The 72089-nt window shown below is 43.0% G+C and overlaps 1 protein-coding gene across 1 annotated transcript; it reads left to right on the forward strand.

The window, feature by feature from the left end:
- The first annotated feature begins 1320 nt into the window (after window positions 1–1320).
- On the forward strand, window positions 1321–43264 carry LOC139576505 (NMDA receptor synaptonuclear signaling and neuronal migration factor-like). Its single transcript, XM_071402678.1, has 16 exons — window positions 1321–1800; window positions 13063–13124; window positions 13607–14473; window positions 15976–16048; window positions 17076–17081; window positions 19945–20022; window positions 30996–31060; window positions 32120–32209; window positions 34342–34469; window positions 34762–34845; window positions 35082–35115; window positions 35254–35324; window positions 35484–35563; window positions 35698–35800; window positions 38178–38253; window positions 38775–43264. Exons 1-16 carry the CDS (start codon window positions 1730–1732, stop codon window positions 38870–38872), a joined length of 1986 nt encoding a protein of 661 aa, XP_071258779.1. The 5' UTR covers window positions 1321–1729; the 3' UTR covers window positions 38873–43264.
- Window positions 43265–72089: the final 28825 nt, after the last annotated feature.

A 72089-nucleotide genomic window follows, 5' to 3' on the forward strand; every position in this document is an offset into this window, starting at 1 on the left:
GGACCGAGCACGCCCCCATTCTCATCGATGGGGCTATAGTGGAGCACGTTGAGAGCTTCAAGTTCCTTGGCGGCCACATTACCAACAAATTAACATGGTCCAAGTACACCAAGACAGTCGTGAAGAGGGCACGACACAAACTATTCCCCCTCAGTAAACCCATGGAATATGGTGTTAGGTAATTGCGTAGCTACTGTTACGATAATATTTATATAAATTGCAGTCGTCACAGTCTGCGTTTCTGTCATAGACGCTGTCCGTGGTGCTGAAAGAGCTGTTGTTGTGGTGAGAGGAGTAGGAGTTGTCAATGCCGCTGAAATAGCTGTTGGCACTTGGGGTGTTGTTCACAGCACTAAACCACATCTGTCAACAGAATTTGGTCAGATGGATGGTATGCTTGGTCAATGATGTCACCTCTGTATATACTGTGTTGATGACGATGACAAGGTAACCAAGATGGGTGATGCAGGCTTTGCTTTGAGACAAGGGCTGACTTACTTCATCTTTACAAATAATAATTTTGCTAGTAGCCTACCCACAGTTTACTGGTGCACTGTAACGAGGTTATCGTGAATTTGACAGTAGCTTACAGGCAGCAAGTAAAAATCTGTATTTCATATTACAGTACACCTACTGTAATGTAAATATGGTGTAATGACACACAGTACAATACCAGAAAATTGACTGTATTATTCTATAAAAAAGTAAATACTACCGTAACCGGGATGAATGGATGAAATTCATTGCAGGGTTTGTATTTCAGAGTATTATACTGTAATTACAATGGATTGGTGCAAGCAGGTTGGCTTCTAGGTAAATGTTTACACATTACAGCATATTAATGAAAATGTGTTCTTTTATATCACTTGCACTTCTAATGGCCTAACAAAGGCATCCAAACTAGCAGCGACTACAGGGCAAAACAGACCAAAAGGACATGGAAAAATGCTCAACCATTTATGGTTCAAGACTTCCTGCCACTCCAATCTGTCCCCTATACATGTTAAATTGATGGGGCACTATAACACCATAGGAGTTCAATTGGTATGGCATTCTCCCTCACGGGTGCAACAAATATTGCTTCTTACAAGGCAGTCCTCAAAATACTGTATGTTAAGAAACTAACTGATTCAACTGAAGCGTGGTCGTCACTAGTTACCACAACCACAAAGTCATAAACCCCGCCTATTTCTACAATTTCTCTTCTTAAAATCTGATTTTAAACCTAACCTTAACCCTAACCACACTGCTAACATTATCCCTTACACAAATCTTAAATTAAGAGGAAAAAGCAAAACATTTTGGGGGGAATTTTTACGATATAGCCAATTTTGACTTTGTCGTTGTATTAACTAGTAGAAACATTTTCACCACTAGTGGGTGTGTGATAAAGGAGTACAGCACGAGGGGCATGCAAGAAACCGCGCTCTACGAGCCGGGCACGTTTTCTGCTCTCTGAATCAACAACGCTGTAGCTGCGCTCTCAATCACACACTACAAAGCTTTCAATAGTTACCAAGATATTTTTCAGATTGAACGTAATTGAGTAGTAGTCTATGAAATTACAAAACTGGTTTATTTTTTAACAACTCAGGGTAAAGGGGGAGTTTTCTGATTTGCCGTGGTTCCGCTTTACCTCCGTGTTTTCAACAAGCTTTTATTTCCTTCATATCCGAGCGCCCATCAGTGTAATGATCTGGCTTTTTTCTCGTGTCGTTTCCACTTCAGCATGGGAACTGCAGTGTCCAAAAGGAAGACTTTAAGGAACGATGCAATATCTTCTGTGACCGCAAAAGTTAGGTGAGTGCCTGGCCGGGGGCTCCTCCGTAGCTGGCAGGTATAACGTTAGTGATCAGATGCAGGGTGTAACCAGGTGCATGTTGCGGTGCTGATAACGGTTGGAATAACCGTGTTGGTGAATAGCGACTCTGCTTTATTGTTCAAGCAGTAATTCCAAACGAACTAAAACCTTTATAGACCTATATTACAATGATATATCAATGATAGCCTATCAAATGTGTTTCACTGTTTGCTGTTGTGGGGTTGAGTGATCAAATATCTGATCGCAAAAGTATTTGTAATTATTTATTTAATTTCATGGATACATCTCCTTTCATATCAGCCCATAATTTATATTCCTCGAATGCATTTTATTTTTATTGGGCTAGCTACAATGATAATGCATTTTTTTTCAAGTCATTGGACAGCCATGTGAATATGTAACAGATATGCTTTGAGCAATACGAGTTAGTAAGACCACTGAGACATTTATTTGTAGGCTATACTACTTATTCGGTCGATTTTGCAACTATGTTAAAGAAAAAAAGTGTTTTCTTTTACACATATAAGTTGACACTAAAATAAGCTTAAACGTTTTGTTCATTTTTCAAATATGTTTTTTGAGTCATTTTCAAAAGTATTTTATTCCTGTATTCCACTGTTTCGCACTGAGAAGGCAATTGTCCCACACCCTGACGTTTGATCTTCTGCTATGTATTTCAACATGAAAATTATGATCATTTGTAAATATTTAATGCACCTGGTTAGAAAAGGAGTCAAATAAATGAAAGCTATATAGATTTGTTATGTGTCATAAGTCCTAAATATATATATTATTTTCTACAAAATACAGTTGTCCCACAATTTTATGTCATTACCGTTACTCTGAACAAAACGATACATTATAGTGCTTTTATCATAAGTCACACATGAACTGGGAACTGACCGTGGAGAACAAGGATATGCCATGGAGCGTGTATTATATTATGTCTCCATCTTCAAGAAAAGTCACTTTGAATATGTCAAGATCAGAGAATATTCTGAGTCATTACAGCAAAGGCTCTAACTCATCTAGGTTATCCTCTATTTGAAAGAAAATGTTTCATTATGTTGTGGTTGGAATTGATCAAACGATAGCTGATCATATTAACCAAGTAAAACTCATGGCCTGGCGGGTAAATCCATAAATGTTGCAAATTGTCATTACCAGCACTGTCATTACCACCACAAAATGTGTCGGTAATGACGATTTCCAGATTATTACCATTACAAAGTAGCGACTATTTGTATACCTTTAGTATAAAATGGGTATACCCCTGCTCAATAGTGCTTAGTAAATGATATTTTACTGTCTTTGTAGCAATCAATGATATTTTACTGTCTTTGTAGCAATCAATGATATTTTAGATACCGATTTCCATTCACTTATTTTAAACAACTAATGCAATGTATTACTGCCACAGAGTCATTACCACCTTAATGTACACATATTCCTTAAGAAAAAATACATGTAAACATTAAATATCACACATCTGTCTACATCAAGTAGAAATATGTTCCCAATATAACTAATGTAAAAATGATATAATAATTTGAACAAGAAATGACATTGTTGACGGTAGCCTCCGTGCAGGTATACAAGCACAGCCAGCAAAAGCCCATATTTATGGATTAAGGTATTAAAATAATTATTTATAAATGTGGTGGTACCAAATCCTATAGTCAGATAAACCAAATAATCCAAAAACCCATGATGTTTTTCAATCAGTTTTAAATTAAAATGGAATGTTTTATAATGCAATGGTAATGACATGTGCAGAGGGAAACAGAGGAAAATTGAGTAAAGTCCATGTATTGTCAAATAAAATAGTCACGGGCATTACCAGTTTATGGTTCCTGACAAAACATTTTTTTTTACATGTTACATATGGCCATAATTGCAAAATCACCCATTTATCTACTGTAGGCTATTGTGTTGTAACTCAAGCAGTACCCTTTGTACTAATCAAGCTTCTTAATGCCCAGTAGCCATGATGGGGTAATGACATTTAACATATGTTGATAAGTTATTTACACTCCTAGAAAAAAGGTTTACAAAAGGGTTATTTGCGCAGGGATAGGCTTCTACCAATAACCGTTTTGATCTGAAGAACCCATTTTGGAAGTCAATGGTTCTTTGTAAGGCAAAGGGTTCTACCTAGAACATTTGATATCCTAAGAACTGTTTTTGGAAGAAAGGGTTATTTGATGATTCTTTTGGCAGGCAAGAAGGATTCTACATAGAAGCATTTATCATATTTCCCAGCATGCTCTACTGCAGGGTGATTTTCAGAATTGTTTTTAATATCTGTGTTTTTGCATGTACCTTCATTGATTCATTTTATGCTACACAAAGATAAATAGCATATCTTTTTTCAAAACGAATCCAATTTGTTATTAGTATAGATGATTGAGGTAGTCTCAGTATTCAGTCTTCTCTACCCTGGCAGTCATTCTGAATGCAGGTTGCAGGTGATTCAAAATTCCACTTGTTGGATATCCTATCTCTGTCTGGATTCCAATAGTAATTTCACATCCCTTTGCAAGCCAGCATAATGTGATTTGCAGGCCTGATGTGGCCTCTAAACCAGGAGTTTCCTAACACCACTGTATTATGGGTATAACTTGGCCCTCGAAGAAAGGCATTATGATATATGTAATGTATTGTCAGAAATCATTTTAAATTAAAGGCTAATAAGGCTGGTGGAACCATTCATAGAGGGTTCTAGGAAGAACCCTCCAAAGATAAAAGGGTTCTCTGTAGAACCCTTCATATCATATAGGGTTCTAGGCCGAACCCTTCATAAAGGGTTCTAGGTACAACCATATACAGGGGGTTCTATGAAGAACCATACATAAAGGGTTCTAGGGTGCTAGGTAGAAGCAAAGGCTTCTAGCTAGCACCAAAAAGGGTTCACCTATGGGAACAAACTGAAGAACCCTATATGTGTGAGTGTGTGATCTGATATGAAAAGGCATATGAAATGCTACCAATCAACTGCACACAAAAATGAATCCTAAACCCTTGATTTCCAAATGGCATGTAGCATATAGGCAACAACACATTTCTAAAACGTTTCCATAATTTTTAAGCTTTCCAACCAACAGTCTCTGGCATCTATGGTGTACCAGAAAATGTATTTTATACGCTCTCTTTCTTTATCTCTCTCTCTCTCTACCTCTTTCTTTCTTTCTACCTCTCCCTCTCTCACTCAACCTCTACCCCTCTCTACCCCTGTATCTACCTCTCTCTCTCTTTCGACCTCTCTCTCTCTCTACCTCTCTATACCTCTCTTTCTCTCTACCACTCTCTTTCTACCTCTCTCTACCTCTCTACCACTCTCTCGCTCTACCTCTCTCTTTCCACCTCTCTCTCTCACATACCCGCACACAATCTCTTTCTGTCTCACACACTCTCTCATTCTCCTCTCATTCTCTGTTTCTCATCTTAGTCTTTCTGTCTCTCTAACACACACCGTCAATCAAACTGATCACATTATCAAAGACACATATTATTGGACTGAGGCCCAAGAGCTGTGTTTTCCACTTTTTCTATGACAGATTTCGAGACATGTTCCAGACTCTTCAGAAAGCAATCACCCTTAACTTTAGTGTTCACTTTAAACACTATGATGGTATAATTCCCATGAGTTATGGACTTTTTTTTAACCATCTAGTAGATAGACTATAAAATCCATCAATGTAATGGTGGTGTGGTTTTACATCACTTCTGCCTCAGAATCACAATCGCTGGCTGATTGGTCTCCAACACCAGCGGCTAAACATTGAAGGTCACTTTTCCCATGTAGCTAACATGGACACCCTTGTTCTGACAATTACCCCGTGTTACCCAGGACATATCTTACGACATATCTTATTTACTGCTAGAATAAAGGTAAAATGGGTAACAAGGTAAGGACACAGACAGGATATCGTCTACTTCTTTATTCTGGTATGTTCTATTATTCATCTTGCAATGCTGGACTGGACGGTTGCTGGACACAAGACTGAGAGTGGTTTCAGCCAAGAGGTATATTTATGCCCTCAAGGTAAATGGACTGATGTGTACCTGACAATGCACTGGAACAAAATATTGATGTATTTGGCCTGGTAACATTAGAATAAGTGTATACTTGGCTACAATGGGTATTTTAGTAGAATTAGGAGGACAATTATTGCAGGCGGATTGAAGTTCGCTTTCTCTGGCTATGCAAGTCAATAGAACTCCGGAAGTGTTGACGAAACTGTTTCATCTGTTGTACAATGTCATGTCATGGCTCTACTCATCATACCAGGCAGAATGTATTGTGTGGCCACTTGCAGAGCAGTGCTTAAGGTATTGCTGAACACAGCAGAGAGAGCACAGTGGAGGTTAGCTCCATTACAGTCACGATTAGCCCTTTCTGGTTATTACTGCGCATCTTGGCTTCTGTCCTAATTATTCTACATCCACATTACAGGCCTGAGACGCATCTGGTGCCATGGCATTGATATGAGGAATAGCTGGTTCAGCAGCCTCTTGGTGTATTCCATTAGGATATTGTACATTGGCGTTGGGGTGGGTGCGTCCAAACTGGCACCTTATTCCCTATATAGTCAACTACTTTTGACCAGAGCCCTTTAGTCAAAAGTAGCACACTGTGTAGGGACTAGGGTGCCAGTTCGGACGCAATCGTTGTATTACACAGTCACACGCTGCCCTAGTGCTGAACCTACAGCCACTTCTGACAGAGAGGTAATTGTCTGCCTGACACCTAGTATTTATTGTCTGAATCTCAGGCCATCTCAGTACTAATGTATCTTAATTAAGCCGCCAGCCTTTTCACCCAACTTGTGTTCAATTTTCTCTCTGTGCTCTCAGGCAGTCAGAGGGACACAGAGCGATATCCAGAGAGGACAAATACTTTAGATTAGGGCTCCCAGATGATAATAGAGTGGGCGCTCTCTCTCTCTCACTCCCTATCACCCCCCTCTCTGTATGGCAGGGATTACAGTGCAGAGAGGATGTATCTGTGGTATCTAGCTGCTGTAATTACTTTGATTACAGCCTGTAGAGGGAGCCTGGACTGGAATGACACAGGGAGACAGTGATACTGTACAGTGGAGGCTGCCTGGCCCGCATTGATCTGAGTAATTACGCCCGAGTTACTGTTGCGCCAACGGCAGACGGAACAGCAGAATGGAACGCAGGACACAGCGGGTCAGAAACTAACACTGCACACTCAGCGGCTGGGCCGGCTACGGTGCTCGCGCTCAGCATAACTCATCGTGTTATGCAAAGTAGGGCTGAGGGTTGCGTTCCAAATGGCACCCTGTTCCCAATAGAGGCCCTGGTCAAACCTAGTGCACTATGTAGGGAACACGGTGCCGTAGGCTGAGACTGTCTGCGTGTGGTCAAAATACTGATTAAGCTTACTTGGCATTAACTACCCAGTGATTTCCTACATCTGGTGTTGTTGTTGTTGTTGTTTAATCCAATTACGAAGCAATCATTCTTACGGACTCTGATAAACATCAATTTAATCACCTAAGAACCACAGTGTAGAGAGTGAAACGGAGAAAGCGGCCAGCAGGTACTTTGAAGGCCTGCCAAATTAGAGATTTCCATTTGACTCCCCGAGAGAGAGAGCGAGAGAGAGAGAGAGAGAAAGAGAGAGAGCAATTGAGGACAAGAAACTAAGACGCTAAGTGGCCAACTTGATATTTGTTGTGTCATCTTGTCATTTCACTCAATTGGATGTATTTGTATTGGAGAGAGAACAGAGTCGAGAAGAGAAGGCGAGAGAGAGAGGGACTGAGGGAGATAGAGAGGAAGACTCTAGGGAAAGGCGAGAGAGAGAGAGAGGGTGGGATGGAGGGAGAGAGGGAAGGTGAGAAAGATGGGGAGAGAGAGATACATAGGGTGTCTCATAAAGAGGTCATCCCCTCAGTTAGGAGATCTGTGATGAGATTCAGTGGCTGAGCAGGAACACTCTGTGCCCCTCTTTCCCAAATGACTCTAACACATTATAAAAGAGCCCGGTTTGGTGTCAATGAGACACCCAGTAGCTGGGCTACACTCATGATTTCACTAAGACACCCAGGGCCAGAACACTGAAGGCTGGCTTTTTGACCCAAATGGTAGAAAGAGGCTTAAGACAGTTACTTCAGGCACTACCTCATTGAGCTGCACTTTTCTTTCTTCATGTCTAAGGGCCAGGATTCCTTCCTGATTACCTGATGAGGAACAACTCTGGGCTTATAACTAGGGCCTGTAGTTTTTCCTGGTCAGGTTACCCTACTCATGTCCTCTATTAAGGCCCCTAATGCATTTTGTCGTCACAGCCCTCTGCATACACATCAGTATAATGTATTTACATTGCACCACACTGTATGTACAGTGGGGAGAACAAGTATTTGATACACTGCCGATTTTGCAGGTTTTCCTACTTACAAAGCATGTAGAGGTCTGTAATTTTTATCATAGGTACACTTCAACTGTGAGAGACGGAATCTAAAACAAAAATCCAGAAAATCACATTGTATGATTTTTAAGTAATTCATTTGCATTTTATTGCATGACATAAGTATTTGATCACCTACCAACCAGTAAGAATTCCGGCTCTCACAGACCTGTTAGTTTTTCTTTAAGAAGCCCTCCTGTTCTCGACTCATTACCTGTATTAACTGCACCTGTTTGAACTCGTTACCTGTATAAAAGACACCTGTCCATACACTCAATCAAACAGACTCCAACCTCTCCACAATGGCCAAGACCAGAGAGCTGTGTAAGGACATCAGGGATAAAATTGTAGACCTGCACAAGGCTGGGATGGGCTACAGGACAATAGGCAAGCAGCTTGGTGAGAAGGCAACAACTGTTGGCGCAATTATTAGAAAATGGAAGAAGTTCAAGATGACGGTCAATCACCCTCGGTCTGGGGCTCCATGCAAGATCTCACCTCGTGGGGCATCAATGATCATGAGGAAGGTGAGGGATCAGCCCAGAACTACACGGCAGGACCTGGTCAATGACCTGAAGAGAGCCGGGACCACAGTCTCAAAGAAAACCATTAGTAACACACTACGCCGTCATGGATTAAAATCCTGCAGCGCACGCAAGGTCCCCCTGCTCAAGCCAGCGCATGTCCAAGCCTGTCTAAAGTTTGCCAATGACCATCTGGATGATCCAGAGGAGGAATGGGAGAAGGTCATGTGGTCTGACGAGACAAAAATAGAGCTTTTTGGTCTAAACTCCACTCGCCGTGTTTGGAGGAAGAAGAAGGATGAGTACAACCCCAAGAACACCATCCCAACCGTGAAGCATGGAGGTGGAAACATCATTCTTTGGGGATGCTTTTCTGCAAAGGGGACAGGATGACTGCACCGTATTGAGGGGAGGATGGATGGGGCCATGTATCGTGAGTTCTTGGCCAACAACCTCCTTCCCTCAGTAAGAGCATTGAAGATGGGTCGTGGCTGTGTCTTCCAGCATGACAACGACCCGAAACACACAGCCAGGGCAACTAAGGAGTGGCTCCGTAAGAAGCATCTCAAGGTCCTGGAGTGGCCTAGCCAGTCTCCAGACCTGAACCCAATAGAAAATCTTTGGAGGGAGCTGAAAGTCCGTATTGCCCAGTGACAGCCCCGAAACCTGAAGGATCTGGAGAAGGTCTGTATGGAGGAGTGGGCCAAAATCCCTGCTGCAGTGTGTACAAACCTGGCCAAGAACTACAGGAAACGTATGATCTCTGTAATTGCAAACAAAGGTTTCTGTACCAAATATTAAGTTTGGCTTTTCTGATGTATCAAATACTGATGTCATGCAATAAAATGCAAATTAATTACTTAAAAATCATACAATGTGATTTTCTGGATTTGTTTTAGATTCCGTCTCTCACAGTTGAAGTGTACCTATGATAAAACATTACAGACCTCTACATGCTTTGTAAGTAGGAAAACCTGCAAAATCGGCAGTTTATCAAATACTTGTTCTCCCCACTGTATATGTCCCCAGGCACAGCAGCGTGATGTATAGGCTTGTAACGTTCGTTCTTCTCCTCGTCTGAGGAGGAGCATGGATCGGACCAATATGCAGCGTAGGTTGAATTCATAATGATTTATTTAAAGACGAACACGAAGCACACTTGAACAACAACAAAATAACAAACGACGTAAACAGACCTGAACATGAGAACTTACAGACAACGAAGAACGCACGAACAGGAACAAACTAACAAACGAAACAGTCCCGTGTGGTAACAACACACACAATCACCCACAAACAAACAGTGAGAACAGCCTACCTTCATATGGTTCTCAATCAGAGGAAACGTAAAACACCTGCCCCTGATTGAGAACCATATCAGGCTAATTGAAAAGAACCCAACATAGAAACACATAACATAGAATGCCCACCCAGCTCACGTCCTGACCATACTAAACAAAGACAAAATAAAGGAAATAAGGTCAGGAACGTGACAAGGCTTGGCTACACTATTCCTGCCTGACCACACCACTGTATACATGAGGGTGTTTACTTCCCTATACATTGCAGCACCACAGACAAAAGCAAAGGCATTTGCTCTGCTTTCACAGAACATGCAATTTGGTTTTACATCACTTTTCTTAAATAATCTTCTCCACTTTCTTACTTCAATAAGCATGATTGCAATCCAAGGTGAGCTAGGAACAGGGATATATCAGTTGGTGTTATATTGGACCTTTGTAGTGTCACAAGGAGATTGGCTCCATGCCACTAGCTAGTTTGTCCTCTGGAAGTGGTTGTTGTGAATGTGTTTTGTCATCCCCATGACCTTTTACACACATCCCTTTAGAATGTGTATAGGAAGGAGTGGAGCCAGAGAGATAAGGGATGATAGCATTCTCTCCTCTCCCTCTCTCTATCAGTTACTGGGACTTTTCAGGGCAGGTTGTTTATTGGGATGAAGCGATTTCCACTAGATGTGCCAGCTGCAGAGTCAAAATTAGCTAGCCTATATATCGGAAACATTTATGAAAACACAAAATTGCTTTTTGGTCTTCATTTAAGGTTAGGTTTAGGCATAAGGTTAGCAGTGTGGTTAAGGTTAGGCATAACATTAGCAGTGTGGTTAGAGTTAGGCATAAGGTTAGCAGTGCGGTTAAGGTTAGGGTTAGGCATAAGGTTAGCAGTGTGCTTAGGGTTAGGCATAAGGTTAGCAGTGTGGTTAGGTTAGGGTTAGGCATAAGGTTAGCAGTGAGGTTAGGGTTAGGCATAAGGTTAGCAGTGTGGTTAAGGTTAGGGTTTGGTTTAAAATCTGATTTTATGACTTTGTGCCTGTGCTAGCTAGTGACTACAGAGCTGCCTCCAGTACATGAGTCATCCCAATAAATGCCAACCTGCGTTTTCAGGGAGAGAGCTGCTACACGTGCTGCCTCATATTTAATTAGTTTGAGTGTGTGTGTTGTAGCAGGGAGATGGCCATGGCTACAACAACAAAGCAATCCCATTTCATAGCAGCATCCCCCGGAGATGTGTACAGACTGCACAACACCAGCCAGCACCACTGACTGGGGGGGAGGATTATAGCCCTGTGTATCTATGTAGGTGTGTGTGTGTGTGTGTGTGTGCGCGCACGCACGCATGCGTGTCATATGTGTGTAAATATGTGCGCACATGCTCTACTTGTGTTAGGCTATATCCTCCGTGTCTCTAGCCAATATTATGTGAAGTCTGCATAGCTATGTGGGTGTGCTTAGAAATGTGTTTGTAGAAATGTGTTTGTAGAAATGTGTTTGCGTTCGAGAGTTGATCTAATTACCACTATTAAACCACTTAGTACTGCTGACCATGTTTTTTTTCCTGTTGCCAATTAAGAGAGCGAGAACAATAGCTCTAGCCACTAAATAAAACATTTCCACATTCACTCCACATTTTAAGGGAAAGGGAATTGGGAAAAGGATTTTTTTAAAGAAATTGATGTTGAAGAATTATAATGAATTGTATGGTAATATTTCATAACCCACCCTATTACGTTTTAAGTATTCATAAAGATGTTCCGTATGAAATCCTTTGTCAGAGGGTTGGTCATGGAGCTGCAGATTGTGCAGGCTTTTGTTCCGGCACAACACTTAAAACCTGATTCAACAATGGTCTTGATTGTAATCTGGTAGTTTAGCACTGAGCTGGAATAAAAAGTCTGCACAGTTTACAGCCTTCACATGACCATGTCTGAAGCACTGTTCACATTCCAAGTTGGCCAGTTAGAACGCCTCTGTGTGTGTTCCAAATGGCACCCTATTCCCTATATAGGTCCACTACCTCTGACCAAAGCCCCGTGGCCCCTGGTGAAAAGTAGTGCGCTGTTAGGAAATACTGTAGGGTGCCATATGCAAGACACATTTGTCACAAAAGTCTAAAACCGAATTAAATGACCCTGCTACTGTGTGTGGTACAGTGCATGGCAGATCGTATTAGGAAGTATTAAATCTGGAGAAGAGAATTGCACGCGGCTTTTGTTTCGTATTGCAAATCTATCCCCAGGCCCATGCTAAGAAACCGTAGGGGAGATTGAATTTGTGACATGTGAAAGGAGTGCTTTTAAGTTTTACGAAGGTAACGATTGATTTCATGTACATACTCAGTCTCCCACATCCTTCTTCTAACTCTCCATGCCCAGTGCTCCCCATGCGACTATGTGTGCTTGTGTGTGTCTGTGCTTGTCTGTGTGTGTATTTGTGTATGTGTGTGCAAGCGTGAGGAATCATATCAAACCTGTCTGGAACACACTGCATATTGGATTTCACCTTCTGTAGGAGAGAATAATGGCCACTGTGTAGGACACGTACCATGAACATATTTGCGATGTATAGATAGACTAGCAGCGTGAAGTGACCTTCTCGAGTAGTTTCGGCTTAAGAAGACAGTTCCATAGGGAAATCAGAGTAAAGTCAAGTCAATGAGACAAATGTTCAGGTTAATCAATGATTGCGCAAGACAATCATAGAACATTGCTTGCGTCGCAAATGGAACCCTATTTCCTATTTAAAGTGCACTACTTTTAACCAGAACCCTATGGGCCCTGGTCAAAAGTAGTACACTATAGGGAATCTGAAGCTATTTGGCACGTAGCTAGCTACTGAGTAGGTGACGCATTGGAATAGTGAATCACTCTCAGTTGGAGTCAGCAGGAAGGCTCACGGTGGCAGGCAGGCAGTCAGGCAGGCAGGCAGGCTGCCAGTGGTCCAGTGCTAATCAGTGTTGTGTTGTGCTTCTTTTTGCAGAGCAGCCAGAGCTTTTGGAGATTACCTGTCTCACACACACCCTGAGAACCGTGCCGGCTCAGGTAGGCAACCTCTTCACCTGTGCCCAGCCTCATCTGGTAGCCTACATCCCAACCTCATCTAGTACATTCCAGAGCTTTCCTCATTACATGGCTTGACATTTCCAAGGACCTTCCTCATCACTCGGCCTTCCTCTCATCTCACTGTATAGCAGTTAGAAGCAGAGAATGCTCTGAAAATTTGACCACATTATATCTGGCATATTTTACTGTGAGAGGGTGTGTCCTCCCAAGGCCCAGGACCGGGCAAGTCTGCCAAACCCCTTCTATCCTTCAACTTATCCTCTCAAAATCCCTACCAATTCCCCTTCTCCGTCATCCATCTCTTCACATCTCATCCCCCCTCTCATCTCCCAAAAGCTTTCTTGGCTCCCTGATGTTTGCTCAAATGTTGCCAAGGCCTTGAGATCACAAGACGAACAGCTCATCTCTTCGCCCCCTCTCTCTCTATCTCTCTCGCTCTCTCTCGCTCTCTCTCTCTCCAGATCACCTGCTGTCTGATACCTTTATCGGCCAAGACACAGACTCCCCTGACCTCAGTCGTTTCCACAACAACCTACACCCTCAGAATCAGCCCCAGGCCCACAGTCTCCAGTCACAGCCCAGCACCCTGCATTCCCAGCCCAGCAGTCTCCAGTCACAGCCCAGCACCCTGCATTCACAGCCCAGCAGTCTCCAGCCCCAGCCCAGCACCCTGCATTCACAGCCCAGCAGTCTCCAGTCCCAGCCCAGCACCCTGCAGCCAGATAGTTTGCAGCCCACAGGACCGTCCAAGCGCAGGCTCTCAGCAGGGCTCTCAGCGGAGCGCAGCTTCTCCTTTGAGGAGCAGCAGCCGCCTCCCAGGTCCACTGAGGGAAGTCTGACGGGCCTGAAGCCAGCTGCCCAGCGGGTCTACACCATCACTAGGGAGGGAGGCATGCTAGGGGGCCGAGGCAGTGAGGAGAGCCTGGAGCTGGAGGTGCTCAAGCAGCCCCTGTCCCCTCCTCCCTCCTCCAACCAGCCCTCGTACTCAAATCCACAACCACCAGGCAGCAAATACCAACGCGGTGGCGGTGGTGGCAACCATCACCATGGCAACCATAACCATGGCCCACAGAACCACAGGTCCCAGTCCCAGCCCCTGCAGAGCTCGGGGAGCGCCCATAACATCCGGGACTGGGGGGTGCGGAGGGGGGGCTCGAGGGAGGACTGCACCCCAGAGTCTGTGACCTGCATCAGGGCCCCATGTCAGAGCCAGCGCTCCCTGGATCTGGAGACGTCCCCGCAAGACGGAGGCAAACAAAGGAAGAAGCTGGAGAGGATGTACAGCGAGGACCGAGACAGAGACAGACAAGGCTCAGCTGAGGAGAGAGGTGAGGAGGAGGAGGGGGGGGGGGGGGGGGGAAGAATGGATAGGAGTGGGGCCTTAGGTGTCTATATATCTCTTTATCTCCATCCCTTGTCCACTATGATAAGATTAATTTGCAACATAATGTTTTTCTCAAACGCAAAGCACTTAAGGTTGGAATCTGTATCGGTGAAACTGCCATGTCCGTTTGTAATATTACAACAACAATGATGTTACTTCAAACAGTGGGGCCCGCGGAGGTACTGCAGGGGGCCCGCAGCTAAATCTCAATCACACCTACTCATTCAAGGGTTTTTCTTTATTTTTACTATAGAATAATAGTGAAGACATCAAAACTATGAAATAACACATAGGGAATCATGTAGTAACCCAGAAAATGTTAAACAAATCAAAATATATTTTATATTTGAGATTCTTCAAAGTAGCCACCCTTTGCCTTGATGACAGCTTTGCACACTCTTGGCATTCTCTCAACCAGCTTCATGAGGTAGTCACCTGAAATGCATTTCAATTAACAGGTGTGCCTTGTTAAAAGTTAATTTGTGGAATTTCTTTCCTTCTTAATGTGTTTGAGCCAATATAAAATATAAAATATATTTAGATTTGTTTAACATTTTTTTGGTTACTACATGATTCCATATATCTTATTTCATAGTTTTGATGTCTTGACTATTTTTCTACAATGTAGAAAATAGTAAAAATAAAGAAAAACCCTTGAATGAGTAGGTGTGACCAAGCTTTTTACTGGTACTGTATATATATATACTGTAAAAATATATATAAACTCATAATTCTTTTTTATTTTTTATGAATATTACTAACAACAGATTAAACACATTTTGGCCAAGGGATCTGTGGAATAAGTGTAGAGTGAGTGATACAATACAATGTAATATTATTAAACTAGAATTTATGTTCTTAACCCTGGGTTAACATGAGCCTGGGAGGCTCACAGGGATTTTGGTATCCACAGTACACCAATTATAGATTTTTCAACTCAATACTTCTTGTATTCCCCAACAATCTTTATTTTTCGTAAATGCACTGTATTTTAATCTTTAAAACACCAAAGTTTTCTATCTGCCTCATGGAAAAATGTGTAGAATTGCAGGATATTAACGTTAAAGCTGCAACAACCCAAAATCTCTGCCCCATGACAAAATGTGTAAAATTGTAGGAAATTGGCTTGAAAACGGCATAATTTTCTCTCCAATGCCAAGAGGCGAGCCTTTAAAATGTTCTTTCCCAGGGCCCTAGACTTGGTTAGAGGGGGTACCTGACTAATTTGCTATCAAAAAAGGGGTCCCCGGCCCCCAAAAAGTTTGATAACCCCTGCTTTGATAAACAAAAACAATAACAAATCCCCCATGGTGGCCAGTGGCACTGTTTCCCCTAATACAGATCTCAGCTCTAACATTGTATGAAGCATGGTAACTGCTGAGAGAGAACAACAGTTGGAGTCTTATGTTGTGGGCTAAACTTCTGCTTTGTTTCCTTGGTATGTAGAGGACAACCCTAATAGCTGGTTCCCCAAAGAGAATATGTTCAGCTTCCAGACGGCAACCACAACAATGCAGGCGTGAGTATAGGATACGCCCAGTCCAGATATAACACACTCCTAACGAACATGACATGGCTTCTTCAAGAGTTCTGTGTTCTCAACACGGATCTAAAGATAGATGAGAGTTCAGAGTGCCTCCCAAATATGCACCGGATTCCCAACAGTATATAGTGCTCTATAAAGGGTGCCATTTGAGATGTTTCGACTCCTTCACATGGCTCTACCCTGGACACAGTTGGAGGCCAGTAGTTTGAGAGAGGCTCTGTCATGCAGTACAGAAGGGCTAATGACTGTGCAAGGTCTTCGGACCTTGGGCACTGTGTGTTGCATGAGCAGGTTCATTAGTCTACACACATACACACACGAGGTACACACACACACACACACACACACACACACACACACACACACACACACACACACACACACACACACACACACACACACACACACACACACACACACACACACACACACACACACACACACACACACACACACTGCTGACTGCTTAATTATCACCTGTCTGGTTGAACTAGTAATTACGGCCCACACACACCCTGCACTCCCAGCACGCCACTGTCATTCTCCCTGCTCCCTCTCTCACTCCACTCATCTCCTATCTGGCCGTCCCCCTGGATCCCACGCTCTCTCTCTCTCTCCATCGCTCCCTCTCTGTGCACATCTGTCAACGTCTTTGTTTATTTTTCTTCTCCATCTGTCGCTGTCCCTCCTTCCCTCTGCGTCATCTGTCCCCCCCTCATACTCCCCATGGAGGCACTGCACTATATCCCCTATATAGTGCAGTACTTTTGACCAGGTCCCATAGGGCTCTGGTGAAAAGTAGTGCACTATATAGGGAATAGGGTGCCATTTGTGATGCACACAGTGTCCTTGACTGGAATAGCATATGATTGACAGCTAGCTCTCCCAACCGTATATCTCTCTGTCAAGTTCTTTATTTATTACTAAAGGGTCTTAACTTGATTCTCCTCTCTTTCCTTCCCTTCCTCCACACGGCCTGCACCAACTCCTGCGCCTACAGTATATCGTGAGTAACTCTCTGTGCCCCTCAGACAACTCACTGTTAAACTCTTGGCTATGTCTCCCTGTGTGCTATTACCCACTGTATCCCTCATCCTTATTAACCCCTCTTAACCCCCCCCTGCTGGACTGAGTGTTCGATGTTACGGAAAAACATCAACAGTATCCAAAGCTCCAATGAATAAACAATACATATTCTGCACAATAGGTCTAAATTGTAAATAAGTACAGATTGAATTCTCACTTTAACAGTATAGCTAGTATTAAATTGTATTAATCTACGGATCAACAATGCAGAACATAAAATACACAGTACTGTAGCACAATGAGTCACACTAGAGATGGTAGTGTATTGTTCTGTTCCTCTGTAGCCGGGGTCATGACTCACACACACACACACACACACACACACACACACACACACACACACACACACACACACACACACACACACACACACACACACACACACACACACACACACACACACACACACACACACACACACACACACACACACACACACACACACCCCTCTCCACACTGACGTTGTTTTAAGCTTGGCTTCATCAGTTCATTCGGAGCAACAAAAGGACGACTGACTCTTCAAAAGGACGCATTCGGAAGGAACATAGAATTGCCTAGAGCAATATAGGCTTACTGTAGTTATGCAATATTGTATAATACACAAGTGCATAAGTGTAATGAAAAGTACACATTGTAGGTGGTCTCAAGAAAAGGCCATTATGGCGCTCATTGTTTTAGTGGTCCCCGTCTAGATAGAAGTAGATCCCAACTGACACCCTATTCCCTATATAGGGCACTACCTTGGTCAAAAGTAGAGTACATTAAAGGAAATAGGTTCCCATTTGGGATGCATTGAGAGTGAATAGATTATATTTCATAATTAAGCAATAAGGCACAAGAGACCATACTATGCGCTGAATACAGTCACAGGTAAATGCTGTTGTTCAGCCCGATGCGAAGCGAAGGGCCAGTCAACCCATTTAACTTTGACTGTATTCTGCACATAGCACGGTCTCGAGTGCCTTATTGCTTCTATAAAACGGTTTCCAACATATAAAATGTAAATAAATGACACATTTTCATGAACTTTATCTTGATAATTAAATTCATACTATTTAAGTATTCCTTTAGAGGAAAGAGTCCGGACAGAAACTGGTTGTCAATTTTTTGGGCAATTTTTGTTAGGGAAAAACACTGGTTGTTCTTTCTATACTTCTAACAAACAATTGTTGCTATGCTAGCTAAACTAGCTAGCTAGCCGAAAGCTTATTTAGTTATGTCTGCTAACTTTTAAGATGTTTTGTTCACATTAATCTGTACATTGCCATTTATTGTGCATCCACTATAAAAGTGTCGCCTGGTACATTGTCTCCAGGAACAGGATCCATTCTCTTCCTATTTTCTGCCGGAATGGTTCACCAGGCGACACAGAACACTTTTTTAGTGGATGGACGATAAATGGCAATGTACAGAGCGTTAGCAGACATAACTAGGCTAGCTGTAGGCTAGATAGTTATCCAGTTTAGCTAGCATAGTCCCAGTTGGTATTAGATATAACGTTGCACCCTCTCCCGCCCATGGGGAAAACAACCTGTGGTTACCTAGGTTGCCCCATTGGCTCACAGCAAAAACTTCACCTTTTTCGAATGCAATTTTTGTTGTTGTCTGCTTGTTTTAGTTAATTACAAAGCTACATTTAAGAAAAGGGCAACACGTTTATAGATTACTTTCAACATTGCTTGCTCCCGAGCGTTCTCACTACATAGAAAAACATAATATTGTAGGCATGTGGGGCTTCCCTCATGCCCCTTTTAATGACGGTGCTGTAAGTGAGTGACTGCTAGCTAGCTACCAACAGGAACATTAAGCTAGCCAAGACCAACACAAACAAACAGACTATACAGCTACAAGTAGTAAGTGGAGTTTCAAACAGACTATACTAAACACGTTAAATGTATTGTTATTTTAATGTTGGTAACTGTTTTATTAAAGCAATGAAGCACTCGAGACCGTGCTATGTGCTGAATTCTGTCACCGGTAAATGGGTTGACTTCGGGCCAAACAACGCAATGTACTTGTAACTATATTCAGCACATAGCAGAGTCTTTTTTACCTTATTTCTTAATTGTGCACTGTCCAGTATTCATAGAACAGGTTGTGAAGTAATTTGTTTTATAATCCTCATTAGTAGTTATTAGTTTATACCACAGCATACAGCAGTCTAGTTTATGCACAGTAGGCAACACACACGCACACACACACACACACACACACACACACACACACACACACACACACACACACACACACACACACACACACACACACACACACACACACACACACACACACACACACACACACACACACACACACACACACACACACACAGACAGCTCTCATCATCTGTCTGACAGGCAGTGATTGACCCCAGTGCGTAGAATATGGATAGCATGTCACACATGATGGTTACTCTTTTTGGCACCCTGTCACAACATATATCCATTTAGGAGGTACACACACACAAACACAATTGCTAGTTTCCTGTGTACTTCACCTCTGTGGCTCCGTGTCTGTCTGACCTCTGCTCCTCTTGGTCTCTGATTGGTGGCTTGATGGTATCCTTATGTGTGTGTTTGCAGTGTGCGTGTGTCGTGTACAACAAGCACCTGTGCTGCTGGCTCTAACCCACTAGCCACTAACCAGTGCTAACCCTGTGATGGCTAATTCTCTGTGGCGTGGATCCCCGCTCACTAACGCCTTCTAACCCTGCATTCACAAACCCAGCCCCTCACTTCTGACCTCTGAGCCCTGACCCCGTTAACACTGTGACGTCCCAGCAGGGCATTCCGGTGCATTGCTGAGAGAAAGAGGAGGAAACGAGAACAGGAGGCAACCTCTACTATAACAGAGACTGAGAGGTACCTTCCTTATCCGACCTGGCTGCCCTGTACACAGTGCTGTAGTGTGGTGTGGCCCCCGCCCCAACAACCCCTGCACACACACACACGTGCACACACACAGAAACACACAGACGCACAGGCACCCTCTAACATTATTGTTGTGCCTCCCCCCTCACACTCACACCCTGTCCGTCAGACCAACTCTAATGATCGACCATGTCTCAGTAGCCTCTCACTGTTCCAGGTAGCGTGATCATACAACACTTTGCTTAAGAGCCAGACAGTTGCCTCCAGAAGTCAATAATCATTGGTGTGCGTGAGTGTCTGGGTTGCTGTGCATGGATGGGCTGGTGGTAAAGGAGGAAAGCTAGTGTCTGTCTCACCAACTCAAACCCAGCTCAAAAGTTGCGCACTACAGTATATATGGAATAGGGTTCCATTTGGGAGACAGCCTAGCTGTACCACTGTAGATGGGACCAGGAGCTGGGTTTGCGTTGGTGAGACTGACACTGCTACAACAGCTTGTCAACATTTTAGTCCGCAGGCCTGGCAGCTGTGCGACAATGGGCAGTGGTGTGTAACCGTGGCAATGAATCAATGTATGAACATTTACAGCGTGGCGTTGGCATGACAGTTTTAATCAGTGTTAAACACCGAGCTGCTGCAGTGCACAACGTGTGACTGTGTTCATGGAGACTGGACTGTAACTCACTTCTCTGCCGGACAGCGTTGTGTGGCTGTGACTGTATGAATCATGTGTCACAGTGTAGCTCTTACAGGATAAAGGGTACAATAAATTGTCGGTGTATTCAGTGCACCAGGGTTCTCATGTGTTGCAGAGGAGTATGGACAGTGTTTCATTGTATCAATTTGGTTCGATTTATTATATTCAGATTGAAGGAAGGATGGGTGGAGGATGGGTGGAGATTGGACTAAGAAGTTTGTATATGAAGAGTAACGCACGCACGCTAATACACACACGCACGTGCACACACACCAAAACATTAATTTAGGTCTGGAGGAGGTGCTCTCTCTTGCTCGCTCGCTCTCTTTCATCACTGAGTAATTTCAGGGAGTGCATCGTGCTGTCACAGGCACCCAGTTGATTTGTGTAAGAGACCTTGACAGCATTTTATTTGTAAACCAGCTGTCTAGAAAACACACATTAGCTTTAGCTTGGTATCTAACACGCAAACCGTTAGGCTGCCGTTACACGATGCAACTTGCACACAATTTTAGTTGCTAGCAACTGAGTTCTTTCTTGATTGCTTCGCGAAGCACCCCCCTGCAACTAATCTGTAAACACTTTTGTCACATGATCCATTCGACGGTTCGGAATTCTGACCCAGTTGTCATGTCAACACACAGCTGTCAGTTCTGCGCAGCACAATCCGCGACCAAGGTTGACAGAACAAAGACTAGCACAGCAGGAGATGTTTAAGTGATAATGCACTTGAAGCCGGTGTTTGGAGGATATATTGGCACGGGTGTTGTTTGGCCCGAGACAAAGTTGAGTTTAACAACACCCGTGCCAATATATCCTCCAAACATCAGTTTTATACATCAGGTTACCAACATATTCAAATAATGACTTGTTTGTTTCATCAAAAACATTATTTCGATTTTTTTTAAATTCATACTATTTCATCCTTCCACAAGATATAGTCCCGACACAAATCTAGGGTTGCTACCCAAGCCGGCTGGTCGTTCGTTCTATCGGTTGCTAGAGACGCGACACATGGACGCGACCCAGTCATTCGTTCTAAATGTTCCATTGCCATACTGGCTGGCAACGTTCTTATCCCTTGCCTGCTAGATAGCCAACTACGGCTAACTTACAGTCATGTCAAAAAGTGCAGGCAGAATAACAGCAAAGTAGCTGCATTTGCATTTGTTTAACCCTCTGTGGCATGGTGTTGCCCTCAGGCAACATACTACCTTTTTCTACCTCACACCACCACTTACATTTTTTGGGATAAATAAAATATATCACCTAACATGTTTGTGTCCAATGAAATGAGGGACTGAAGTGAGTGTGGCCTTTTGTCTGGGGGTGGAGCAGTCCTTTCAGGAAGCAAAGCCACATGGGACACAGTGCCACCAATTGGTAAGATAAAATCACTTTTTAACATGTTTAAATTGAAATAACGTTATATAAAAAACAATATGCATGAGTATGTAAAGACGTATGTTTGATTGTTTAAAGACTTATTTTGTTTTTATTTATATACTAAAACTGTTTTTTGGTTCGTTGCCTCAGGGCAACATTGTGCAGTTAGACCACTTTTGTTTGGGCAATATCATGCTAAAGTGTGGAGATGTGCTCGGATGCATAATTATGACCATAGTCAATGTTTTTACTTTACTATCTACTGATACTTACAGGAAATGGACACAAGAACGTTTTATGGGCGGAAGTGTCATGGCTGTCGTTGAAGAAAGACCAAAGCGCAGCGTGGTGAGCGTACATTACTTTTTATTATAGAAAATGTTGCCAACAAAAACAATAAACAATACAAAACGACCGTGAAGCTTAAGAGGGCTATAGTACCCCAAACAAAGACAACTTCCCACAGTGACACAAGGGAAAAAGGCTGCCTAAGTATGATTCCCAATCAGAGACAACGATAGACAGCTGTCCCTGATTGAGAACCATACCCGGCCAAAACATAGAAATACACAAACTTAGAAAACAGAACATAGAATGCCCACCCAAATCACACCCTGACCAAACCAAAATAGAGACATAAAAAGCTCTCTAAGGTCAGGGCGTGACAGGAAGGAACATCATCGGGCAGTTAGGGTCATTCCCTCTGACAGTGAGCTTGAGGAGTCAGGAAGAGTGGATCCCCGAATCAGGTTTGAAAGACAGTTAGGAGGTCAGGGGTCAGTTAGGGGTCAGTCAGCAAAGTAATGTGTGTGTGCACGTGTGTGGTGTGTGTGTGTGTGTGTTTGCATGCGTGTCGGGATGAAGAAGGGTATATGACACATTCATATGTGTGCTTCCTGCTTTCTTTTTTAAAGGAGAATGCCTGAGGATGAAGATGTAGCAGAGGTTGATGTTCCACGGCTACCCCGGTGGAGAACACCCCACAATGCATACTTCATTGCTTACCCAGAATGGCAGGGCCTGCTTTCAAGATCTGATGATATCATGTCCCTCCTCCAGTACTTCAAGCAGTTTTTCTCTGAAGACATTCTGGAAGTTATTGTAGGGCAGTCAAATCTATATGCGATACAATGTAACGCAAACAAGCCCCTTAACCTCACTACAGAAGAATTGGAGCAGTTCCTGGGTATTGTGATGTACATTGTTTGGTTTACCAGGCACCTTCATGTTTTGGAACAAAGCCTGCCGAGTGTCCCAAGTAGCTGACACCATGATACTGAATAGATGGGAGGCCATCAAAAAATCCCTGAGGTTGACAGGTGGGATCGCAAGCAAAAGATCATCACCAAAGTCCCCTGCCCTGCTGTGGTGTAAGAATACAACAAGAATATGGGTGGGGTGGATCTGCTTGACTCACTGAGTGCACTGTACCGGGACAAAATCAGATCAAAGAAGTGTTCCACTTCCTGGATATGATCATTGTGACCACCTGGCTGCTCTACCGAAGAGATTGTGAAGGCACTGGCATGAGAAAGAAGGAACAAATGAAGCTGTATACCTTCAAGTCATACATCGCTGAAGGCCTATGCAAAAATGGAACGAGTCTGGAGCGCAAAAAATGTCGTCCCAGTTCCACAATTGCTGGTGAGGTATGAGGAGAAGAGGAGCAAAAAGGACCCGCTGCTCCAATTCCAGTTCCTGATGTGCACCTGGATGCCACAGCCCACTGGAAGATTATGGCTGAAAAGAAGGGGAGATGCAAGGTACCAGGGTGCACAGGTACACCAAAAGCCAAGTGCCAGAAATGTGATGTCCACCTCTGTTTCACATCCACCAGCAACTGCTTCCTGAGGTTCCACACAGAAGAGAAACACTGATTCAAACAATAACCCACACAAACACACATTCAGACACATTTGCACATATACCCACACACATAGGCTGACCCCTCCACACACACACACACATATACCCGCACACATAGGCTAACCCCTCCACACACACACACACACACACACACACACACACACACACACACACACACACACACACACACACACACACACACACACACACACACACACACACACACACACACACACACACACACACACACACACACACACACACACACACATTTGGATGTTAGTTTATATGTTTGTATGGAATGTGAGAAACGTCTATACATGAGGTCTCAGTTGTAATTAGTAGTAGTTTGTTTATTTGATTGTTTAATGTTTTGACTTGAAAGCTTCTAATTGTGATTGGCTGAAACTATTTGTGGTTGATGTTTGTCTAAATAAAACTTGTTCTAATGCATATATTGCTTGTTTTCCTTATTCCACTTATCATACGTACTATAAAAAACCTTGGTGTTTCAGTACCCTCGTAGCACATTGTTGCCCTGAGGCAACAAACCAATATCTGGTTGGAAGGGATGACGACACATTTATGATGGATATATTATCAGGGACCCCCAAGCTCCCCAAAAATCGGGTGAAATATCCCCCCCCCCCCCCAAAAAAAAAGTCATGCCATAGAAGGTTAAGCTGTTTTCCAGAGACATTTATTTGGATACATCCATAACAATGAGATAATGAGGCATGGTTTCGCCTGGAAAATGTGCTCACTCGTCAGGACACTGATGTTCAGAGGAGCTAGCCAACAACACAGCTAATGTAACAGGGTTATATTGGTGATTCCCCTTGCCACTTTATTGTTAAGCCAATGGGTTTTTGGTTTTAGTTTTGTCTTGCCTTCACCTACTCAACATGGCATCTTATTGGCTGGTTTGCGTAGCTTGCTTACGAGGGAGGATGTTTCAGTTAGAATCGTCCCAAGTGAACAAGCACCAAACCAGCGTTAAGTTGTTGGTTGCATAGCACTGTACGTCAAAAGTGATTTTTATACTCCCAAGTGATGATTTAAATGTACAATTTATATCAATTTGTTATTCGAACATCACAAATAAGATGCAGCGTTTTTTGGTGAATATTTATTGTGCATTTTGTTGTAGAGAATTCCCGCCAATACTAGCTAGCAACTTACCGTGTCTGGTGGAGGGGGGTTCGTATATTGTGTACAGTGCGTGAGTGCAGAGTTGGATGGTGAGCCGTGCATTGCATGACGTGCAATTTTCTGCTGTTTCTATCAGAATAAAGCTCCATGACTGGTGCTACAAGTTGGAGTTCGTGTCGATGATTGATTGTACACAACGCAAGAAGAGTACTATTACACTAACGCAATCACTTCAAACTGAAGCTGGAAAGACTGCAAACTAGCTGCACTTCGTTTCGTTTGACATTTTTTCAATTGACATGTCTTTGTATATATCCCTAAAAATTATGCCAGCAGATTCATGATTTCGACTCGTTGAGAAACGTTGCCTGCCTGTCTATCTGTCTCGTCCCGAATCCCGACACGTTCATTACTATGGGACAGCTGCACATCGAATTTGAATATTGAAACAATGTTGCAAATGTCGGAGACAGTACGGTTTTTACAAATCTCCGCTGTTGAAAACGAAATGTTAGTCTAAAAGAAATAGATAATGTCTAGATGCTTTTTATAGTGGAGATAAAGTTTATAAATTGACTGGCTGAGCTGATGAGACAGTGGATTGCGCAGTCGGATGCAACAGAGTAAACAGGCATTTTAAAGGCATAGATTTAGCCTGTGGTAACTTGTGGAATAGACACCGGCTGGAATGCGGTTTTAAACAATCAGCATTCAGGATTAGACCCACCGTTGTATAAATACAAATTATTGTACATGGTATAGCAGTTAATAAATGCAATTTTGAAGTGAACCCAAACCTCTCCCTGACCAGTTTCAACTGAAATTGTTCAACATGAGCTACGCTAGCTAGCAAGTTTGTTGCTAGCTTGTTTAGCGTGTTGCTAGATACCTACCTAGCTTGATCAAAAAGTGCTGGCAATTAATTTTTTCTAGCGATCTAAATTGAACAGCCAGCATTTTGTCTTAATCGTTCCTTATACAATAACGAAACGCTTGGATAAACCAATAATAATTTGTGAAATCACGATGTAATGCAGCAGATGACACGGGGTGAGTTTAGAATTCTCAAACAATATGACAGAAGCATCTTCAATTTGATTGGCTGTTCCATGCAGTTTTAATCGCATTTGAGTTGCTTCATGTAACAGCAAAGTTACTTGAGATGATGTCACTTGCAACTGCAACTAAAATTGCATGATAGTTTCTTTGTGTAACCCCAGGCTTAGGCAACAGTCTCAATAAAGGTATTACCGTTATAAATTGGACACAGCAGAATGCACAACATTAGTTATAATTTATGAGTGTTTCTTCCGACGTGTTTGTCTTAACTATGGTATTCATACCACAACAGTATAGAGAGAGATTCAGTATTCCATGCTGGACAACACGTGGGACCAGTCCTCTTAAACAAAGACTAGCGACGACAGTGCTAAAACCGTCTTAACAGAGGCATGCATGCACAATAGCATCACGTGTCAAACAAGCATTCATGAATTATGAAAAAAACTGTTTTAGGCTTGTTTCTCTTCTACAACTCTGTTCCACTTACATTTAGGGATGTTTCTTTTCTCTGTTTCCCCTCATCCTTTTCCCTCTCTACTTCCTCCTTTAAAGCAGGCAGTGTTTGTGGGTAAACTGACGACAGCAACTCACACACACACACCGCCCACACACACACACACACACACACACACACACACACACACACACACACACACCCATATGCATAATGCCTGTGTTTGATCCACAACATGAATCATAACCATGGATATGTGTAAACCAGACAGCTGTGTAGAACGAGAGACAAGGGCACAAGGGATGAAGTAGGTTGAAGAGACGAGGAGAAGTAGTGAGGGATGAGAGGGAGGGCAGTATTCAACTTCAAATTCAAAGTCTAATTTCAACTTCTAAGTTAGAGGGAAAGAGGAGGTTAAGCACACATAAATTGCACCTTAAGCCATACCAGTGGCGATTTTAGCATGTAAATCTTTGTGGGGCAAAAAATCAAATGTTTTTAGATGCATGCCAGCAAAGCCACTAAACAACACAACACTAAACAATGCATTCATTTTTGAATTTTACTAAACAACACAACACTAAACAATGCATTCATTTTTGAATTTTTTATTTCACCTTTATTTAACCAGGTAGGCTAGTTGAGAACAAGTTCTCATTTACAACTGCGACCTGGCCAAGATAAAGCAAAGCAGTGCGACACAAACAACAACACAGAGTTACACATGGAATAAACAAACATACAGTCAATAATACAATAGAAAAAGTCTATATACAGTGTGTGCAAATGAGGTAGGATAAGGGAGGTAAGGCAATAAACAGGCCATAGAGTGGTGAAATAATTACAATATAGCAATTAAACATTGGAGTGATAGATGTGCAGAAGATGAATGTGCAAGTAGAGATACTGGGGTGCAAAGGAGCAAAATAAATAAATAACAGTATGGGGATAAGGTAGTTGGATGGGCTATATTTACAGATGGGCTATGTACAGGTGCAGTGATTAGTTAGTGAGGGAGATAATGAGTCTCCAGCTTCAGTGATTTTTGCAGTTCGGTCCAGTCATTGGCAGCAGAGAACTGGAAGGAAAGGCGGCCAAAGAAAGAATTGGCTTTGGGGGTGACCAGTGAAATATACCTGCTGGAGCGTGTGCTACGGGTGGGTGCTGCTATGGTGACCAGTGAGCTGAGATAAGGCGGGGCTTTACCTAGCAAAGATTTATAGATGACCTGGAGCCAGTGGGTTTGGCGACGAATATGAAGCGAGGGCCAGCCAACGAGAGTGTACAGGTCGCAGTGGTGGGTGGTATAAGGGGCTTTGGTGACAAAACGGATGGCACTGTGATAGACTGCATCCAATTTGCTGAGTAGACTGTTGGAGGCTATTTTGTAAATTACATCGCCGAAGTCAAGGATCGGTAGGATAGTCAGTTTTACGAGGGTATGTTTGGCAGCATGAGTGAAGGATGCTTTGTTGTGGAATAGGAAACCGATTCTAGATTTCATTTTGGATTGGAGATGCTTAATGTGAGTCTGGAAGGAGAGTTTACAGTCTAACCAGACACCTAGGTATTTGTAGTTGTCCACATATTCTAAGTCAGAGCCGTCCAGAGTAGTGATGCTGGACGGGCGGGCAGGTGCAGGCAGCGATCGGTTGAAGAGCATGCATTTAGTTTTACTTGCATTTAAGAGCAGTTGGAGGCCACGGAAGGAGAGTTGTATGGCATTGAAGCTCGTTTGGAGGTTAGTTAACACAGTGTCCAAAGAAGGGCCAGAAGTATACAGAATGGTGTCGTCTGCGTAGAGGTGGATCAGAGATTCACCAGCAGAAAGAGCGACATCATTGATGTATACAGAGAAGAAAGTCGGCCAGAGAATTGAACCCTAATTAATTGCACTATAACGGTGACAAAAGGTGCCTACAAACTGTTAGGGCCTACATAAAGTTGTCCCAACAGCAGAGCTTTCTTTTCAGCACCATGGAGTGAATCCTTACCACCGCTACACCTGGCTATCAGCGGAGCCTTGTCTGGCAGTGAAACAGTTCATTCAGCCTCATTTACTGCCTTTAAAAAAAAAGCTGATATGGCTGACTTGCTTAAACAAATGTGGTTTCTACTGACCATTGAGATGTACAAACTATGGCATAATGGGACGACGAGCAAATAAGAGGCAATCCGTAATTTCGATTAAGACATTAATGAGCGAGCTAGGACGGACGTATATATATAATATATCTAATATATTATATAATATATAACTATATGTTCAGCACTTTTGAAATGTACAGCGACAGAATTCAGAACATTGGCCGTTCTTACAGTATTCTCCCTGTACACCAAGTCAGAACCGTAGGATAAATAAAGGGGGCATATACGCAGACAATGAAAGCTCTTACAATATTCAATTATGACATTTATGTAAAACAGGCTATAGGCTACATGTGCACCACCAGATCAGTAGGCTAAGTTATGAGGGGGAAAGGTACCAAATTATTAGGGTGAGGCACATGGGCTACTAACAGCTTGCTACACAACATACACTTAGTATTACTTTCTTAGATGCAGTATACATATCTCCGAGGTATATTCACCACCACCACAGAAAGCACTGAGCTAGGCTGAAACACCTGCATTTTGGAGCTGCCTTACTCAAGAAAGCAAAGATGAGACCATGTTTTTGTATGCGGCTTTATTAACTCAAGGATTTTTTTTAACATTGTTTGCAAACTGATATGTGACACGTATTAATGGCAAAATAACATGCAAAACAACACATTTTTTATATTAATAACAAAAAATATATATAAATAAATCAAGTAATACTGTATATATACATACAGTGTCTTTGAAAAGTATTCACACCACTTGACTTTTTCCACATTTTGTTATGTTACAACCTTATTCTAAAATCAAAATACAAATCCTCAGCAATCTACTCACAATACCCCATAATGACAAAGCAAAAAAACTTTTTTTCAGAAATGTTGGCAAATGTATTAAAAATAAAAAACAGAAATACATAATTTACATAAGTATTCAGACCCTTTGCTATGAGACTCAAAATTGAGCTCAGATGCATCCATTCAATTGACTGGACATGATTTGGAAAGGCACAAACCTGTCTATATAAGGTCCCACAGTTGACAGTGCATGTCAGAGCAAAAACCAAGCCATGAGGTCGAAGAAATCGTCTGTAGAGCTCCGTGATAGGATTGTGTCGAGGCACAGATATGGGGAAGGGTACGAAAAAATGTTTGCAGCATTGAAGGTCCCCAAGAACACAGTGGCCTCCATCATTCTTAAGTTGAAGAAGTTGGTGACCAAGGTGACCAAGAACCCGATGGTCACTCTGACAGAGCTCTAGAGTACGTCTGTGGAGATGGGAGAACCTTCCAGAAGGACAACCATCTCTGCAGCACTCCACCAATCAGGCCTTTATGTTAGAGTGGCCAGACGGAAGCCACTCCTCAGTAAAAGGCACATGACAGCCCGCTGTGAAGATGTTTTTCAGCGGAAGGGAACGAAGGGTCTGTATACTTATGTAAATGTGATATTTCAGTTTTTTATTTGTAATAAATTAGCAAAAATGTCTAAAAACCTGTTTTTGCTTTGTCATTATGGAGGTATTGTGTGTAGATTGCTGAGATTCTTTAAAATCCATTTTAGAATGCACTGTATATATTTCTTGCCAAACAGGTGGGGCCCAAAACAGTTGGGGCTCTGCCCCATCTACCCTGAATGACAGTTCGCAACTGAGCCAAACCATTTCATGTGTTTCCTTAAGAAAGTTGTTTAGTAATTGCCTGTTTCACTCATATGTTTATGAGGATGCTCCAGTAACAAGGTTATCTCTACGCATTACTGAATCTAGTCAGTATTTACAATCTGTGTAACTAACATCACATGTTTTTTTGTTTTTTTTAACATTTGTACAGTCAGTAGATGACAGCTGAGTCACAGGAACTTGTTTCACAAGCTTGGATTTTTTTTAAATTCACAGATCCACAATGTTTTAGATCTTTTTTCAGAGGTTTTGGATGAGTCAGTCTGACCGAACTTGGAAAAGAGTTCATCTCTTTTGATCCAGTTGAATCATGTTGTGGGAGAGTTCGAAAGGAATCAGTTTGATCAGACTGAATAACTTCAAACACCAAAGCACCCCCCCGCCCACCCCAGTACATGAACAGGCATTGATTGACAAGCAGTTTCACTTTCCTGTCCAGGTAAGTTACTAAACTGTTACTCTTCTTCTTCCCTCTGCTCTCTCCCTCTTCTTCTCCCTCTGTTCTCCTTCTCTCCCCTCCCTCTTTCTTCTCCCTTCTACTGCTCTGTTCTTTTCTGTGACAGGAACTTCCGGAAGCACCTGAGAATGGTGGGCAGCCGCAGAATGAAGGCTCAGAGTGAGTTCCCCAGTGAGTGTGGCCCTGGTGCCTGTGCCGTCGTAGCTTGTTATTATGGGCTCAACTTTCGTCAGTGTGGTTGTGCTAAATGCATTCAGCCTGTACAGTACATGTGTCAGTGTGTGCTGGATAAAATATACTGCATGGTACATTCATGCATTCATAAATAAGTGTGGCATGGCTCAATATCAACTAGTTGAAGCTACAGTAAATGGAACCAAGTGGTCCATTGTGGGAGTGTGGTGAAACTGTAGTAGTATAGTCTCCCAAGCACACCGAATCTCACTTCACCCGCCCCTTTCCACCTGTTCTCCCCTCTGAATTCTGTGTCCCTCTCTTACATTTCAACCTGTCTGAAAAATAGACATCCAACTCCCAGGAGAAAGTGGTCAAAGAGTCAAGATGGTCAACGTTACGGCATGAAAGCTTTCAAGTTGGCGTTTTATAGTAGGATGTCTGGTTAGACGAAGCTGGTAGAGGTGTTGACTTTATTAGCATCTGTTAAGTGACTGGGTGGTTTGGATACGACAGGCCCAGCTGTGAGCTGGAGTACCAGATGCTCACCCACTCAGTATCACTGTTTCGTGATGATGACTCAGTCAGAGCAATACAAGGAACGTGTTTTCACCCAGGCTGTTTTTGAATGAACCGGGATGTGTTGTACATATGGGAAGTGTTTGTGTGTGTTGGCGTCTGTATAGCGGACTAAATCCCACTCCGTGGTGAAAGACGTTTCTGATGAGTTCCTAGCGTCTGTGTGGAGTGGCTACATCCCAATTATCTCTCCTTTTCTCCCAAAGTGTTCCTTTGTTCACTTCCCTTCACTGATTTGAAAGGATATTACAGGTATTAAAATACAAGGTGGAAACTCACTCTAGCCTCCACCAATCCAATGCTTTTAGATTTGTGGGAAGTAGTGAACAAGTGTACGCTTCAGAAGAAAATAGATATTATTGGAACACACCCAGTGTCTTTTGGGCTTGATTAGGGAAAGTGTGTGTGGCACTCTCCCCCCCCCCGCCCCCGGCCTCCTCCTCATCCTCCACTCATTCTCCTCCACTCCTTCATCAGCATACGCCGACCGCCGAGCTAAGAGTTTCAACCGCTCCTGGAGTGACCCAACCCCTATGAAGCCAGACTCTCTCCATGGCTCCAGAGACAGTGAGTCCAGACACATACTATACACACACACTCGCTCATGCAAGCTGACGTGCCCAGGAGACATACGCAAACACACTTTCTCACTCAAGCATACTCGGGCACAAGCATGTACAGTTAAGAATAACTTTACTGAGGCACAAACAGGCACTATACGTACACTATGGACACGCACACACTCACACAAACACACACACACTCATTTGAAAGAAGCTCCCCTGTACAGACTGTTTGACCCTGATTGTATTTTTCCTCTACCTATTCACGTCTGTCTTTTGGCGGCAGCGGTCTACTGTACCTTGCGTCTGTACGTCTGTCCTTTACGCCTGTACTGTGCGTCTCTGCAGTCCTCCATATCTGTCCAGGGTCTGTCCGAGTCTGTGCTTGTATGTTCCGAGCTCTGTCTTTCATCTAAATATTTTGCGTCCGTGTCTCTCTGCAACCTATTGTCTGTGTATCTGATGGCTTTGTGTGCCTGCTTTATGTGCCTATGATTTCTTGTGCTACAGTGCATTCGGAAATTATTCAGACCTCTTGACTTTTCCCACATTTTGTTACGTTACAGCCTTATCCTAAAATGGATGAACAAAAACCAAAATCCTCAATCTACACACAATACCGCATAATGACAAAGCAAAAACAGGTTGTTCGGAATTTTTGCAAATGTATAAAAAATTAAAAACAGAAATACCTTATTTACATAAGTATTCAGACCCTTTGCTATGAGACTCGAAATTGAACTCAGGTGCATCCTGTTTCCATTGATCATCCTTGAGATGTTTCTACAACTTGATTGGAGTCCACCTGTGGTAAATTCAATTAATTAGACAGGATTTAGAAAGGCACACACTTGACTATATAAGGTCCCACAGTTGACAGTGCATGTCAGAGCAAAAACCAAGCCATGAGGTCGAAGGAATTGTCCGTAGAGCTCAGAGAAAGGATTGTGTTGAGGCACAGATCTGGTGAAGGGTACGAACACAGTGGCCTCCATCATTCTTAAATGGAAGAAGTTTGGAACCACCAAGATTCTTCCTAGAGCTGGCCTCCCGGCCAAACTGAGGCATGGTGGTGGGAATGTTTTTCAGCGGCAGGGACTGGGAGACTAGTCAGGATCGAGGGAAAGATGAACGGAGCAAAGTACAGAGATCCTTGATAAAAACCTGCTCCAGAGAGCTTAGGACCTCAGACTGGGAGCGAAGGTTCACCTTCCAACAGGACAACGAGGCTAAGCACACACCCAAGACAACGCAGAGACCTGAAACCCAAATGCAGACACAGGAAGCAGATGATTGGAGTTTAAGATGATTAATAAATCCAAAAGGAATAGGCAAAAGAATGGTCGTGGACAGGCAAAAGGTCATAACCAGATCAGAGTCCAGGAGGTACAGAGTGGCAGGCAGGCTCGAGGTCAGGGCAGGCAGAATGGTAAGGCAGGCGGGTACAGAGTCCAGAACAGGCAAGGGTCAAAACCGGGAGGACTAGAAAAAGGAGAAAAGGCAAAGCAGGAAACCGGGGAAAAACGCTGGTCGGCTTGGACATACAAGACGAACTGGCACAGAGAGACAGGAAACACAGGGATAAATACTCTGGGAAAACAAGCGACACCTGGAGGGGGTGGAGACAATAACGAGGACAAGTGAAACAGATCAGGGTGTGACAAAAATAGCTGTGCCTCGATGCTCCCCATCCAACCTGACAGACCTTGCGAGGATCTGCAGAGAAGAATGTGAGAAACTCCCCAAATACAGGTGTGCCAAGCTTGTAGCGTCATACCCAAGAAGAGTCGATGCTGTAATCGCTGCCAAAGGTGCTTCAACAAATGACTGAGTATAGGGTCTGAATACTTATGTAAATGTGATATTTCCTCGGTGTGTGTCTCTCTATGATTCCTGTCTTCTTCTCTCTGCAAACAGCCAGCAGCCAGGTGTGCTGCATTGGTTGTATACTCTCCTGTAATCAGCTCTGTTTGTCATCCTTTCATCTCTCAACGACTGTGTGTGTGTGTGTGTGTGTGTGTGTGTGTGTGTGTGTGTGTGTGTGTGTGTGTGTGTGTGTGTGTGTGTGTGTGTGTGTGTGTGTGTGTGTGTGTGTGTGTGTGTGTGTGTGTGTGTGTGTGTGTGTGTGTGTGTCAGATGGGGACCTGCAGTCCTCGTCAGGGGCTCTAGATGAAGGGTCACAGGAGGATGCAGACTGGGAGGAGGAGAGAGAGCTGGAGAGAGCAGCCTGCGAGGGAGAGGACTTCATCCCACCCAAAATCATAGTGAGATTCTCAGCTCACCTACGAGACCAGTTAGCCATCTCATAGCAGTGCAAAGTGAATAGGGTACATTGTGTTGTTAATAGCTAAGTGTCAACTGTAGTAGAATATCTCTGTAGCTCTGTTCTAGATGACCTTAAACAGATATCATACTACTAAGTAGGGTTGTTTCTGACAAATGTATTTATCTGTTTCCATTCTTATTATGATGTTACTTACAGTATATAATGTACCCATTGTGGACAGTTTTTCGTAGATTTTTGTATAGATGTTGAGACTGTCCGTCTTCTTCCAGCTGATATCCTCTAAAGTCCCGAAGGCTGAATATGTCCCTAACATCATCCGTCGGGACGACCCCTCGGTCATCCCCATCCTTTATGTGAGTCCCTCTCATCCACTGGTCCTGTTATGATAATTCCTGGATATTCTGATGACTGTCATATCGATTTACAAGAGCCTCTTCTACACTTCCTAATTATTACAGTTTATATGGAAAATATCAACTTTTTAAATGCTACGCCATAACGGGCATACCATAAACCACCCCGTTCACACAGTAGTTGGAATTGTCTTACCGTCTCATCTTATTGTGTCCTATTTTTCATTTTTCTGTAGGATCATGAACATGCCACATTCGATGACATCATTGGTGAGTAGATTGATGTGTTTGTTTTTCAGTCATGGTATGCCCTGAATAATGATCATAGTACAGTATGTGGCCTCTCTCCCCAGCCTGCAGAAAAGTAACATTTTTACTTTCCTCCCTCATCTTTCCCTCCAATCACAGAGGAGATAGAGAAGAAGCTGACGGCCTACAGGAAAGGCTGTAAGATCTGGAACATGCTCATCTTCTGTCAGGTGAGAGAGAGGAAGGGGAGATGGTTTAGACAATATTGTGTGTTTGCGTGTGTGAGCTGGAGAATGGGTCCTTGTTGTCTCAAACTCAGCGTTTAAGTCAGCTTATTGCTGCTGCGGTTATTGTTGCACGCACATAACTGGAATTAACCTGTTCTCCAGGGAGGTCCGGGGCATCTGTACCTGCTCAAGAACAAAGTGGCCACGTTTGCCAAGGTGGAGAAGGAGGAGGACATGATCCAGTAAGTTCACTCACTTCTGACAACAATATCACCATGACAACTGTCACTGGATTGCAGGAACATAGACTAAAGTCATACACTACCATATTAATGCAGATTAATTTAATCTCTTCCACTTTTATTTGTATGGACAGGTTTTGGAAGAAGTTGAGTCGGTTTATGAGCAAACTAAACCCTGAGGCCAACCTCATTCACATAATGGGCTGCTATGTTCTGGGGAGCGCCAATGGAGAAAAAGTATGGATTTAAAGTTTCCTATTGTAGTTGCAAAATTCTAGTAATTTTCCCAAATATACCAGGTTTTCTAGAAATCCCAGTTGGAGGATTCCTGGATTTCCTGCGTTCTCCCCTCCTGATTCCAGGAATTTCTGCCAAAACCTTTGGGATTTTGTGAAAGTTACTGAAATTTTGGCACCATAGTCTGGGTAGCAGTCTGTTTAGCTGTCATTCCACTCCTTGACAATCCTCGTCATGCTAATCTTTGTCATATGACAGCTGAACAGACTGGTACCCAGGCTAACCCTACCCAGTACTATATTAACTTATGTAAAGAGTTGTTTCCTATTCTGTCACTGTCAACATTTATTACCACAACCGTACTGCTTCATTATAGATTAATGCACAGTATATAGGCCTATCCCTCTTTTTTTATTCATGTAGCCAGTATAGAGCCTCACACACACACACATCCCCCTGCCCTGGCCCTCCTCACCCACAGAGCCTAAGCCGTACTGGCAGACACTGCAGGGAACAAGCAGCTATGCACACAAACAGTTTCACGGACACACACAGACACACACGCACGCACTCAGGCACGCACACACAAACACACACAGGCACTTAGTTCAGATGGTCTTGAAAATGCATGCACTCTCACACAGAAACTCCGTACACATGCTACAGCATTTGTGTTTACTCATTTAAATAATTGAACATACAGTTTTCACACACTGTATTAGGCAGTCCAATATACAGCAACACATGCATGCATTTTGTACATTAGCACGCTGTACAGTCTGTCTACACTCTGACACAGACATCAGTGTTGTTCCAGTCTATCTGACATTTTCTCCACGTTGTTCCTTCTCTGGAGTGTGTGTGTGTGTGTGTGTGTGTGTGTGTGTGTGTGTGTGTGTGTGTGTGTGTGTGTGTGTGTGTGCGTGCGTGCGTGCGTGCGTGCGTGCGCGTGCGTGCGCGTGCGTGCGTGTGTGGCAGTCTGGAGGCTGTACAAGTCGCAGAAATGAAACAGGGAAGCATTTTTCAGTGCATTTTTCAGTGTTCTCTTCTGCTATCTGTAATCCCCTGCTACCTCAGCTGGAATGCAGATAGAAAGCTTTAGTCATCCGTCTAATAATAGTCTGCTAGTTTCAGAGACCTACGTACCGGTACACACCCAGCCTACCTGTATCTGCAATTCAACTCTAATATCTCCTTGATTGATTTTGGGTGTCTCCCAAATGGCACCCTTTTCCATATATAGTGCACTACTTTGACCAGGGCCTATAGGGAATGGGGTGCCATTTGGGATGCAAACCTTAACTTTGTTATACAGCTCGTTTCCACTCCTTTAGTTGTATTCACTCCCTGTACAGTCTTCTTCTGGGGAGCAGTCACCTCTAGCCTACAAAGGGCAAGACAAAAACATCATTAGTTCCTCCTCTGAATTCTGTTCATCCGTGAGTCTGCTGATTTCTGCCGATAGAATCTACCACCGAAATCCTTCTGTTGTACAGTATTCCCCTCTTTTAAAACAGTGACCCGGCTTTAAGGGTTCAAACTATTGTTGTTCATCTCTGTCGACACGGTCAGGGGAGTTGAGGTTAAGCACTGTAACACTGGAGCACGTTATATTAGCAGAGTCCCGCTAGGGGCCGCGAACCCTGACCTCTCCCACACACACACACACACACACACACACACACAAACTCCCCAGAGGTTCCGTGCATTGATTTAGATCCTGAGCATGCTGCTACTTCTTCTGCTCTGTGAATGGCGTCAGCAGAGAGGAAACGGGCTTCTGGAAAAACATTGTTAATTGGTTGCCAGGCTCCATGGGGCAGTGGGACTGGCTGGTCCAGACTGCAGGGAGTGGAGTAGGAGAGCAGGAGCGGAGAAGAGAAGAGGTGCAGGGAAAGGGGAGGTGCAGAGAGAGGGAGAGGAGCGGGGAGAGGGGAGGTGTAGGGAGTGAGCGGCGAAGTGGGCAGGAGGAGGGTTATGTAAGGTACAGTAATGTGCTCTGACAGGCTCTCTCCAGCAATGAGCACTCTCCTCGTACACAACAGCCACTCAACAACAGATATACTCAGGGAGACAAACACAGGTTAACACTTCAGTGTCACTTCCCATTCTGCTGTATACACAAGACACACTCTGCCCCTGTCGTTCCCACTATGAAGGGCTCTTTTCAGTTGATGTTATGACATTTAACTTTGGAGTTAGTTGTATTGCTTTCGGAGGTACAACTGAGCGTTAGTTTCCTTTGGAAAAAGAACGAGTGACAATATGTCTGCAATTGTTTTTGCTGTGAACAGAAGACTATTTTCTCTCCTCTCAAGAGGTTTGTCTGTTTTGCCAGATGGATGTTTTTGAAAATGTAAAATGTTCTGCTTCACAGCTAATCCAGAATCTGAAGCAGCTAATGAGACCTCATGCCATCGAATTCAAGTCCCCACTAGAGCTGTCTGCGCAGGGTGAGTGTAGCATGCATGACCCCACAAACGCAATTTCACATATGTACATGATCGATTTTCCAATATCTGCTACATGCGCCGCTGTGCACGTTCCCTGAATGTAAATAGTGAACATTAATCAAACCCAGCAAGGCAAACCAAGTTAATCAGGACATTAGGGAACACGCCGGCAGACATGTCTGAAGTTCCTGAGCTCTGAACGCACCCGCCCATCAATCATTTCCCCCTGACACTTATTGATGTCATGCTAATTATTTCTCAATTAATATCTCATTATCTCCACTGAGTGTTTCCCTCTCCTCCATTTCCACCAGTTTATAGCTTGATCAAGCTTTACAGTACATGAACACTTCAATCAACTGTATATTTCAATCAACCTTTGAGAGTAGTTGTTGGGAAAAAGTGAATTATTTTCCTTTCTGAGAACAGATTAGCTAGCGGAGGGGTGAAGAGAAATCAACTGTACTTAACCGGTGCCCCTCGACCCCACCCACTCTCTCTCTATTTCTCTCTCTCTCTAGGCAAGGAGATGATCGAGATGTACTTTGACTTCCGTCTCTTCCGCCTGTGGAAAACCCGCCAGCACTCCAAGCTGCTTGACTATGACAACCTTTTGTGACATTGCTCACCTTTCACCTTTGTCAGCCTACTGGCTGTGTATCTCATCACCGATAGCCTATAGTGACGGCTTTCCTTGAGAGGTCCTGGACGGGAGCGCTCTGTAGAAGAGGTGCAACAGGAAGACGGGGTTCAGGTGGTTTTACTCACTGAGGAGGCTTCAATCCTCAGCTCTCAGATGAATTGAAGGCACTAAGTGAAATCCAGTAGCAGCTACTGTCAAGAGGTGAACTGTAAATTTCCCCCCATCCATTTTCACTGTCTCAACTAATGCCTCTACTGGAGAGAACCAGAGAGAGAAGGTAAAAGAGAGGAGTGGATAGATCATCCTTTAGTCTCAAGAGACACATAGAGTTAGATTTTAAGCTCAGGAGCCCAGAAAGTCTTCTTTTAGAGAGAGAGAGAGCGAGAGAGAGCGAGAGAGAGCGAGCGAGAGAGCGAGAGAGAGAGAGAGAGAGAGAGAGAGAGAGAGAGAGAGAGAGAGAGAGAGAGAGAGAGAGAGATGCAGCACCTGCAGGGAAAATAAAAACTCTTTGAGAAAGGGGAGAAGAGATGGCGACATATTTCCTCCTTTGTCTACCTGTCAGCTGTGTGAAATCAGATTAAAGCTCATTTTTTTTCAGGAAGTACGTAGATCTCCCTAAGGAGCTAAATGTATTTATAAAGTGTTTTGGTGGTTTTCGGAGCTTTAGAGAATAGATTTCCGTTATCTATACATGTACCACAAATAGAAAAGATAGTACTAAATTAGTCTTACCAATAATTCAAAGTATCTATATATCGTATAAAACAGCTTTTATTTTAACTTATTGTATTAGTATTTCTTATGGACTGTTTGACTTGAATATCTCAGGGTTACTGCTATCCCTCGTATGATAATTGCCGTCACCTCATGTACCGTCATAACGTAACGGAATAGGATCGGAGATGTCTTTCGACTAGTTCCGATCCTCTCCGCTCAGTGGTTGTCAGGGAAACCATTTCTGTGTCTCTGAGCACCTGTGCGTGTTTGTGTGTGAACGAGGCAGGTGTTTGTATTTTTAGATTCTTCATACACTAGGTCAATTGTAGCTTATTGCTCATTACACATGCAACAGTGACACCGTACCAGAGCCCTTCCACGTTGATGTTTTACCCTGCTGAACTATGGACACAGACGTTTCTTTCTTGTCGTGTTCAGTTCACTCCCAGGGAATGATACCCTTATGCTGTGAGCGCTCTGTCTTACTGTGTGTGTCTGCATTGCATTGCTAACTGTGCATCATTTAATACTGCCATGAGGTTTATAGAAAGTGGACTAGGCCTAGCCTAGATGACTTGTGTCACACTGCTTATGGTAATCTCCCTCTCTTTATATCTACAGTATATTTACTTGTGTTGAACTAGTATTGCTGCTAGTTACTCTAGTTCTCTCTGCACTGCCTGTGTTTTTCTTCATTCTTGTATGAACCAAAATCTCAGTATTCTTGTCATGTCATTCTTATGGCATTTACTTTCTTTGTATTGTGCTATTGACTTTTAACAAATGGGCTCTCTGTCTTGCCTATGTGATATTGTGCAACACTCAGTAGTGGTTTACAGTACATCTCAAACACGCGGAGCAGTTCTGTGAAGGAGTGTGTAATGATATTGAGATTGGTTTCAAACTTTTGCTTGTGCTCAAAAGTGGCAAAATAACATCGTTTAAGGATGCTTTTCTCATTTCCTCCTTAAACTGTTCCACCAGAGCTAATAACTGAATGTGTGTGTAGCTCCCCGGTGTGTGTGTGGGTGGTTTGTGTGTTTCTCAGAATCCTTGCCTGATGGGGCACTGCAGGGGTACTGAACTGTGAGGAGTCTTCATTATCAGTGTTTTCTCTTAGCTGGGGGGGGGGATGATAATACACATCTTTATGCATCCATGTGGACATACTCAGTACAGAGAGACAAAAGAGAGGGGGGATTTTCTTTATATTCCGTAAGATTTGCTATTATTCAGCAATGTTGGTACAGAGGGTACACGTCTAACAATTCTTTGTTGACCTTCCTAGAATGAGGCAGGCACTCCGTGTATTTTACTCACTTGTAGTTGTTCTACATTTAACTCTTTCTCACTAACATACGAGTATTACTGTACATGCGTTATATTGATGTGCAATCAACATTCAGTTTGTGCCACATGGGTACTGTATCTCTCCCCACTCCTCTGTTTAATGTGTACCTTTACAAAACTGTTAACCAAGGATACAAACCCTCTATCCTGTAGCAATAGACTTCGTAACATTTCCTACACTGTTATTAGAAAATATGCGTTTTGCCTTGTTTTGGTCCCAACTGGCCCCAATGCACAGCAATCTCCAACATTACTGACATTGATATGGAAGTAGAGACAGAGGGAGAGCGCACGAGAGAAAAGAGAGAGAGTGAGAGAGAAAGAGCACGACTGTACACTTTGATATGTGAGGCTCAGTGTTTCTAGCAGATGAGGATGTGTGTGTATCTTGCTACTCAGAAAGTAGCCTACTGTATGTGTGGTCTTGGACATCCCACAGTTACTGACCTTCCACTTCCTCTGCTCAGAGCCTCACTGCTGCCTGTCTCAAAAGCTAACCCCAGGAGGGATTAGGGCCTAGATTTAATGCGGAAGATCTGCGCAATAGCACAATAAAAATTTAAAAGACAATGTTCCTGTGTTCGCCGAGACTACATTCACGGTACACACTGCATATGTCGGCTCTATCGGGAAATGGCCTAACGCGGCTCTTCCATGATGTGGATTGAATCTAGCCCAAGGTGTTAGAGCACCAGGACATTAATTGTTACCGTATTAAAGTACATCAAATTGGCCATATCTATCTGTCTTGGTCTGTTTTAATGCAAGTTAGCTCGAAAAACGGAAATGGAAAAACTGTGAATTAAGTGAAGTGAATTACTTGAGCACAGTGAATTAAAAAATGTTGTATGAATCATTGATGTATGGTTCTGCTTTAAAAATATGTTTATGACCCAGGAGATAGGCCAGTGGACAGAGAACCATCCTTTAAATACCATGGATATAGGAATATTTATTATCTGGTATTTGAGGATGATTTCAAACCATTGTGCCAGCAGAGCCGGAAGTGGCGGAGCAAAAGTAGTGCACTATATAGGGAATAGGATGCAATTTGGGATGCATATGTAAGAAGAGGAGTGTACGAGGGCTATGGCAATATTTCTTGGATAGTTGACAAGCATGGATAGACATGGATAGACATTAAAACTTTGAGATTGCAAAAGAGAGACGTGTAAATGAGAAGTTGGTCTGGCCCATATTTAGATGAGAGCTAGGGGTTTTGTCCCAAATGGCTCCCTATTTCCTATTTAGTACACTACTTTTCACCAGGATTCTGCTCAAAAGTAGTGTACTTTCTATAGTGAATGCAGGGACTGTAATGTATTATACTGGAGCCAGAATCAGCGGAGCGAGCGCTGGCTGCTCATCGTGGTTTGACTTATCATCCTGGCCAACGAAGCAGCCATTTCCATTTCTGTGAGGAGAAATATAATCACACAAACCAAGACATCCATCTCACACGCTCTATTAATTCAAAATGTAACCTTCTGTCATCACCAATGAGGAAATAAGACATTGCCATGAACTTTCATCCCATTTTTAATGTTTGAGTTTCTCCCCCGTTGACTGCGTCCACTTTTTATCAAGAGATATTGTATGCCTCCCAAATGACACCATGTTCCCTGTATAGTGCACTACTTTTGAACAGAACCCTGTGGGGAAAGGGTGGAATTTGGGACTCAGCCATTGCCTAGTTCTCTGCTCTGTATGCTCTGCTCTGTGTTGGGGATGCTGATTGAGTTATGATGATTGATTGATGCAGCTCTAATTGCTCTGACGCCTCATGTTGGGAAGTGATTGTATTTTGGAACGAGGGGGAGCGCACAAAGATCTCATATTGTGTAACCTCAGTCTTAACTTTTCACAAAGTCTGGACCAGGGCGTTGCATTTTCAGTAGATTTCTTTCGGTAGATTTACATAGCATACTAGAATAGAAAGGGAGACTTTAGAAGTGATAACTATCACTAATGTAATTCTTTAGTCAGGTTGAATATCCAAATGTCTTGATAAAAGTATTGTTTAAAATGCTAATTATGATAATGATAAGGATTGATTATCTGTGGTGATTTTAATTCGAGGAGATACTAAAGAAAATAGACTGGGGTAGTGTACCTTTACTTAGAATAGCCATATATCTTGAGAATTGACATTTAATTGAAATTTTAAACTTGCTGTAACTGAACTAATATCACGAGCAGTACAGTATGTTTCGCACTGTACAATATTGGTACTAGCCAGTCGCAAATGTTTTTAAAGTGTTGTTTTTCTTTTCAGTAAAAAATGTATCCAGTTCTAATCAATTTGTGTCTTCGTTGTTTCTTTGTTGGCTGACTCACCTGAATCTGTAAATAACTTTCTCTATTTTACAATGAACTGTTGGGAAATAAGCAGCACAATGATAGATAGGTGATTTATCCATCCAGTCCAGCATCTCAATTTATCCTCAATCATCTCTTGCCTCTCTGCCTATAATACACAATGGTTGATACCCACCCACACACACACACACACACACACACACACACACACACACACACACACACACACACACACACACACACACACACACACACACACACACACACACACACACACACACACACACACACACACACACACACACACACACACACACACACACACACACACACACACACACACACACACACACACACACACACACTTTCCACAGTCTCTGGCTGGTCATCAGCTGGTGCTTAAAGGTTGTCAGCTCATAGGAGATGTACTTAAGTGTGACTATTCACAGAGCAATGCTTGTAAACAGCAGGCAGAGAATAACTGAAGGGCAGTGGTGGAAAAAGTACTCAATTGTCCTACTTGAGTAAAAGTAAAGATACCTTAATAAAAAATGAATTAAATATAAGTCACCCAGTAAAATACTACTTAAGTAAAGGTATCTGGTTTTAAATGTACTTAAGTACAGGGGTGGAAAAGAAAAAAAAATGGTAAAGTAAATGTAAATGCCCTACATCAAATTCCTTATATTAAGCAAACCAGAGAGCTCAGTTTTCTTTTTTCCACAGGCAGAATGGGTGGGGCACACCAACACCCTGACATCTTTTACAAATGCAGTATTGGTGTTTTGTGAGTCCGCCAGATCAGAGGCAGTAGGGATGACAACACGTTATATTGATAGGTGTGTGAATTGGACCATAACTCTCTCCTGCCTCAGCCTTCAAAATTTATTTAAGTCATTTTTGGTGTCAGGTAAAATGTATGGGAGTAAAACACACCTTATTTTCTTTAGGAATGTAGTGGAATAAAAGTAAAAGATGTCAAAAATATAAAGAGTAAAGTACAGATACTCCAAAAACGACTTAAGTAGTACTTTAAAGTATTTTTTACTTTACTACTTTAAACAACTGTTAAAGGGAGATGGAGGATGGAGCTGCTGAGACCAACACTGAAAAACAAGAACAAAGTGATGGTGAGCACTCATGGGATTGGCTGGTTGGAGCCTTTCATTAGCAGGTAGAGAGAAAAAGAGGGAGGGAGGGAGGGAGGGAGGGAGGGAGGGAGAAACAAGCCATTACACGTGATGTAGTCTGAATCTGGGCCACTCTACTCCCTCTGTCTTAAGCCCCAAAGTTAACATTCCTCTAAGGGCACACGATTGGATTACGTGACATTCTCAGGGTGTTGGTGTTTAATTGGTGTTGTGGCTTTTGGCAACACATTTGAAAAAGGTCCCCAGGGATATTAATAATTCAAAATAATGAGTCAGGGTTTTCCATTAGCTCAGAGTGTTTTCTGTGCCTCATCAAAGACGTTCAACCACACACAGTCGAGAGTGATTTCCTATGGATAACTGTACAGTATCTGTACACAAACACATCTCTTTACCTGCACACAGACACGTGGAGCTGTTTGTTTGTGTGTGCGTGTGCACTTCCATTTGTGTTCTTATATGTGTGAATGTCTGCATGTGTGCGTGTGTGTGTGTGTGTGTGTGTACGTGCCTGTGTGCATGCATGCATGGCTCAGATTGGAGTGAAGAATGGCATTTATAAGCACTTTTATAGCAGGTATGTCTCCTAGGTTGTAGGTTTCACCAGGCATTTACAGCCTGTATGAATCAGGGCCAGTAAGATGGGTGATCGTATGACAGGCTGACACGCTTGGATGAGACAGACTGCTTCAACCTTTCTGCTGTCTTCACTGATGAAGGGTGCTATATTCCACACTACACTACCTCCTGCCTCTCCCCCCGAGCCCCAGTCCTACCAAGGGCACTGCTTCATTGCACTTTCCTCATAGAATGTGGGCCCAAATGACACCCTATTCCCTATATAGTACACTACTTTTGACCAGAGCCCTATTGACTCTGGTCAAAAGTAGTGCACTATAAAGGGTAAAGGGTGACATTTTGGACAAAATACTGGGGTCCTGACCCTCCTGGTCCACTTCACTACACTTCACACCTCACATCTGAGGAATGGAGGCCATAGAGGAGGCTTTATAGTCCTGTAAGACCCTTAAATCTGAACCCTTTATACTCAAGGGAAATGGCCTATATGGATAGGGCTAAATTGAAATGTTTCTTATAGAAGAAATATGCAGAACTATGGTAGCAATTGAAAGGGAACAGTTTGGAGATGATGTAAAAATTATTAGACCAAAGGTGATGAGAACAGTTCACCTGACACAAGACTGAACCCGAACATTACACTGCTGATTTTATGTGCGTTTTACATTTACTATACTTTTCGCTGCATTTGTTGATAACGAAATCTATAAGTAATCTGGATACATTCAGTAACATGATAAGAATATTCCTGGAAAATGTGGGGTAGGTGCAACATAAGACAAAAAATTACAAGGGTTTAAGTGAGAGGACTAACTTGTGACTCCAAATGGCCACATCTCTCCAAAGTGTGCCCAGTTCCAAAGCAATTTCAATGCACCGTTTTAACTCAAAAAAGAGTCTTCAACTATAAGATGCTTTTTTAAGCTCTCCTAGCTGTGCCGTTGAGGAACTAGAGCAAGCACACTTGTAGTTGTTTTGTTTGGAACACAGCCCTGCATCCCCGCCTTTACACGATTACTGTTGTTCATTGCGCAATCCAAAAACAGTCGATTATAAATCGCAATCTGGTTCAGGTGGGTATCATTTGAAAGCTTGTTCTATTGCCAACATGTCTAGCTAAATTATAAAATATAATATTACAATGTTAGGCTTTCACAATGTAATTCAGGAAAAATTCTTGTAATTTTAGTGGACATAGAAAAGAGTCATGAGTGCATTCAGGTACGTGTGCTGCGTGAATTTTCTTCTCAATAGACAAACAGACTCATTGGGGCGGTTTCGCGGATACAGATTAAGCCTAATCCTAGACTCAATTGCACTTTTAAACTGGACTAACTGAAATGGCATTTCTCAGGTTTAAAAAAGTCTCAGACTTGCCATAGTAGATTTAAAAAGTTTGATTTCCAGAAGGACGATTAGAGTTAATCTAGATCTAAATGAAGCCTTAAATTAAACCTGGCCAGAGGCAGGTTAAACTTCAGATTAATGGATGTTGGCCCCCAGGTGATTTAAAATGAATATTTTCTTAACTTTTACCCCTTTTTCTCCCCAATTTCGTGGTATCCAATTGGTAGTTACAGTCTTGTCTCAATGCAACTCCCGTACGGAGACGGGAGATGCGAAGGTCGAGAGCCATGCGTCCTCCAACACACGACCCAACCAAGCCGCACTGCTTCTTGACTCAATGCCCACTTAACCCAGAAGTCAGCCACACCAATGTGTCAGATGGAAACACCGTACACCTGGCGACCGTGTCATTGTGCATTGCACCCGGCCCACCACAGGAGTCGCTAGAGCACGATGGGACAAGGACAACCCTGCCCGGCCAAACCCTCCCCTAACCCGGACGACGCTGGGACAATTGTGCGCTGCCGGTTGGCTGCAACAAAGCCTGGACTCGAACCAGGATCTCTAGTGGCACAGCTAGCAACTGCGATGCAGTGCCTTAGACCACTGAGCCACTCGAGAGGCCACCCCCAGGTGTACCTTGGCAATGGAGGAAAATGGAAGACCTGGACTTCTTCAGTGATGATCAAAGAGCACCACCAAGGCCAGACAGAAGGGTGGTTATAGACAGGAGGTTATAGAATGATTTTGATGAAATCGGTTTCTGTAACGTTTCCGTACAAAAGAAAATGCAGCTGACGTTTGTTTGCTTGAGCCAAGGACTTCGTCTGACTCTCTTAGGGGAATGCCCATCCCTCCTTCCCTACAAGTACTGTATATTATATGTGAACTGAAAGACACTTACAGTACATCAAGATCCCTAATGCTGCTGCCCACAAAGTATAGTTAATTGAATATGGGAACTTCCCTGGAGTCATTGGCTGTATAGATGGATGTCATATTCAAGTGTCCCTCTAGGAGTTGAAAAGAGGAGTACAGGATTAGTAAATACTGGTTCTCAATCGATGTACAAAGTGTGTGCACTCCCAATTAGCAGTTCTCCAACGTTGTTGCACATTGAAAGGTGCAACTCATGCACTCAAGGATTTTCCAAAACTCCTCTTTTCATGCTCAGCTTGGAGGACAACATAGTGGAATCATACTTGGTAACAGTGGGTACGTATGCACAGACCAACTTCTTGTTCACCTCCTTTCTTTATGGAATATGACCTGAGCAACAACAGTACAACCAAGCACATATACGCACCAGAGGTGTAGTGGAGTGCATGTTTGGTGTATGGTGTCTCAGAAACACATTGCGCTTCCAACCAAGACGATTCTGCATTGTCATAATTACAAATGTTAAATGAATGTGTCCTACCAAATGAGGAGAGGAACGATCCCCCATCTAAACTGTCCAAATGGTCATCATCGGGGATGCCTCACAGGGGTTGCTGGCTATCAGTGATCCCGGTCAACAAGTCCCCCAGCTCATATGTCTCCGTGTTTCCACTGCTCCAGAGTCCAATGGCGGCGAGCTTTACACCACTCCAGCCGGTGGTGATCTTAGGCTTGTGTGGCTGCTCAGCCATGGAAACCCATTTCATGAAGCTCCCGACAAACAGCTCTTGCGCTGCTGTTGCTGCCAGAGGCAGTTTGGAACTCGGTATTGAGTGTCGCAATTGAGGACACACAATTTTTACGCGCTACGTGCTTCAACACTCGGCGGTCCCATTCTGTGAGTTTGTGTGGCTTACCACTTCGCGGCTGAGCCGTTGTTGCTCCTAGATGTTTCCACGGGTTTGGCTGAATTAGCTAAATCCACTAATTTGAATGGGTGTCCACATACTTTTTTATGTATAGCGTACAGTGAATGTACAAAACATTAGGAACACCTTCCTAATATTGAGTTGCACCCCTTTTTGCCCTCAGAAGAGTCTCAATTTGTCAGGGATGGACTCTACAAGGTAGAGCGTGGAAAACCCAGCAGCATTGCAGGTCTTGACACACTCAAACCGTTGCGCCTGGCACTTACTGCCATACCCCGTTAAAAGGAACTTCAATATTTTGTCTTGCCCATTCCTCCTACTGCATGATTCCATGAGTTATTTAATTGTTTTGATGCTTCACTATCATTCTACAATGTAGAAAATAGTAAAAATAAAATAAAAACCTTGACCTAAGTGTATATATATATATTTTTTTTTACACTGTTTGGACCTGAAAAAATGCCCAAGGAATCGAATGACAGAAAAATCGTCCCATTGGATTTGTTTCCTTGGTTAAGATTTTAGATCATTACATTATATAACAGAAGATGGTTTACAAAAACAATCAATATTTGAACTTATGCATGACATTTTCATCAGCAGTACAGCATTGATTTGAGTGATGTAAATGAGGGCTGATATCTAGGTATCGGAGGTGAAATTCTGAGAATATGGATGTACTCCACCTACCACCACCGCTGAGCTCAATAACCATCCTTCACCCTCCCTGAAGAGTGTGTATGATGAATGCCTGATGCACCCCAGCAAGCATATGGATGAGTCCCAAATGGCACCCTATTACATATATAGTGCATTACCTTTGACCCATAGAGCTCTGGTCAAAAGTAGTGCCCTATGTAGGAAATAAATTAGGATGCCATTTCAGACTCAGCCATTGGTGAACCTGTCAGGGCCCTGTCGCTCCCCCACCGCACCCTAACCGTTCTCCCACCACTCCTGTACTTGGGGTTTGAAGGTTAATTGGGTTGAACCCAGATACACATCATAATGGTCAGATCAATCATCAATCAGGTCTTTACTGTGTGGGGGTCAGAGGGGGGAGAAGAGTACAGAGAGCAGAGCTCAGTGTGCGTCTCAAATGGCACCCTATTCCCTACATAATGCACTACTACCTTATGGGCCCTGGTCAAAAAGAGTGCATTATATAGGGAATAGATTGACATTTGGGACGGGACCTCAGAATTGATTCAGGCTGAAACTGAGAGGGAATTGAATGCTTTTACAGTGTTATCATGCCCTTAAAGCCATCCACCCTCACTAGTCCTCACCATCCCTCACTGATATCAAAATCTGTTATAGATATATTATAGAGCAGGGGTAGGCAACAGATTTGAGTATTTTTTCCCCAAAATGGTATTCAGCTAAAAATGTGTTTCATTTAGGATATCTGTTCACCAAGTACAGTACTCCCATAAAAAAAGAGATGTGATCATTTCTCAAGATATGAAATTATTGTTATTTTCAAATCTCTTTTTGTGCTTAGTTGTGGTCACTTTGCAGTGTACAAATGATTCAAATTATTTTCCAGCCCCCTGACCACCCGCGGCGGAATCTCGTTGCCTACCGCTGTATTAGAGGCACAGCATCCTGCGCTGGCTGGGTCATGAGCATCAACAGATTGTCCAGTATACAATACCAGACTGCCGTATTTCCACATCACTTCACATTTCACACACATAGGCTGAGTGTCTTATGTGATATACCCTGCCAGGTGTAATCACATAAGACACCAGCCAGCACTGAGCACACAGACCAATTCTTGCTAATAAAGTGGACAAAATCAAATTGTATTGGTCACATACACTTGTTTAGCAGATGTTATTGCGGGAGTAGCGAAATGCTTTTGTGCAGTGTGTAAGCAGGCAGGTATGACTTTGTCCCAAATGGCACCCTATTCCCTATAGGCCCTGATCAAAAAAAGCTATACTATATACGGAATAGGGCGCCACTTGGGACAAAGATTGTACAGCCATTAAATGCATGTCATAGCAGTGCTATAGCCTGCTGTAAGTTTATTTTCCTTTTTATTTCCAGAACCACAATTCATGTCAGTTCTCACTGGATAGGATTCTCAGTTATCTGAACCGAGAGAGGTCAGGTGTGTGTGAATGTGGACATCTTCCTTCTTAAGCCTCATTCCTTGTTCTGACCGGACATTCTGTAGCGGTTGCTACCGGCCTCTTGTTACATTTATGGTTCTCCCAATCTCTACAACCCAGCCCTAGTTTACAGGGCCATTTGGGGCATCCTCCACCTCTCTTGCCATTAGGATGGTAATAACTCTATGATGGCACTGGAGAGAGAGCGATGGCCCACACCACAGACCCCTGGGAAGGGAGGACACTGATGCAGTGTAATACGCCATGGACACTAATGCTAGCATTCTGTAAATATATCTACTACAGTGCAACCTCTGGACCTCAGGATACTGCTGATGTAGTTACTATAAGGTAAATGGGATTTCAGTCCCTTTCATTAGGCAAATCCTCATCGATCCAGAAGACGTTATCCATCTGTCTGATTATGGTAAAGACTGGCCTTATCTTCTAATATATTCATATTTTATTCTTTATTTTTCCCCCCAACTTTTACTCTGTTAATGTTTTATTCATTCTGCTAAATTATCATGTGAGGTGATGAATTTCATGTGTTGTAAAGTAATTAGTTAAATCTACCATGAATTGGCCAGTGTGTGTTCAACCCACTTTTAAATCCTTAATAACCGTGTAACTTGGACTTTTACTGTTAATCCTCACCCCAGGCCAGCTATGTAGGAGAAAGCTTCTCTCTGGTCTCCCCTTAATCTCCCCTGTAGCTCTGAACGTGCTTCTACACCTGCATCGCTTGCTGTTTGGGGTTTTAGGCTGGGTTTCTGTACAGCACTTTGAGATATCATCTGATGTAAGAAGGGCTATATAAATAAATTGGATTTGAACGTCAGAAGTTAGTAATAAAAGCTAAGTTCCTCTATTTCGCAAAGGTAGCTATAGTTCTTTGTATAGAAATATACATTATTTATAGACCCCAAGGAGAGATATACTGTTAGCTTTCCTGTTTGTTCAGTGTCTCTCTACATTTTTTATTCTATTCCTCTCCAATATGCTCAGTCAGCTCTCCTCTCTCACTTTGTAGAAACCTGCCTCTACGGCACATTACCTGGCCCAGGGGAGGAGAGGAAAACAGAGAGATGGAGAGAAGAGACAAGAGAACTGACAGCTGAACTGATGTACCTTCTCTCTGCTGCTGAGTCCTTTTTTTCTTTGAGTTGGTCACAGTTTGTTTATTTTCTTATGGCCAGAGAGAGAGAGAGAGAGAGTCAACAGTTTGCAGGGCATTAGGTGTGACCATGTGACCAGGCTGCATTTCCATCCATGTTTCCCCTCCTCTCAGCATCTTGACCCACATACACACCTGGCTGATGCAAGACATGACATCTGGGTCTAGTTGGAAGATGGTTTTAAACATTTTGGGGGCAAATCGGAGATCGGAAAAGGTCAATGACTCCGGTGTCCTGTCCTATCTAAACCCAATGATTTTAATGCCGTCAGCCTGTCATGCAGTCTGAATGCTGGTTGAACCCCACCTCAGACTCCCAGCAGGGTTCAAATAATGAACCTGTGAACTCAACATGAATTAATTCTTCATACCACTTCACATATAACACATATCATTTGTTCCTCACGTCATTTATACACTTAATGTAAGAAGGTTTTCTTCTATGTTGTCTCTGTCATTCCAGCTGAGCTCATTCACAGGTTTACGCTCTGATTTACGCTACTCATCTACCTAATCAGGGTGTTTTAATTGCTTCGGGGTGAGAGAGAGAGAGAGAGAACAGTGTGTGGATAGGAAAGCTGCTAAGGTGGCTTTTTCAACTCTGGCCTGTAATGGGGAAGTGACAGAGCTGGAGCATTTTCACACATCAAGCGTCCAACAGAGCTGTGGCTGCTCACACTGAACCCAGAGGCAGGACTCAAATAGCATTCATCGCTTGCCTTCTACAATTAAATGCATATAATTCAAATTGTGCTTTTAGAACTACAGGAAGCTCTATAAATTACAATAACTCTTTTCAAATTGTGTTAACATAACTCCAATTATATCCCATGTGATATCTCTTTATTGGCCCTGGCCACCTGGTTGAGCCAAAGTACCAGTCAAAGGTGTTTACTCCCCATTATGGAGAAAGTTAGAGCCTGAAGCAAGCTATGAGTCACATTTCCAAATGAGCCACTGAAATTGGCAGAGAAATTACTCACCTCTCCTCGAGCAGAAAGGTTAGGCTAGAGTGGTGTGTTACGTAAGGCTTATTTTGGATGAAATACCACTTGGTGACTGATGCTGAGTGTCGTTTGTGGCTCTCCCACTGTGACTGCTGTTAGCAGTTGATGTTATTCTTCAATAACACGAACTCCAAAGCAAATCAGGGGGAGAAAAATATGTTTATTTGAGAAGGACAAATCATAGATGTTATGCTGGGAGATAGACGTTCAGTCTCCCCTGTCCTCAGCTTTTCTCCACCGTACAAAGGAACAGGATGCCATTTATAACCCCCCCACCCTAGCCTGGGGTTGACCATTCAGAAGTCCTTGCAGTACCACTGGGCCAATGGCCAAATAACAAGTATCCTGCTCCGGACTCAATGTACAGACCGTAGCACATGTAGCTCTGAGTTCAGGAGTGGCATTCCACAGATTCTAAACAGCTGTTGAACTGAAACCCAACTCCTAATTACAATTCCCTATTGACCATTAGTACTCTAGTTTTTAGTCCTCTCATCCTCTGCGTTGTGTATTTATCTTCTTATACTGGCCTAGTTGAACCTGGAATCCTGAGGAGAGGTGAGTGGCTCACCATGTGGCCTGGTCTAGATGCTCTGTCCCCAATCAATCAATCTCTACTCCCCCCCACATCTCTCAAGAATGGTCTAACACCAATATCTGTCCCACAGGATGTGACAGAGCTGGTCTAAATTCTAGAAATGGGGTCGCCTTGACCCTGGAACGCCATGTCTTATCCATCAGGTCTCAGATGTATTTTTCCTTGCCCTGCGAGTGTTCTGTCTCGTCTGATCATGACTCAGGGAGTATTGAGCTGTCGGTGAACACATTTTAAGCCAACTCAGATTTGCAACACTTACCATGCTGTTTCACTCTCACAAACACTCTCAGCCCTTGGACTTTTTTTTTAATGACAGGCATGATATCTTTTAAATTGAATTTCAGAGTACCCACATGAAAATACAACAGTATACTATGGTTTGAATACTGTACTATTATTTGTAAGAAATTGTCTAGTTTTGAAAAGACTGTATGGCTGGATTTAGTGAATGGTGAAAATAAAAAGGCTCCCGTCAGAGTGACTCAAATTCATGACTTCTCTTTAAGATGTTTTATTTTAGGCAGGTCAATCGTCAGAGGACATTGAAGTTAAAGAATATATACTGAACAATAATATAAAACGACACATGTAAAGTGTTGGTCCCATGTTTCTTGAGCTGAAATAAAAGATCCCAGAAATGTTCCATATGCAGAAAAAGCTTATTTCTCTCAGATTTTGTGCACACATTTGTTTACATCCCCATTCGTGAGCATTTCTCATTTGCCAAGATAATGCATCCACCTGACAGGTTTGGCATATCAAGAATCTGATTAAAACAGCATGATCATGACACAGGTGCACCTTGTGCTGGGGACAATACCACTCAAATGTGCAATCATGTCACAGATGTCTCAAGTTGAGGGAGCGTGCAAATGGCATGCTGACTACAGGAATGTCCACCAGAGCTGTTGCCAGAGAATTTAATGTTCATTTCACTAGCATAAGCTGCATCCAACGTAATTTTTGAGAATTTTGGCAGTACGTCCAACCGGCCTCACATCCGCAGACCACGTTTAAGCACGCGAGCCTAGGACCTCCACATCTGGCTTCTTCACCTGCGGGATCATCTGAGACCAGCCACCCGGACAGCTAATGAAACTGTGGGATTGCACAACCTAAGAATTTCTGCACAAAATGTCAGAAACCATCTGAGGGAAGCTCATCTGCAAGCTCGTCGTCCTCACCAGGGTCTTGACCTGGCTGCAGTTCGGCGTCGTAACCAATTTCAGTGTGCAAATGCTCACTTTAGATGACCACTGGCACGCTGGAGAAGTGTGCTCTTCATGGATTCATCCTGGTTTCAACTGTACCGGGCAGATAGCAGACGGCATATTCTGTGTTGTGTGGGCGAGCGGTTTGCTGATTGTGAACAGAGTGCCCCATTGTGGCAGTGGGGTTATGGTATTGGCAGGCTTAAGGTACGGACAACAAACACAATTGCATTTTATCGATGGCAATTTGAATGCACAGAGATACCGTGATGAGATCCTGAGGCCCATCCACCACCTCATGTTTCAGCATGATAATGAATGGCCGTTTGTCACAAAGATCTGTACACAATTCTTGGAACCTGAAATTGTTGGAACCTGAAATGGCCTGTCCCCAACTGAGCATGTTTGGAATGCTCTGTATCAACATGTACAACAGCGTGTTCCACTTCCCGCCAATATCCAGCAACTTTACACAGCCATTGAATAAGAGTGGGACAATATTCAACAGGCCACAATCAGCCTGATCAACTCTATGTGAAGGAGATGTGTCGCGCTGCATTAGGCAAATGCTGGTCACACCAGATACTGACTGGTTTTCTGATCTATGCCCCTACCCTTGTTTTAAGGTATCTGTGACCAACAGATGCATCTCTGTTTTCCCAGTCATGTCAAATACATAGATTAGGGCCTAATGAATTTATTTAAATTGATTGATTTCCTTATATGAACTGTAACTCATTAAAATCTTTGAATCTGTTGCATGTTGAGTTTATAATTTTGTTCAGTGTAGTATGTATGGTTCTAGGAACAAAGGAAACAGGTGACAGTTAAATCCACAATAAGCTACAATAACCCTGGCACAATTCATCAATACAACTTTGCCATATAATGCTACTCAAATAATGCTACTCAATAACTAGCAATACTGAACTGGCTTAAACTTAAATGAACAATATGCTAAATGCTAAAGCTAAGAAGCCATAAGAAACAACAGAGCAATACAGCATCAAAAGTAAAGTTCAAGAACATCATCTGATAAGTCAGAAACTATAGAACAAATCAAAGTACATAATAAGACAAAACATCAGGCAACAACTCACTTTTGGTCAATGACGTATACTGCTAGTCCTCAGATGATGGCTACTGTTCAATGAATTGTGTGGTATGAATTGTGGCCATCTTTAATATGGTTAGCGGGTGACCACCTGACCTGTAAGATGAGTCGCCAGGGGACTTGTCTGCTATTTTGGAAGCACTTTGCCACTGTGATGGTGAGTTTGATCGTGAACTGGGCATTAAACATAGTATAATCTGCAACAACCGCCACCACATTAATGCAGCTAATGTGTTCCCTAACCGCTCTTCAGGCATTGTCCTGAAGAGACGGGTCGCTGCTTACACAGGTCTCTGCATCTCTTGGCCACCGAGCCAGTGGTAGGGTTTGTCCATTTTTGGCAGGATTGCAGTGTGGGTTGACACTGACGGATGAAGCCCATACACTTGACTGCGGCACCATCTCTGCCGCCCCATGGAGCCAAGGGCAAAGGCAACTTGAGGCAGGGATGCATCCGGGGTTTGCAATGTCAGAGATTGTGTGGTCAAATCAAATGTTATTTGTCACATGCGCCAAGGTGTAGACCTTACAGTGAAATGCTTACTTACAAGCCCTTAACACTTTCTTTTTCTTAACTGTGTTTTTGGTTTTAAGAAAGTATTTACCAAAATAAACGGAAGTAAAAAAATAAAAAATAAAAACTATAAAAAAATAAAAAGAATTACAAATAATTAAGGAGCAACAAAATAACAGTAGCGAGGCTATCGGTACAGGGTCAACATGCGGGGGCACCGGTTAATCGAGGTAATTGAGATAATATGTAAATAGAGGTAAAGTGACTATGCATGGATAATAAAACAGAGAGTAGCAACAGCGTAAAAATGGGGGGTGGGGACAATGCAAATACTCCGGGTAGCCATTTGATTAGCTGTTCAGGAGTCTCATGGCTTTGGGGTAGAACCTGTTAAGAAGACTTTTGGACCTAGACTTGGCGCTCTGGTACCGCTTGCCATGCGGTAGCAGAGAGAGTCTATGACTAGGGTGTCTGGAGTCTTTGACAATTTTTAGGCCTTCCTCTGACACCGCCTGGTATAGAGGTTCTGGATGGCAGGAAGCTTGGGCCCCAGTGATGTACTGGGCCTTATGCACTACCCTCTGTAGCGCCTTGTGGTCGGAGGCCGAGCAGTTGCCATACCAGGCAGTCCAGCTAGTGGCCTGGCAGTGTCCGAGAAGCGTCATTTCAGCATCACTGCGAGAAGGCTTGGGATCAAGAACCAGTGAACTTGGCATCTCCACTTGACAGGACAGGGTGTCAGAGGGCATAACCAGGGAAGACAGAAGGCACTGTTGCACTGGAGTGTAGCTGGTAAGGAGGCCCTCGTAGCGTTGCAGGGTCCAGCCAATGTGTCTTGAAGCCACATTGGCAGGTTTTGCAGATTGTAGGGATTGAGGCTAGTCGAGTTTAGTTTACCCTTGAGCTGTAGGAACTCTGTGAAGCTGCCTGGGACACTTCGGCAGTTTGCTGAGAAGTCTGTCAACATGGAAACAGTAGTTCAACTTATAACCAGAATGATCTTCCAAAGATGTCAATCTGCTGGTGAGCATGCTGCTTTGTAGAGCGAAGCTCTGGAACCCCTGAGAGTCACCAACCTTCACATCTTGGGCCATGAGGAGGGCAGCCATCTCACTTTGAGTGAGCTGATGATGTTGGCCATGCTGGACCTGGAGTGCCTGAATGCTAGCTGTGTAGGGTGATAAATGTAGGACTGGCCAATAATATGTGCTTCAGGGAGCTTGAGATGTTCCAATAGGACATGGTACTTGTATTTCTCAGTCAAGGAGATTGTCCAGTGCCAGTTTTAGATTCGCAAAGTCCTTTTAACTGTCAGTGGTGAAATCTGGTTTAGGAGCCCAATACAATGGCTAAGGGTGACTTGCATTGAAGGTTGGACCCATCTGCTGAGCTGGACCCCAGGAGGCTTCAGATACCCCTTTGGAGCTGGATGTGGAACTTGCTGCGGGATAGCTGGGTACTCCGACTTTGAAACAGGGTATAGAACTTCCTGCGAGTGACCTGGATAGACTGGTACTGGGAACCGATGGAAGTACACTGGCTGATGTTGAGTCGAGACTGGTTGAGAGTGACCTAGTTGGCCTCAAGCATTGACAGGCTGTGAGTGAACAAGTTGCCCTTGAGCTTGAATGCCCTCTAGCTACAGAAGTAGGGCCTGAGGGAGAGTACAAAATGATTTGTCAATGCTCCTCAGTGTTCTGCACAGGGCAGGTTGCCGATCTGAAGGCCTGGCTGAAGGTGTAGGTAGTTTGAACAACTTGTATGTAGTGAAAGTGCCCTCTACTGATGATAACAGGTTAGGACTGCTAGAACCTTGTGGTTGGTGTTTACCCAGTTGTAGGACTTTGTAGGATCGTCTTTTGGATTTGTAGTAGAGGTACATATTATGCGAGGAAGAGGATTGCCTCTTGGAGACCATCTTGAGATCCAGGCTCCACTTCCTTTGGTTGCAAACCTTAAAATGAGACATAGGACTCATCGGAGTCAGAAGTTTTGTTCTGTTGCTGGTTTTGGAGCAGTTGTGCTGGGACCAGCCAGAGGCCCACTCTCCCGACTGCTGCCGTTCTCACTCTCCTCCAAGAAGAATAAAGAAATGTGGCCAAGCATCTCCTGACGCCTTCTATGCCGCCTTTCATACTGGAGCAGTTGGCTTCTAAGCTGCTTAACCTTTCCGTCTCTTCCATTTCAGCTTTAGACACTGACTCCACAAGTGCTCTTAAGGGACTTCATGTTCAGAGATGCCTGTTGCACAGGGGTTTGCCCATCAGCTCGTCCTGCCCATATGTCTGGCAGAGAGCTGGCTAAATGAGAATGTCCTGTATCCATCCTCTTTGGTAGCCACCAAATCGACACGAAGGGCCATGTAAGAAATGGTTTCGTTTTGAAAGGACTGTATGGTTTTAGTAAATAGTAATGGCCACCAAAGGGATCCTGTCAGAGACACTCAGATTCAGAACTTCTCTTTGATCACTTTGATCCGTTTTATTTAGGCAGGTCAATCATCAGAGGACATTGAAGTTATAGAATGTATGGTTCTAGGAACAAAAGAAACAATTGACAGTTAACATATTCACTATAGCTACAATTGCCCTGGCACAATTCATCAATACACATTTCCCATATAAAGCTACTCAAATGGGTGCTATAAGTAGCAATACTAAAGAACAAATCAAAGTACATCGTAAGACAAAACATCGGATAATAACTCACTTTTGGTCAATGACGTATACTGCTGGTCCTCAGATGATGAATGCTGTTCAATGAATTGTTTAATGTGGTGTGTTATGGCGGCCATCCGAATATGGTCAGCTGTTGACCACCTGACCCATCAGGTGACTTGTCGGATATTTTGGAGAGACACTTTGCCACTGTGATAGTGAGTTTGATAATGAACTGGGCATTAAACATGAAATAATCCACAACAATATTTACTGTATATACTATAGTAATCAATGTAGTGTTTTTGCAGACATGACTATGATAAACTGTATTATTTACATGTTCGTATAGTATTAATACTGTAGTATTACTATAGTTAAGAAACCATAGTATATGCTATAGTAATGAAGGGATCAAGGGGTAGTGGTATAGTATTCTACGATGTACTACAAAATTCTATAGTAAGCACTACACAATCGAGGTGTGGAGTATAGTATTCTACAGTATACTACAGTTTTCTACATAATTCTATTGTAATTACTATAGTATTTTATAGTAAACTGTAGTATTTATTCATGTGGGGCACCTCAACAGAGGCACCCATGCATGCACACACACAGATACTACCACACCATGTGTGTGTGTGCGCGCGTGGCGTGCACACACATAACTTATAGAATATGTAGAGGCATGCACACACATACGTAGTGTGGGTGTGTGTGTGGTTGCGGGCGTGCATTTCTGTCTGAAATTCTGTTTGTCCTACATAAAATAATTCATTCCTGTCCAAAAACGAGCGTGTGTGTGTGTTTCATTCCTCCTGGCTATCATTTTGCAGTCGTCAGATTCAGGGTTCCCTTGGGAGCTCCTCCATTGAGGAAGGGCACCGCCAGTGATGGGATTAGACCAGAGAGCCCAATGGGCCTGTCAATAGCAATCACTCTAACAGCGCATCCTCACAGCCACTCTCCCCAAAACAACACAGGTTGCAACCCAAATGGCTCCCTATTCCCTTTATAGTGCACTGTTTTTGACGAGAGTTGTTTAGTATTGTTTCTTAGAGTGACATTAGCCTGGGTGCCAACGTTTCTGCTCTTTTGCCAACTCCTTATGGAATTGCCATGTTTGGCTTGACAATGTAGTAGGCAAAACCACAAACAGATCTGGGACCAGCCTAGAACGAAATATAATCAGCCAGGAATACAAAACATTAACAACGACTGCTCTTTCCATGACATAGACTCACCAGGTGAATCCAGGTGAAAGCTTTACTACCTAATTGAGGACACTTGTTAAATCCACTTCAATCAGTGTAGATGAAGGGGAGGAGACAGGTTAAATAATTATTTTTAAGCCTTGAGACAATCGTGAATGGGCAAGACAAAACATTTAAGTGACTTATGGTTGTAGGTATGGAATGGTTGTAGGTGCCAGGCTCACCGGTTTGAGTCTGTCAAGAACTGCAATGCTACTCGGTTTTCCACACTCAACAGTTTCCCGTGTGAATCAAGAATGATCCATCACCCAAAGGACATCCAGCCAATTTGACACAACTGTGGGAAGCTGTCATACCCTGATTTGTTTCACCTGTTCCTGTGATTGTCTCCACCCCCTCCAGGTGTTGCTTATTTTCCCCAGTGTATTTATCCCTGTGTTTCCTGTCTCTGTGCCAGTTCGTCTTGTATGTTTAGTCAAGTCAACCAGTGTGACTTGTACTCACATCCTACCTTACCTTTGTCTGTACACTATGCCTCAAATCTATGCTATCGTTCCCAGAAATCTGCTCCTTTTACTTTCTGTTCCGAACGTGCTAGACGGCCAGTTCGTATAGCATTTAGCCGTACACTTATTCTACATCTCCTCTGTTCCTCTGGTGATGTAGAGGTTAATCCAGGTCCTGCAGTGCCTAGCTCCACTCCTACTTCCCAGGTGCTCTCATTTGTTGACTTCTGTAACCGTAAAATACTTTTTTTCATGCATCGTTTCATGCATCGTCTGAGATTCCCATAGATTGGAAAGCTTCCGCGGTCATCCCCCTCTTCAAAGGGGGTGACACTCTAGACCCAAACTGCTACAGACCTATATCTATCCTACCCTGTCTTTCTAAGGTCTTCGAAAGCCAAGTTAACTTCTCTAGGGTAGGGGGCAGCATTTGGAATTTTGGATGAAATGCATGCCCAAATTAAACTGCCTGCTTCTTGGGCCCAGAAGATATGATATGCATATAACTGGTGGATTTGGATAGAAAACACTCTAAAGTTTCCAAAACTGTTAAAATACTGTATGTGAGTATAACAGAACTGATTTGGCAGGCGAAACCTGAGAAAAATCCATTCAGGAAGTATTTTTTGGGGGGGTTTTGTAGTTTTCTATTCAATGCCATTACAGTATCCATTGACTTATGACTCAAATTGCAGTTTCTATGCCTTCCACTAGATGTCAACAGTCTTTAGAAATTGTTTCACGCTTATAATTCTGAAAAATGAGGAAGTAAGAGCAGTCTGAATGAGTGGACCCTAAAGTGTCGCAGAGCTTTTTCATGCGCAAGACCGAGAGAGTGCCTTTCTTGTTTACATTCTAAATTGACGATGGTATTGTCCGGTTGAAATATTATCGATTATTTAAGCTAAAAACAACCTGAGGATTGAATATAAACATCGTTTGACATGTTTCTATTAACTTTACGGATACAATTTGGATTTTTTTGTCTGCCTGTTTTGACTGCGTTTTAGCCTGTGGATTACTGAAGAAAATGCGCGAACAAAATAGTTTTTTTGGATATAAAGAGACTTTATCGAACAAAAGGAACATTTATTGAGTAAATGAATGTCTGCTGAGTGCAACCATATGAAGATCATCAAAGGTAAGGGATTAATTTTATCTCTATTTCTGACTTGTGTAACTGTTCTACTTGGCTGGTTACTGTTTGTAATGATTTGTCTACTGGGCTATGTTCTCAAATAATCGTAAGGTATGCTTTCGCCGTAAAGCATTTTAAAATCTGACACCGTGGTTGGATTCACAAGAAGTTAATCTTTAAACATGTAAAATATGTTTTGTTTTCTGAATTTTTATAATTAGTATTTCTGTATGTGTTTCACTGGCTGTTGAAGAGGTGGGACGTTAACGTCTCACGTACCCAAGAGAGGTTTTAACAAACAGATTACTGACCATTTCGAATCCCACCGTACCTTCTCCGCTATGCAATCTGGTTTCAGAACTGGTCATGGGTGCACCTCAGCCACGCTCAAGGTCCTAAACGACATCATAACCGCCATCGATAAGAGACATTACTGTGCAGCCGTATTCATCGACCTGGCCAAGGCTTTCGACTCTGTCAATCACCACATTCTTATTGGCAGACTCGACAGCCTTGGTTTCTCAAATGATTGACTCGCCTGGTTTACCAACTACTTCTCTGATAAAGTTCAGTGTGTCAAATCGGAGGGCCTGTTGTCCGGACCTCTGGCAGTCTCTACTGCCACAGGGTTCAATTCTTGGGCCGACTCTCTTCTCTGTATACATCAATGATGTCGCTCTTGCTGCTGGTGATTCTCTGATCTACCTCTACGCAGACGACACCATTCTGTATACTTCTGGCCCTTCTTTGGACACTGTGTTAACTAACCTCCAGACGAGCTTCAATGCCATACAACTCTCCTTCCGTGGCCTCCAACTGCTCTTAAATTCAAGTAAAACTAAATGCATGCTCTTCAACCGATCGCTGCCTGCACCTGCCCGCCCGTCCAGCATCACTACTCTGGACGGCTCTGACTTAGAATACGTGGACAACTACAAATACCTAGGTGTCTGGTTAGACTGTAAACTCTCCTTCCAGACTCACATTAAGCATCTCCAATACAAAATTGTATCTAGAATCGGCTTCCTATATCGCAACAAAGCATCCTTCACTCATGCTGCCGAACATACCCTCTTAAAACTGACCATCCTACCGATCCTCGACTTCGGCGATGTCATTTATAAAATAGCCTCCAACACTCTACTCAACAAATTGGATGCAGTCTATCACAGTGCCATCCGTTTTCTCACTAAAGCCCCATACACTACCCACCGCTGCGACCTGTATGCTCTCATTGGTTGGCCCTCGCTTCATACTCATCGCCAAACCCACTGGCTCCAGGTTATCTACAGGTCTCTGCTAGGTAAAGCCCCACCTTATCTCAGCTCACTGGTCACCATAGCAGCACCCACTCCAGCAGGTATATCTCACTGGTCACCCCCAAAGCCAATTCCTCCTTTGGTCGCCTTTCCTTCCAGTTCTCTGCTGCCAATGACTGGAACAAACTGCAAAAATCACTGAAGCTGGAGACTCATATCTCCCTCACTAGCTTTAAGCACAAGCTGTCAGAGCAGCTCACAGATCATTGCACCTGTACATAGCCCATCTGTAAAAAGCCCATCTATCTACCTCATCCTCTGACTGTATTTATTTATTTATCTTGCTCCTTTGCACCCCAGTATCTCTACTTGCACATTCATCTTCTGCACATCTACCATTCCAGTGTTTAATTGCTATATTGTAATTACTTCGCCACCATGGCCTATTTATTGCATTCACTCCCTTATCTTACCTCATTTGCACTCACCGTATATATACTTTTTTGTTTTCTTTTTTTCTACTGTATTATTGACTCTATGTTTTGTTTATTCCATGTGTAACTCTGTGTTGTTGTATGTGTCGAATTACTATGCTTTATCTTGGCCAGGTCGCAGTTGCAAATGAGAACTTGTTCTCAACTAGCCTACCTGGTTAAATAAAGGTTAAATTAAAAAAATTAAAAAAAATTGAGAAGAGCTTGGGGCCTAGGATCGAGCCTTGGGGTACACCCTTGGTGACAGGCAGTGGTCGAGAAAGCAGATGTTCTCTTTGAGAGAGGTAGTTAGCAAACCAGGCCAAAGACTCCTCAGTGACACCAATACTCCTTAGCCAGCCCACAAGAATGGTCTACCGTATCAAAAGCTTTGGCCAAGTCAATATAAATAGCAGCACAACATTGCTTAGAATCAAGGGCAATGGTGACATCATTGAGGACCTTTAAGGTTGCAGTGACACATCCATAACCTGAGCGGAAACCAGATTGCATACCCAAGAGAATACTATAGACATCAAGATAGCCAGTCAGTTGATTATTGATACGTTTTTCCAACACTTTGATAAACAGAGCAAAATAGAAATAGGCCTATAACAGTTAGGATCAGCTTGATCTCCCCCTTTAAATAAAGGACTAACCGTGGCTGCCTTCCAAGCAATGGGAACCTCTCCAGAGAGGAGAGACAGGTTAAAATGGTCAGAGATAGGCTTGGCGATTTAAGGGGCAGCAACCTTAAAGAAGAAAGGGTCTAAACCATCTGACCCAGATGGTTTTTTGGTGTCAAGTTTAAGGAGTTCCTTAAGCACCTCGGACTCAGTGACCGCCTGCAGGGAGAAACTTTGTAGCAGGGCAGGGGAAAAAGAGGGAGGAGCATCGGGGATAGTCGCATTAGAAGATGAGGAAATGTTGGACTATTTCAATGATGATCAAAGAGTACCACCAATGCCAGACAGAAAGGCAGTTATTGACAGGATCAACCCAGTGAATGATTTTGATTAAATACAATTTACGTGACCGCTTCCGTATGTATAAAGAAAATGCAGCTGACATCATTTGTTTGCTTAAGCCAAGGCTTTCAACTGACTCTCTCAGGGGAAGGCCCATCTCTCTCTCCCTCCCTACAAGTACTTATCTCCTTGAGGTTTTTGGCATCTGGAACCTTCAATCGTGAACAGGAGACTTCTGTAGTGTAAGTTAAACGACTGCATGCAAAATAGTCCACAAAGTATGCAATGCTATATGTGAACTGAAACAAAATTAGATCAAGATCCCTAATGCTGCTGCCCACAAGGTAGAGTTAATTAAATATGGGAACTACCCTGGAGTCATTGGCTGTATAGGTGGATGTCATATTCCCATCAAGTGTCCCTCTACAGCAGGTGCTGAGGAGTACAGGAATCGTAAAAACTGGTTCTCAATAATTGTACAAAGTGTGTCCACTCCAAATGTGCAGTTCTCCAACGTTGTTGCACATTGGAAAGGTACAACTCATGACTCAAGGATTTTCCAAACTCCTCTTTGTATGCTCCGCATGAAGGAGGACAGCATAGTGGAATCCTACTTGGTGACAGTGAGTATTCACAGACCAACTTCTTGATCACCTCCAATCTTCAATAGGACCTGAGCAACAACAGTACAACCAAGCTCATATATGCACCAGAGGTGTAGTGGAGTGCATGTTTGGTGCATGGAAGAGTCATTTCCAGTGTCTCAGAAACACATTGCGCTTCCAACCAAGAAGATACTGCGTTGTCATAATTGTAACAGCAGTGTCATAATTGTAACAGCAGTGCTTCACAATTACCTCAAACAACATCCTCACATTGAAGATGAGGATGACCCAGATGTTCCCATGGTTGAGGCAGACAATGACAGAAATGGACTAGCCTAAAGAGGTGCTTTTGCTATGGAGCACTTCTCACAACAAAGATAGCTCAAGTGATTTGAAGAAAACAATAGCCATGGATTGGTGACAAAAATGGTTTTAATTCATAAATGGAAATATCGGGACCCCGAACTGGTGAGGGTTTGAGAAGAACATTGGTACTGCTGCTGCTTCATGTTTATCTCCTTCTCCTTCATAGCCAAATCAACATGAAGGATGCGCATCTTCATATCATGATCTTCTTTTAAATACATTCGTTTCCGCTCATGAAATTCCAGTTTCTCATGCATGCTCAGCCTCTTTTTTTGTCATCTGGCCCAGGTTAGTGGCACAATCTTCTCTTCTGGCTGCTGCAGATGTAGCAGGCTGACCTTCATCCAGTTTTATCCCTTCCAGGCTATTGTGATCATATGCCTCCCCCCAAAATATTACATTGCTGCATTAGAGAACATTATTTCTTCAAGAGTTACATATGTTTCATTTTGGGAGTGCAAGAGATGACTGACAACATTACATATTCCCTGCAGTCCGGGACGGCACATGCTGAATGAATGTGTCCAACCAAATGAGGATTTGAACGGTCCCGCATCTGAACTGTCCAAATGGTCATCATCTGGGATACCTTCCCGGGGTTGCTGATTTTCAATGATCCTGGTCAACTAGTTCCCCAGCTCATCTGTCTTACTGGGGGGCTGCAACCAGTCTTGAAACGCTCCCTACGAGCAACATTTGTCTTCTTTAACCCTCTTGACGCTAGGGGTCAGATTTGTATTTTATTTTTAAATAACGTTCCCAAGGTAAACGGACTATTTCTCAGGTCCAGATCGTAGAATATGCATATAATTTACAGATTAGGATAGAAAACACTCCAAAGTTTCCAAAACTGTCAAAATATTGTCTGTGAGTATAACAAAACTGATTCTGCAGGCGAAAACCTGCGGAAATATAACCCGGAAGTGATTTATTTTCTTTTTTTCTGTGTTTCCTGGCCCGTCTTTCTTCCATTTAAAGGGGTATCAACCAGATTCCTTTTCCAATGGCTTCCTCAGGCTGTGACCAGGCTTTAGACATAGTTTCAGGCTTTTATTTTGAAAAATGAGCGAGATTTTTCAAAACTAGTCAGGTGTCCTCTGATTAGTTCCTGCGCGCGAGAGGGGTAGCTCTCCATTTTCTTTCTCTCTTTTATTGAATAGGTTACGGTCCGGTTGAAATATTATCGATTATGTTTGTTAAAAACAACCCGAGGATTGATTATAAAAAACATTTGACATGTTTCTACGAACATTACGGATACTTTTTGGAATTTTTGTCGAACGGAACGAGGCTTTGGTTTTCTGAACATAACGCGCAACCCAAATGGCGTTTTTTTGTTATAAAAGTAATATTTATCGAACAAAAATAACATTTGTTGTGTAACTGGGAGTCTCGTGAGTGCAAACATCTGAAGATTATCAAAGGTAAGCGATTCATTTTATTGCTTTTCTGACTTTCGTGACCATGCTAATTTGGGGCTAGCTGTTGTAGCATTGATTGATACACTCACAAAAGCTTGGATTGCTTTCCCTGCAAAGCATATTTTCAAAATCTGACACGACAGGTGGATTAACAACAAGCTAAGCTGTGTTTTGGTATATTTCACTTGTGATTGCATGATTATAAATATTTTTAGTAATATTTTGTGCCCTGCAATTCAGCGGTTGTTTAGGAAAATGATCCTGCTAAAGGGATCCGTAGCGCAGGGAAGTTAATAAGTCCCATCCCTGTTTTTTGAGATAATTAGCAAAGACAGCACTGGACAAGTACTTGTGGGGCCTATTTGTCAGAATTAGGCCAATCAGCAGGGAGTTTGCTGTTTTTGTTACGTTAATCCGTGTGGATTTTGCTATCAGTTGAGTATAAGTGTTGAAGTCAAGACAAATATTCTTAAAATGGTCTGAAGCTGGGGTAAGCTAATCTAAGTTAAATCCCCTAAAACGACTAATTCAGATGATAGAAAAGGTTTTAAATCAGGGATGGGCAACTTTGATATGGGTGGGGGCCACAAAAAAATGGAACTCATGAGGGGCTGCATTGGCTTGTGGGACTGCGTACCCACATTCATAATCGTACAGCAAATGTCCTGCAATTCTACAAATTTTGCTATAGGGTGGAGCAATTGCTTGCAGTTTGTAATATATTATCTGATGACCACCCCAGTTGGTAATTTCACCATGTTTACTAAAAGTTTAGATAGCTGAACACTAGACTAATTTACCAATCTAAAAAATATTAACTGACATGGGCAATTGTGAATTCTATGATTCTAACTCTCAACAGTAAGTTGAGACCCCGACTGAGTTCACACCCCAAATGTTTTAAATAAAATAATAATAACTGTACTGAAGAGCTCAGTGACTTGTATGCCCTGCTAGAACTGCTCCGGGTTCACTGTAAGTGCTGTTATTGTGAAGTGGAAATGTCTAGGACCAACAACGGCTCAGCTGTGAAGTGGTAGGCCACACAAGCCCACAGAACTGGACCGTCGAGTGCTGAAGAGCGTAGTGCGTAAAAATCGTCTGTCCTCGGTTGCAACACTCACTACCGAGTTCCAAACTGCCTCTGGAAGCAACTTCAGCACCAGAACTGTTCGTTGGGAGCTTCATGAAATGGGTTTCTATGGCCGAGCAGTCGCAACACAAGCCTAAGATCACAATGCGCAATGCCAGGCGTCGGCTGGAGTGGTATCAAGCTAGCCGCCATTGGATTCTGGAGCAGTGGAAGTGCGTTCTCTGGAGTGATGAATCACGCTTCACCATCTGGCAATCCGACAGACAAATCTGGGTTTGGCGGATGCCAGGAGAACGCTACCTGACCGAATGCATAGTGACAACTGTAAAGTTTGGTGGAGGAGGAATAATGGTCTGGGGTTGTTTTTCATGTTTCGGGCTAGGTCCCTTAGTTCCAGTGAAAGGAAATCTGAATGCTACAGCATACAATGACATTCTAGACGATTCTCTGCTTCCAACTTTGTGGCAACAGTTTGGGGAAGGCCCTTTCCTGTTTCAGCATGACAATGCCCCCATGCACAAAGCAAGGTCTATACATAAATGGTTTGTCGAGATTGGTGTGGAAGAACTTGACTGGCCTGCACAGAGTTCTGACCTCAACCCCATCGAACACCTTTGGGATGAATTGGAACACCGACTGCGAGCTAGGCCTAATCGCCGAACATCAGTGCCCATCCTCACTAATTAGCTTGTCCCCGCAGCAATGTTCCAACATCTGGTGGAAAGCCTTCCCAGAAGAGACGAGGCTGTTATAGCAGTGAAGGGGGGACCAACTCCATGTTAATGCCCATGATTTTGGAATGAGATGTTCGATGAGCATGTGTCCACATACTTTTCGCAATGTGGTGTATGTAACAGACCAAGCCCTCTATGCGATTTTTTTAACAGCGGGGGTATCCATATTTATGGCTTTTGAAATAATAGCACTGGAAGAGCTGACCACTGTGGGCTTCCCATTTGGGCTAACAGTAACATAACTAATAGTGGAATTAAAATGTATGGGCACAAGATTACTGCTGCCAATACTCCTGGGAATATGGTTATCTGTAGCTGTACGACGATAACACTGTGAAACTCAAGGACATTCAGAGCAGGGCTTAAGCTGTTGTTGAGCCAATGCTTTACAATAGCTTCTTCGATGTTGGCTGAGATAACTTTGCCCCTCTCCTGTTTGGATGCAAACCTCTTATAAAGCTGGGGCCTCTCCCAGAAGTGGTCAAAAGTGTCAATGATCTCCAAATCGATTGAGGAACAGTAGGATTCAAGCCAGTAGTGTAGATGGCTAAAGCAATCAATTCCGTGACCTATGATTGGTAGAGGACCGGAAATGAGAACCAGCTTTTCCGTCTTCTTTAGCCTGCCTATGAGCCCTCTGAAGTCAGCTTTGGATTGCTCCGACTTATGAAGTTTGCTGTTGTTTGTACCAACATGAATGATTACTGTGTGCGCAGTCGGGAACTGCTCCATTACAACAGGGAAATGGTGATCTATGTCCCGAACACAGGCTCCAAGGAAGCAGAGGGTCCTTGCTTCCGCGATCACTACATCCCTAACTATGGAGCTTCCTAAATCAACCACCTCTAAAAGACGAGAAGGTCGCTGCGAGACTGTGGAACGTGCTCTGGGGGCTGATCCAGGGGATCACGTTGAACATATCACTGGTCTTACATTTGTGTCCAGATTTCTCTATTGAGGATTAAGTCAAATGGAAGTAAGTTGCTTACTTATAAAAGTACAGACTCAGAGCTTCAAAATGGTATATCGTACACTGTAGTTGGAGGAAACATGGAAAGTTATGCTGCTTTAAAAAGTATTTGTTATCCCACTTAAAAGACAAGAAGGAGAAAATGCCCTGAGATTTTCACACATTCCAAGAGGGCTCTTCTTTGTTTATGTCGATTCAGAATTGTTTTCACCCTCTTAAGCCATAGCCCAACCCCACCCACACATGTAAACGCATTAGAGTCAGCATGGCATTGTCCTCTAGAAAGTAAATTCCCTACTTAAACCCAGCTAAATTCAGGGCAGCAATGTTTCTGAGAGCTGTAGCAACACTTTTGCAGTTGTGTTTCCAAAAAATCTATGGTAGCTAAAATGATCTATATACTGACCGGGGTAGAGCCCATTCTGCTATAGACAGAAGCTTTTGACATGGCAGACCAATCAGGATTCATCTCTCAGCATGTCCAACCAATCATGACCAGCCAGGAAGGATCCTTTAGCTCAGCGCTCTGTACTTGGATCAACTAGGCTGATAGTTTATCATTTTTATTCATATTTACGGATCCCGTATAAGCTTGTAATTAAGGCACATGAAAGTTCACATGTTCAAGAAGGCATTTCTGCAAAAACAAAAAACAAAACATATTTTTTTACGGCCCTACTGTTATGTAGGAACCATAGTCGAATGCCTCAGATCCTGTAACCATTCACATTTCATGGCAGAGGAGTCAGACAGGCTCGTATTCAGGTCAGGATCAATGGTCCCGGCTACAAGAGCCTACCGTGACGCAAGACAAGCATTGCAGGTGACAGCCAGGCAGGGTTAGCCTGCTAGCTCTGGCACTTCAGACAGGAGACAGTAAAATACAGCCAGGAGAAGAGTTGCATAAAAACTGTGTTAAGAACAGCACTAACGCCTTCCCTCTTAAACTGCACTATTTAATCTGTTCTGACAAAAAAACAAGGACGAGTAAAACATTTTTGTAATCCCCCTGACACACACACACACGCTCACTCTCACAAACACACCCTGAAGTCAGTCTCTCCGCATACCGGTATTTGTTATTTCTTTATCTTTCTTTACAATACACAAAAGCAATATACCATGCCTGACCCACTCTCTGGTCTTTCATGCACAGTCACAGCCACAGACACAGACACAGCCACATACACAGACACAGCCACAGACGCACACAAACAGGCACGCACAAACTTTCCTCCCATTCATTTCCCCTTCCTCTCTATCAGCACCAACTTTTGCATGTCACTCCCACAGCCGAGTAGAAAACCTATGGCCTCCTATACAGTACGCCTCTTTACAGCTTGTCCGACATTTATCATCCTTGCATTGTTCTCTTTCCCTCCTTCCTTCACTCCCACCTTCATTCTTCTTTTCTCTCATTTTATTTTTGTCTCTCCAGTTTTATATCACCCCCCCCTCCTGGATGACTTTTCAATGTCATCATTTTTGTCCTCTATACCCTCCTACTCTCTTTATTTACAGTACCCCTGCTTTGCCCTCTGCTCTGGATTGTACAGCAGGGAACCACACTTACTTCACTGTTCATCATTACTCACGTAACGGTTAACACTTCAGTATATCTGTATCGATTTGTATGAAGGATGAGATATTTAGCTGTGATATAATTGGAAATATGTAAGTACATAGACATTACTGTATGAGTCTGTATTGTAACTAGAAACAGCCACAGTGGAGTAATATTGCACTATGCATAAAATAATTTATCATTTAGGTTCCGAAACAGAAGTCACTTAGTTTTGCGACTAGGTCAAGGCTAAGGTTAGGGTTGAGCCGGGGTGTGTACATGAAGCTAGGGTTAGGCGGGGTATGTATGACTACATCCAGGCTCAACCCTAAGTTCACATCCCGGTTCAACCCTAACATTACCACAACCCTACCCTAGCTTAATTTCCACATCCCGGTTCAACCCTAAACATAGCCTCATTAACAACCCTAGCTTTACCTCTTTGATAAGTATCTTAAAAAACTAAATTTGTCGGGGCATGGACTCTACAAGGTGTCGAAAGCGTTCCACAGGGACGTTGGCCCATGTTGACCCCAATGCTTCCCACAGTTGTGTCAAGTTGGCTGGATGGCCTTTGGGTGGTGGACCATTCTTGATACACACAGGAAACTCTTTAGCGTGAAAAACCCAGCAGCATTGCAGTTCTTGACACACTCAAACCGGTGCGCCTGGCACCTACAACCATACCCCGTTAAAAGGCAATTCAATGTTGTGTCTTGCCCATTCACCCTCTGACTGGTACACGTACACAATCCACAGTCTAAAGGCTTAAAAATCATTATTTAACCTGTCTCCTCCTCTTCATCGACACGGATTGAAGTGGATTTAACAGGTGACATCAATAAGGGATCATAGTTTCACCTGGATTCAACTGGTCAGTCAATATCATGGAAAGAGCAGGTGTTCTTAATGTACAGTGCATTCAGAACATATTCAGACCCCTTCACTTTTTCCACATTTTGTTACTTTACAACTGTATTCTAAAATTGATTAAATATAAAAACACCCTCATCAATCTACACCAAATACCCCAAAATGACAAAGTGAAAACAGGTTTTTGGAATTTTTTGAAAAGTATTCAAAATAAAAAAACAAATAGCATATGTACATAAGTATTCAGACCCTTTACTATGAGACTCGACATTGAGTTCAGGTGCATCCTGTTTCCATTGATCATCCTTGAGATGTTTCTACAACTTGATTGGAGTCC

This window comes from Salvelinus alpinus, chromosome 5 (genome assembly GCF_045679555.1).
Source record: "Salvelinus alpinus chromosome 5, SLU_Salpinus.1, whole genome shotgun sequence".
In the NCBI taxonomy this organism is placed as follows: Eukaryota; Metazoa; Chordata; class Actinopteri; order Salmoniformes; family Salmonidae; genus Salvelinus; species Salvelinus alpinus.

What these genes read in the sequence shown, in the direction of transcription:
- LOC139576505 (XM_071402678.1), top strand. Translation starts at nt 1,730, where the DNA reads ATGGGAACTGCAGTGTCCAAAAGGAAGACTTTAAGGAACGATGCAATA. An exon ending in ACTATAACAGAGACTGAGAG is followed by an intron (nt 20,023 to 30,995) that starts GTACCTTCCTTA and finishes TTTCTGTGACAG; the next exon opens with GAACTTCCGGAAGCACCTGA. An exon ending in TCATCCCACCCAAAATCATA is followed by an intron (nt 34,470 to 34,761) that starts GTGAGATTCTCA and finishes GTCTTCTTCCAG; the next exon opens with CTGATATCCTCTAAAGTCCC.